Below are 72,089 nucleotides of genomic sequence, written 5' to 3' on the forward strand. Positions count from 1 at the left end.
ACTACCCCTTTAAAGCTGACCATACATTTCACGTCTGCTGAATTCTCATTTGACTTACAGCGCTTTCTCCAGACTCCCTGTACACTTGCGCACTCAGTTCAAATGGGCGTGCATGCATTCTCAATAGGAAGGTGCTCAAAGGCATCTAGCAGTGGCATATGTATTTGAGAATGATACTGATGCACCCTGGTCGAAATATAGCTCCAATTTCTTATCACAAAAATGAGAAAAACAAATGTGTTCTATTTCTAGTTTCTAAAGAAGTCAGCTACAGCTATTTCACAAGTGCACATGTTCTGTCAAATGCTTTTTTAACATTTCCTTAAGGAACAAAAAAAAAATAATATTAGTACTGCAACTACAAGTGATGGTATACTTAGCTTGATGAGTCATTTATATAAAACTAATAGCTGCGCTATAGCCAGAAGAGAGATCATAAACTGAGCCAGCGTGGCTGTGATTGTTTGGTATGTATTGCTATTGTAAACATCAAATTGGTAACTATTATAACAAGACAACTTGGGAATCTCTTTATTGCAGGTTCATAAAATGATTTTTATATAATATAATAAACTACAATATATAATAAAATACATGAAAAGTTTTTTTTCCTGTGCTATATGCAGTTTAAAAGCAACAAGTAAATTCCAAAATACAACAGTCTAATAATGGAATCTAAATGATACTTAAGTATGACTGAAAATGCAGTCTAGTCCATGGTGTCATATTATAGAGTGAGAGGAGCTGTGCAGATTGATGTATTGTTTTGTGAGAAAAGTTCCCCGATAAGTTGAATTAATTAAAATCTCTTCTCATGCTGGGATAGTCAAGTGGGTGGTCCTACTCACTGATTGTGTTATCTGTGTATGAGTGTGCATATAGGGAACTGGAATAGGACCGCCTACTTGACTGACTTGAGAAGAGGTATACATGAATACATGACAAATTACCCTTGAACTTTTCCCACAAAACAATACATCAATCTTCTCAGTAAATCCTGTTCTATACCCTACAAAAAAGACTGTATTTTTTTATTGACAGGTTTCCTTTAAAATGTTGCTTGAAGTTATTCATACACCTCCATTAGGTCTATAAAGTTATGTTCACAAACCATTTTGTAGGCTTATCTTAAAGTGACACTGTCACCCCCTTTTTGCATTATGACTTCTCTACACAGGTGTAAAGGGTAAAATTTGCAGTTTTCCTACCTTATTTTATATCATACGTCATGGTGCTTGTTCAAGTAAAAAGTGGTCTTTTTCATTTGCGGATTGTGCCCTTTGGGTGTGGCTTCTCGACCAAAGCACCACTTAGTCCCGCCCCCTCTGTGACGTCATAGCCCTATAGACCCCACCCCCTCGATGGTCATTGGAGCGGGCTGACCTAAAGGTAAGGGCCACACCCCCTCTAGGTCAGCCAATACCAATGGCCCTGAGGGGGCGGGGCCTATGCGCAGACGACGTCAGGGAGGGCTGGAGCCGGTGGCGATGTGGGTGGGGCTGCAGCCATGAAGCCCCACCCAGGTAAGACAATCTGCAGATGATAAAAGATCAATTTTTACTGAAACAAGCACCATGATGTATGATATAAAATAAGTTATGAAAACTACTAATTTTACCCTTTACACCTGTGTAAAGAAATCAGAATGCAAAAAGGGGGTGTCAGTGTCACTTTAAGCCTCAAAAATTATAATTTTTACATTTTTTACTACAATTAAGATTTTTGGGGGAACTTTTCCAAATTATGTGCCAAAATACAGCCATATTGACTCAATGATTTTCTAAAGCTCAATCTACCGTCCACCCAATGAATTGATATGTCAATTCTTTGGGCACACGACGGATTGAGCTTCAGAATATCATATGATCAGGTTCTTTATCACATTACCAGGAGGGCTCCATGTTATTTCCTGACTCCATTATGATAGAGGTATGATGATCTCATAGACTTGTGCTCCACAGCTTAGGATTGGTCCAGTTCTACATATAATGGCACTGAATCTATCAGCCTATTGCCCTTGACAAAGTTAAATACATCCGATATGTGCGTTGGGTAAGGAGTAGAGATGATCGAACATCGGAAAATCTTAGGTTCTATCGAACTTGAACCTTGTAGAACCTTCCGCATTTGATTCCCGATTCGTGAGGAAGGAGGAGACAGCCCGGGTTTCCTCCTTCCTCACGGACCGGGAAGGCTTCGGGAATCAAATGTGGAAGGTTCAAGTTTGACAGAACCTAAGATTTTCCGGCATTCGATCATCTCTGGGAGACAGGAGATATTATACCTGGTATAGGCCTGGTCACATAAACTTGGTTTTGATCATATGATTATGTGCTGCAGGACCATTGTGCACTCTGCACTTTACTCTTACTTTACTTTACACTTACTTTATATCATTCTGTGTGTTAGTCCTGCTTGTTTGTACACGAGTGCCCAGTGCCACTGTTTTAGATGCCATATGTAGCTAAGTAAAGAAGGAGTCCGGCAAAATTTTTTATTCAATTATTGTATTGCCCCCCCCCCCAAAAGTTATACAAATCCCCAATATACACTTATTATGCGAAATGTATATAAAGTGCTTTTTTTCCCTGCACTTACTACTGCATTAAGGCTTCACTTCCTGGATAAAATGGTGATGTCATCACCCAACTACCAGAGCTGTGCGGGCTGTGGCTGCTGGAGAGGATGATGGCAGGGGGATGCTCAGTGTCCCTCCAGTGCCCTGTGTCCCTCAGTGTCCCCCTGCCATCATCCTCTCCAGCAGCCACAGCCCGCACAGCTCTGGGAGTCGGGTCGTGACATCACCATGTTATCCAGGAAGTGAAGCCTTTTTGGGGGGCATTACAATCATTTAATAAAACTTTTCGCCGGACTTGTCCTTTAAGCACCTATGTTATAGTTATCTGCCTCCCTTGGGATTTGTTGTTGCTGTTCATCCCCTTGTCATACATGTGTTTTTTTCTTTATCATTACTATATAATTGTAATTATAATTGTAATTACTTAAATAAAATGTTATGGTTTGTATTACCAGCATTTTATCAGTATTATTATATATGCTAATGCATATGGACAGAAAACATTGAGGTATATGCTTCGGTAACAATGCTTGTATTAAAACAGTACCCCCTTGCAGCTCTCACTGTTATGTCTTCTGGTCCTGATTGTGCACCATTCTGGCAGCTTCCAATGACATTGCTTTTTGTTGCTGTTTTGTTTCTGTAGCATCCGTGATCCGTGCAGTTGAATTTGCCCGTACAACTGGAGGCAATGCTATGTCCAAGCATATTGTGATTTTGAGAATTTTCTTCTGATAAAGTGACCAGAAGTAGCTATTCAGAAGATCAGTTTTCCTCCATCAATAGACAAATCAGGGCTGATTTACTAACATGTTCCCAGCAGCTAATTGTCAGCTTTTGCCCATTTTCCTTGTGGGTTACTAAGTGTACAACACAATTTTACTAAAGGTGTGCGACACAATTTTTCTAAAAAGACGACAAACCCATTATTTTTTGTCCAAAAACCTGCCAAGTGGGTGTGTCCTTTAAAACCTGCCACAACCGACAGATTTTCTAAGCAAATCATCATTTTTTTTACGTGTTTTCTATTCTAAAAACCAGCCACTTCTAGTGTGGTAATGAATTTGACATGAACAAAAGAAAACAGACACAACCAGCAGCATAAACTTAGGGCCCTATTCCACTGGCCGAGCAACGATGTAAACAAGCGCTGATCTGCTAGATCGGCGCTTGTTTACTGGACCTATTCCACGGCCCCGATGATCGTTAAGCGAGGGCTGCAGGAACATCATTACCGATGTCCTTGCAGCAATACATTACCTTTTCGGTCTTCTTCTGCGCTCCGTCTTCCTCCCCGGGTCCCGCGGTGTAGCATCAGCTTTGGTGCGGCCTGACTGAGCTGTCAGACCGCTCAGCCAATCACTGGCCGCGGCGGTCCTGGCTCCAGAGCTGCTGATGCCCGAGCGGGACCCGGGGAGGAAGACAGAGCGGAGAAGTCCGGACAGGTAATGTATGGTGCTTCTCAAATCGTTGGTCGCCCGCCGCGCACCGCTATTCAAATGTAGCGATGCGCGGTGGGGGAGCCATGATTTTAGGTCTGGCCCTAAATAAACTATCAGCCGATGACACGATAATTGGCTGATCATTTTCTCTATTCCACCGAGCGATAATCAGCAGAATCGGGCCGATTATCGCTCCCGTGGAATAGGCTCCTTACTTACGGTTCCCAGGAGGAAGTGAATAGAGCTGAGTCCCAGCTACATTCATCTCCTCCTGGGAGCCACTTTCATGTGATATACCTTATACGTTGCTAAAGGGCATACATACCTTTGTATTCTAATTATATACTGTATTTTGTGAATATTCTTTTTTCTATATTTGTTACACTGGTCACTTTATTGTTGTTTTATAGACCTTTGATGTACATGAACTGCTAATTTGATATTATCTGTTGCATTGATCTGTGCTCCCTGGTTATATTATTTTACTAGGATGTTATATGGTACACATTGAACTATACAAGGCTCTGTGTAGTTTTTATTCTATGTTTTTAAATGGTTTTATATTGTGTCTGTTTTTTCAGTTGTATAAAGTATTGATATAACTTTTCTACATAATCCTTGAGGTACAGTCCACTCTCTAGTTCCCTTTTCCTATGGCATATTTACTAACATTGTGTGCCTCAAAAATCCACCTGTACAAACAACTCTTCCGTGAACGTCCATTGTTACACTGCCTACGGACAGAATTAATTATCATGATCATTCATTATGGCCATAGGTAGTGTTAAGGCCCTAAATGTGCTACGTTCAATAAGCAGGTGCAACATATATGGGTTCTTCCTTTCTTGCTGAGGATACTGCCACTGGCCATTGCTACCTGGACATGTTAAAAGAATGGCCTATGCCACAGATCTGCTAAATATAGTTGAATAGTAGGACGGCGTACCTCCACATTTCCATTTGGATGTTTGCCGATACCCTAGCATACTTCTGCCTTTTGATCGACATGGCATAACAGGATAAACAAGAATCCTAAAGGTAAGGGTCACACCTTATAGTGCGTTTACAGAGAGAATTATCTGACAGATTTTGGAAGCCAAAGCCAGGAATGGATTTGAAAATAGGAGAAATCTCAGTCTTTCCTTTATGACCTGTTCTTTGTTTATAGCCTGTTCCTGGCTTTGGCTTCAAAAATCTGTCAAATAAATCTGTGTAAACGCACCATAATACAACCAGTTAACTCCCTCCCAAATAATGAAGAAAAAAAAACACTTTTATAAAATCACATTTTTATTAATTCATATAATAAACTAGAAAATGTACCCGGCGCTGCCCGGGTATAAAGTGTCAGTGTGTTAATTAGATTTGTTCTAAGGTGCCCAGGAGGCCAAGCTAAAGGTATTGTTTCATCTGAGTTAATCAGTGGAATTAGTGTATACCTGTAGTGCATAGTTGGAGGGGTTCTGTATACCCACAATGTATAGTTTTTAGGGGTCTCGCATATATGTAGTGCATAGTAGTAGTGTATAGTTGAGGGAGGTCCTGTATACCTGCAGTGTACAGTTGGTGAAGGTCCTGTATACTTATACTGTATAGTTCGGGGGTCCTGTATACCTGTAGTATATAGTTGGTGCTGTATACCTGTAATGTATAGTTGGTGGAGGTCTTGTATACCTGTAGTTTATAGTTTGAGGGTCCTGGATACCTGTAGTGTATAATTGGTGGAGGTCTTGTATACCTGTAGTATATAGTTCGGGGGTCCTGTATACCTGTAGTAAATAGTTTGAGGGTCCTGTATAACTATAGTATAGAGTTGGTGGAGGTCCTGTATACCTGTAGTGTATAGTTTGGGGTCCGATATACCTGTAGTATATAGCTGGTGGAGTTCCTGTATACCTATAGTATATTTGGGGTCATGTATACTTGTAGTATAGAGTTGGTGAAGGTGCTGTATACCTGTATTATAGAGTTGGTGTAGGTCCTGTATACCTGTAGTGTATAGTTTTGGGGTCCTGTATACCTGTTGTGTATAGTTGGTGGAGGTCCTGTATACCTGAAGTATATAGTTGGTGGAGGTCCTGTATACCTGTAGTATATAGTTTTGGGGTCCTGTATACCTGTAGTGTAAAGTTTGGGGTCCTGTATACCTGTAGTGTAAAGTTTGGGGTCCTGTATACCTGTAGTATATAGTTTTGTGGAGGTCCCGTGCACTTGTAGTATATAGTTTTGGGGTCCAGTATACCTGTAGTGTCCTGTATACCTGCAGGGTTGTATTTACCCGTATGGCAGTGTTATTCAGTCACAGAGTGTCGGTATTCGTCATGTCTGGTATGAGGGTGTTATCCAGTCACAGTATGGCGGTATTGGTCAGGTCTGGTGTGGCGGTGTTATCCAGTCACGCTATGGTGGTATTGGTCAGGTCTGGTATAGCAGTGTTATCCAGTCACAGTATGGCAGTATCGGTCAGGTCTGATATGATGGTGTTATCCAGTCACAGTATGGTGGTATTGGTCAGGACTGGTGTGGCGGTGTTACCCAGTCACAGTTTGCCGGTATTGGTCAGGTCTGGTATGGCAGTGTTATCCAGTCACAGTATGGCGGTATTGGTCAGGTCTGGTATGACAGTGTTATCCAGCACAGTATGGCGGTATTGGTCAGGTCTGGTATGGCAGTGTTATCCAGTCACAGTATGGCGGTATTGGTCAGGTCTTATATGACAGTGTTATCCAGTCACAGTATGGCGGTATTGGTCAGGTCTGCTATGACAGTGTTATCCAGTCACAGTATGGCGGTATTGGTCAGGTCTGGTGTGGCGGTGTTATCCAGTCACAGTATGGCGGTATTGGTCAGGTCTGGCAGTGTTATCCAGTCACAGTATGGCGGTATTGGTCAGGTCTGGTGTAGCAGTGTTACCCAGTCACAGTTTGGTATATCTGTTGTGCCCTGTATATACATGTACTGTATGGATGGAGTAGGGGGTCCTGTATATACATGTACTGTATAGATGGAGTAGGGGGTCCTGTATATACATGTACTGTATAGATGGAGTAGGGGTCCTGTATATACATGTACTGTATAGATGGAGTAGGGGGTCCTGTATATACATGTACTGTATAGATGGAGTAGGGGGTCCTGTATATACATGTACTGTATAGATGGAGTAGGGGGTCCTGTATATACATGTACTGTATAGATGGAGTAGGGGTCCTGTATATACATGTACTGTATAGATGGAGTAGGGGGTCCTGTATATACATGTACTGTATAGATGGAGTAGGGGGTCCTGTATATACATGTACTGTATAGATGGAGTAGGGTGTCTACCAGTTATTACTGTGGATGTTGTGAGGCAGCTTCCCTAGCAACCATTGCTCCCTGTGAAAATGAAAGCAGTAATCCTATTGGTTGCTAAGGCTCCAACTGCCGTGTCTGCTGCAGCTAATTATATCACCTGTGTTTGCAGTGAGGAGATTTTCCCATTCATCTCTATGGGGCGCCTCTCTTTCCCCTCCCCCTCCCCTCCTGTACATCTGGCGGGGACGGGACCTTCGCAATAACCTTCCCGGGCACCCAATGTATCTGTGGGCCAAATTTGGGGTCAAACGGTTCAGGCGTTTGGAAGTCTATAGAGGACAGACAGACAGAAGGACAGACAGACAGACAGACAGACAGACAGACAGATTTTGATTTTTATGATATAGATAAACATAACCTAAGTCCCCAATTCAATATAATGAAAATATTATATAGAGAACAAAGACACAAACATATACAAATCCTATTAACAAAGAGGCCAGGGCCCCCCCAATGTTTAGTAACCATAAACTAGTCCATAATGACTGAAAAGTGTTCTCTATACATGAGGAGCATAAGTCACAATAACCAGCCCAAAGAAGGAAAACAAACTCAAATGACAGAAATAAATACAAATAATTGCCCCTTCCCTACATCACCCTTTTTGTCTATTTTTTCAGCTTTATTTATTTCATAGATTTTTTTTATGGCCAATGGAATACTATCCCGTTGGCACCATTACTAAATGGGATAAAATGATTAGTGTTAAGTTAAAGGGGAACGTCGGCAGCTTACTTTTTATGCTTAACCCCTTCACGTCAGCAATACGTAGATATATGAACATTGCTGACACTGAAGAGGTTTGATGTGTGCGGGATCACTGCAGTGAGAGCGGCCCCACACACATCAGTGTCCCGGGAGCTGAAGGTAATGAGAGGCAGCAGCAATCCCGCAGCTATGTCTCATTAACCCCTTTAACGCCGCAATGTATAGGGATCACAGCGTTTAAGGTACTCAGTGACAGAACACTGACAGATGATTGAGTGATCGGGACCCCGGCTTCCCGATCAGATGTACCGACAGGCGGGGGTAAGCCTCTTACCTTCGTCCTGTCGGTTCGAAGATCTGTGCATAGTCTGCTCTCGGGCAGGCTCTATGCATAGATCACCGATAACACTGATCTATGCTATGCTATGGCATAGCATAGATCAGTACTTGTTTTACTGTGAAAAAAAGTAGTAAAAAAGTTTAAAAGTATTAAACCTCCCCCGACCCCAATAAAAGTTTCATATACCCTCTTGCCCATTATAAAAATAAAAATATTTAAAAAAATAAAATAAACATTATATATTGTAGCGTGCGGAGTTGTCCAATCTATTAGGCTATTACATTATTGTTCCCGCATGGTGGATGGCGTAAACAAAAAAAAGAAAAAACACACCAGGATTGCTGATTTTTAAAAATTCTGTATCAGAAAAAAATTAATAAAAAGCAATCAATATTTTTCTGTTACACCAATATAACATTAATAAAAACTAGAGATTATGGCGCAAAAAAAAAGGACACCTCAACCAGCCCTGTAGGTGGAAAAATAAAAGCACTATGGCTCTTAGAAGGTGAGGAGGAACATTGCATTAATTTGACCTGGACTTTTGTGCATCAAAGGACTCTGTTTTGAAGGGGTTAATAAACACGCATTACAAAGTTATATAACTTTGTAACGTATGTTAATAAGCGAACTGCTCCCCCCCCCAGCCAGTCAAAGGCCGATTAGTTAAAGCATTACAAAGTTATTAGCACATAACATTAGATAGAACATTAACCCCTAGACGACCTAGGACATAAAGGTATGCCACAGCCGTCTGTCACCACACAACGATGGTACATCCAGTATGCATATATCACTAAGACGCAGGGCTGTGGAGTCGGTAAGCTGCAGCTCCGACTCCAACTCCTGAATTTTATCAGGACCGACTCCAAGTCCGACTCCTGAATTTTATCAGGACCGACTCCGACTCCTGCTCCTTCATAAATGGCCAGTCATATACCAGGCGAGTTATTTATCACACTGGCTCAGCAGCTTCTCCCTAATGTCCTACATGATCCTGGGGCGACTTCTGAAACATACAAAGGAAGCTTCTCCTGTGTGTGTAGTGGATGCAGCCAGTCTCCAGCCTTCATATCCTGAACAACTCAGAACTAGACTAGATGGAGCAGGTGGTCTTTTCCTGCTGACAGTCTTCTATGTTTCTAACTAAATATTCACCATACTTAAAAAAACACTGCTAGATACCTGTGAAATAGAGGTCAGCCATAGTGATATACAGGGGGTCACACATAGTGATATAGAGAGGGGTCACACAGTTATATAGAGGTCACACATAGTGATATAGAAGGTCACTGTGGGGGCACGCAATAGAGCGCACACACACACAGCCTGCTGCAGCCATAGCATACACACACCCACACAGCCTGCTGCAGCTATAGCACACACACAGCCTGCTTCAGCCATAGAACACACACACAGCCTGCTGCAGCCATAGCACACACACAGCCTGCTGCAGCCATAGCGCACACCACACACAGCCTGCTGCAGCCATAGCACGCACACACAGCTGCAGCCATAACACACTGAAGAAAAACACACAATCTTCTCCCAGAGAGAAAACACCACACTGAAGACAGAAGTTACACCTACACTACTTATGTCTTCTCCTCCTCTATATTACACAGGATATCTTCATATTACACTGCTGCTCATATACAGTCATCCAGCATTCAGGAAGAGAACAGCACAGATCTCCCCCCACACAATGGACTCTTCCAGCTCAGAAACAAACAGCCAAATAGTGACCGACAACTTTTCCTCAACCACCATTGTGTAATAGGGCCAGTGTCCTATCAGAATGTTGCTCATAATATATATTCATGAGCAAAACAAAAAAGCTGGATTCAGAGTCGGTACATTTTTTTCCGACTCCAACTCCAGCCAAAGCTAGCTCCGACTCCAGCCAAAACTAGCTCCAACTCCGACTCCACAGCCCTGCTAATGACTGGCTGCAGGGATCACTCTGCAGCCTGTCATTAACCCATTTAACATTTAAGTGTAAGTGACAAGAGCAGCTCCTGTCACTTACTGATCAGGACCCCCGCAGTGTGATTGCAGGGGTCCTGATCACTTTGCTGGAACGCCAAAGGAGTTCTCCCTACCTCAGTCCAGCCAGCATTCTGCTCATAGAGACTGCAGCAAGCAGGCTCTATGTGAGGAAAGCCGGTAACACTGATCAAGGCTACGATATGGCATAGCAATGATCAGTGTATGCAAACTAAAGATTGCATGTAAAAGATGCTCTATAGATAATAAAAAATGAGGATCTTAGTAAACCAGTAGTGGCCCTTGCTATTGTAAGAATGCTAGAGTAGGACCATGTTTCTGAGAACACCTTAATGTGGTGTCTTGGTACACTTTGATTAAATGGTTTGCTAAGATCCTCATTTTTTAATACCTATAGAGCAGTTTTTTATTGTGTGTACACCGGGGGGCTGAGTATGTACGATAAGCACTTGCAACTGTAGGTTGCTGTTGCATAGAGACATGTCAAAAGTTTTGATCGGTCAGGGTCTGAGTGTTCAGACCTGTACCGATCGAGAGATAGAGCAGGGAGAAGACCACGCTAAGCGTGGTCCTCCCCCATCTCTATCTCCCGACAGGTACAGACCAGTTGGGCTCCATTATACACTCACGGCCACTTTATTAGGTACACTTGTCCAACTGCACGTTACCACTTAATTTCTAATCAGTCAATCACATGGCGGCAACTCAGTGTATTTAGGCATGTAGACATGGTCAAGACAATCTCCTGCAGTTCAAACCGAGCATCAGTATGGGGAAGAAAGGTGATTTGAGTGCCTTTGAACGTGGCATGGTTGTTGGTGCCAGAAGGGCTGGTCTGAGTATTTCAGAAACTGCTGATCTACTGGGATTTTCACGCACAACCATCTCTAGGGTTTACAGAGAATGGTCCGAAAAAGAAAAAACATCCAGTGAGCGGCAGTTCTGTGGGCGGAAATGCCTTGTTGATGCCAGAGGTCAGAGGAGAATGGGCAGACTGGTTCGAGCTGATAGAAAGGCAACAGTGACTCAAATAGCCAACCGTTACAACCAAGGTAGGCAGAAGAGCATCTCTGAACGCACAGTACGTCGAACTTTGAGGCAGATGGGCTACAGCAGCAGAAGACCACCCGTTACTAGCATGGTGTACCTAATAAAGTGGCCGGTGAGTGTAGGTCTGACTGATCACATGGCAGAGCAGGGAGAGGACCGCTTTTAGCATGGCCTTCTCCCCGCTCTATCTCCTGATCGGTACAGGTCTAAACACTCTGAACCGGACCGATAATAACTTTTAACATGTCTCTACAACATGTCAAAAGTTTTGTGAAATGACAGTGACATTTTAAAGTGTGTCAAAAATAAAAAGTAAAAATGTTTTTAAAAATGCCCCAAAGCCCCTTCCCCAATAAAAAATAAAATCACTCCCATCCCATCCCAGAAAAAAAACTAAAAATGATGAAACATTATGTACTGTAGCATGCGTAATTGTCCGCTTAAAATATGATAGTGATCCTGTATGGTGAACGGTGTAAATGAGGGAAGAATTGCTGTGGGGAAAAAAATGTCTTGGCTGCAGTTATTATACAGGGTGAATCAAAAGTTTAAGTGTAAGGGAAATGACATATAATACCCCAGCAAGTAATGGGTGAGGGGGTCTATCTTTTAGGGTAGCTTCACACGTACCGGCTAGGTCCCCGCTTAACCCATTCTGTTGCCGCCCGGCTCCCGCTCTGTATACATTACCTGGCCTCGCTGTACGGGGTCCCGACGTACTGGTCTCCCGCCCGGCCAATTAGTGTGTTGCCCTGCCGCAGCCACTGATTGGCCGGGCGGGAGAGCAGTATGCCAGGACCCCGTGCAGCGAGGGCAGGTAATGTATACAGAGCGGGAGCCGGGCGCCTTTCATTTTCCAAAGAGCCTGTGAGGAATGGCAGGTGGCATCTGACTGATTGCTAGGGGCAACTGAGCCCGTTTCACTTTACACCAGTTTGATAAATCTCCCCCATAGTCCATTTTAGTTTAGATGACTACCACTACCACTGAGGGGGAGATTTATGAAAGGGTGTAAATATCCACCTGGTATAAACTGACCACAGCAACCAATCACAGCTCCTCTTATATTTTACCAGAGCTGAAAGCTGAGCTGTGATTGGTTGCTGTGGTCTGTTTTCACCAGGTGTATATTAAAGGGTTTATCCAGCGCTACAAAAACATGGCCACTTTCCCCCCTACTGTTGTCTCCAGTTCAGGTGCTGTTTGCAATTAAGCTCCATTTACTTCAATGGAACTAATGGTCCTTTTAGACGGAACGATTATCGTTTGAATTTGCACGATAACTATCGTATTTGAGCGATAATCGTTCCGTGTAAATGCAGCGAACGATCAAGCAATGAGCGAGAAATCGTTCATTTTGATCTTTCAACGTGTTCTCAAATCGTCGATCATTCGCAAAAAATTTGCAGATTGTTCAGTGTAAACAGTCTTTCAACGATTTCACCTATGTGTGAGATAGGCTTATGTGATGGCAAAACGATTTTTCCGTACGATGTATGGTTCTGTCTAAACGCTGATTGTTATAAAAAACACATCGTTCATTCAAAATCGTTAATCGTGCGAATTATCGCTCTGTCTAAAAGGACCATAAGTTTCAAAACCCCACCCAAACTGGAGACAACAATAGGGGGAAAGTGGCCATGTTTTTGTAGCACTGGATAACCCCTTTAACTCCCTTTCATAAATCTCCCTGAATGTACATGTCTGCATTGGGCAGTGCTTCCTCAGAAAACCTCAACAACACTACAACTAGGTCAGCGGCCCCATATAAGCCCCTTACTATAAAGTGGCCAACCCTTTTAAGAGGTTAAAAACTTTAAGTGCCATCCAAAAACTTATAACTTCGAAAACTGTGGTCACCTTCCAAAAAGAATTAAAACTTAAAGTGTCATCCAAAAACCATCACCAACAAAATGGCATGGAAATAAAATGTGTGGCGTTTGCAGTGTGTATGTGTGGAGAGGGGAGGACAGGGTGGCATGGCTCGGCCTCTGTCTGTGGTTTGCTGGCAGGCTCGGGGCTCTCCATGGAGCCGGTGCACTCCCCTTTCCTTCGCACTTCGCCTGCAGCCTACAAATGGCGCTGTGCCGGGGCAGGACAGCACATGCTCCCCGGCCTGCGCGCCTCTAGCACACTAGCAGCCTTGTCCGACCTACCATTACCCAGCATTCACCGCAGCGAGTTCACGCGAACTCCCCGTTAGCAGCCCCGGCGCGGCTTGCGAGCGCGTTATCTGCCAACCTGCCCGAGCCATTGTGCCCTGCTGGCCGCCATAGCCGCCACCACGGTAAGCCTTCTCTCTTTCATCCCCGCTGCAGCCGCCCGTCTCCGGGACCGTGGGTCTAGGCCTCGGCTGGCGTCCCCAGACTGAGGCGCATCGCAGGGGGAGGTGGGGTAGAGACCAGAGATGGTTTGCCGACGAGCGACTATGTCGGACGCCATCTTTGGTGAGCCGTGCGTGTTGTTGCAGCTGCCTGAACAAACAGGCGGCGGGGTGAGGGCTGTGTGCGGAGAGATCATTAGGCGTCACACGGACGAATTTCCTGTCATTAATCTGACGTGCGGCCGCCGCTGCTGCCCTCCGAGCCGCCCGCCGTACCTCCGCCGCCGCCGCCGCCACACAATGGGAGGACGATGGTTGTGAGCAGAAGGCGGCGAGCTCCCCCTCCCAGACACGGCTCTGGGCGCTACCTGCGCCTCTTGTTGACGGCTTCCTAATAAGTCGCAGCTCATCTGCTGCCACCACTGTACATAATAATAATAGTAATGCGTGACTTACACCGGCTCAGCTGCTGAGGGAGCATACTGTCACAGCCCCACCCTCTCCAGTCACAGCGAGCACACAGGAGCAGGGAGAGGAGGTGGCACTGTGCCATGTTACCCTGAAGAGAAGAGCAGGGAGAGGAGGTGGCACTGTGCCATGTTACCCTAAAGAGAAGAGCAGGGAGAGGAGGTGGCACTGTGCCATGTTACCCTGAAGAGAAGAGCAGGGAGAGGAGGTGGCACTGTGCCATGTTACCCTAAAGAGAAGAGCAGGGAGAGGAGGTGGCACTGTGCCATGTTACCCTAAAGAGAAGAGCAGGAAGAGGAGGTGGCACTGTGCTATGTTACCCTGAAGAGAAGTGCAGGGAGAAGAGGTGGCACTGTGCCATGTTACCCTAAAGAGAAGAGCAGGGAGAGGAGGTGGCACTGTGCCGTGTTACCCTAAAGAGAAGAGCAGGGAGAGGAGGTGGCACTGTGCCATGTTACCCTGAAGAGAAGTGCAGGGAGAAGAGGTGGCACTGTGCCATGTTACCCTAAAGAGAAGAGCAGGGAGAGGAGGTGGCACTGTGCCATGTTACCCTAAAGAGAAGAGCAGGAAGAGGAGGTGGCACTGTGCCATGTTACCCTAAAGAGAAGAGCAGGAAGAGGAGGTGGCAGTGTGCCATGTTACCCTAAAGAGAAGAGCAGGGAGAGGAGGTGGCACTGTGCCATGTTACCTTGAAGAGAAGAGCAGGAAGAGGAGGTGACACTCTGCTATGTTACCCTGAAGAGAAGAGCAGGGAGAGGAGGTGGCACTGTGCCATGTTACCCTAAAGAGAAGAGCAGGGAGAGGAGGTGGCACTGTGCTATGTTACCCTGAAAAGAAGAGCAGGGAGAGGAGGTGACACTGTGCTATGTTACCCTGAAGAGAAGTGCAGGGAAAGGAGATGGCACTGTGCCATGTTACCCTGAAGAGAGGAGCAGGGAGAGGAGGTGACACTGTGCTATGTTACCCTGAAGAGAAGTGCAGGGAGAAGAGGTGGCACTGTGCCATGTTACCCTAAAGAGAAGTGCCTGGAGCAGGGGAGAGGAGGTGGCAGTGTGCCATGTTACCCTAAAGAGAAGTGCAGGGAGAGGAGGTGGCACTCTGCCATGTTACCCTAAAGAGAAGAGCAGGGAGAGGAGGTGGCACTGTGCTATGTTACCCTGAAAAGAAGAGCAGGGAGAGGAGGTGACACTGTGCTATGTTACCCTGAAGAGAAGTGCAGGGAAAGGAGATGGCACTGTGCCATGTTACCCTGAAGAGAGGAGCAGGGAGAGGAGGTGACACTGTGCTATGTTACCCTGAAGAGAAGTGCAGGGAGAAGAGGTGGCACTGTGCCATGTTACCCTAAAGAGAAGTGCCTGGAGCAGGGGAGAGGAGGTGGCAGTGTGCCATGTTACCCTAAAGAGAAGTGCAGGGAGAGGAGGTGGCACTCTGCCATGTTACCCTAAAGAGAAGTGTCGGGAGCAGGGAGAGAAGGTGACACTGTTTACCCTGAAGAGAAGTGCAGGGAGAGGAGGTGGCACTGTGCAATGTTACCCTGAAGAGAAGTGCCATGAGCAGGGAGAGGAGGTGGCACTGTGCCCTGAAGAGAAGTGCCAACCTGTCATCTCACCTCACTCATCACACACCCGGCCATGGCGGAAGAAATGGCACCTTGTGTTGCCAATAGTAACAACAACCGTTTGGAATATTAAATTTTGTGTTTAGTTTTTTTTTTTTTTTTATAATAAAGACTTAATCTGGCTGACACGTATCATTTGCACTTTGCTTGTCCCGCACTACATCACCCAGCATACCAGGACCCGACAGCAGGTTCCCATTAATTTATTTCTCTATGTCAGTCATGTCAAACTCTGGCCCGTGGTGCCATTATTTTTGGTCCGCCAGGCAGTTCAGAGTTTGAATTACATCTGGTCCACCATGGCTACTATAAACGAGACTATGGGGGAGGGCTGGCTACTATACAAGACTATGGGGCAGGGCTGGCTACTCTATGAGACTACTTGGGAGGGCTGGGTACTGTAGGAGACTATTGGGGAGGGCTAGCTACTATAAACGAGACTATGGGGGAGGGCTGGCTACTATATAAGAGTCTATGGGGGAGGGCTGGCTATTATATAAGAGTCTATGGGGGAGGGCTGGCTACTATATAAGACAATTGGGGAGGGCTAGCTACTATAAATGAGACTATGGGGGAGGGCTGGCTACTATATGAGACTACAGGGGAGGGCTGGCTACTATATAAGAGACTATGGGGAAGGGCTGGCTACTATATGAGACTATGGGGGTGGGTTGGCTACTATATGAGACTACAGGGTTTAATCATATCATATCATAGCAATTTATCCTGTCATTTATCATAGTGCACAGCGCTGGGAGACTCACACCACTGACAGTGACAGGAATGCCGCATTCGTGCTTCAATAATTATCAATTCAATAATTAATTTTTTAATTTTGGCCCATTGTGTATTTGAGTTTGACACCATTGCTCTTTGTAATTGCGCAGTCTCTGTATAAATCAGTGCTGATGGATCCACCGCACAATGGCTACAGAGGCCCCAAATGGAGACCTAGACACAGTGTGACTTTAGCATTTATTGGTTATATTGTAGGTTCAGAAAATGGCCACCAGATCTCGCCTTGTTGGGTGCAGTAACAGCAGAAATCCAGAACACAGTACCACTGAATGGCAGAAGTACCTCAGCAATGTTTGATGTAGGACGGAGGGCCGGGGGCGGCACACAGAGAACACGGCCAGTGCTCAGCTAGCCGCCAGCTGTGTTCTCTGCACTATACTTTATGTTAAAGGGAACCAATCACGCCGAAAATCCATCTTAAGATAAGGAAACGTCCGGAGTCCGCGCATGCGCAGTACGTCGGCGTCGTCTCCCGCCGTACTGCGCATGCGCGGACTACAGAAGACGTCTGCGCTGCGTGCGGATGATGTCAGCGCGCCGACGACGCGAAACGCAAGCCGCCGGGTCACGTGGATGGAAGGCAGACATTAAGCACGTCCCTCTGGGCGTGATTACAGCCATTACAGACGCCCAGGACCTGTGACTCATTCTGCCCACCTTGACTAAATCCGCCCACCGTGACTACTTGCCGGAAATTTACATTCAGCGCGGGACTTCTTCAAAGTAAGATTACTGACTGATGGAGGGGGGCACTGAGGTTACAGGGGGATGTTTAGGAAACCTGCTGGGTGATGTGCCAGCACGTTTCCTTATCTTAAGATGGATTTTCGGCGTGATTGGTTCCCTTTAAGCTGCTCTATTATGCAGCTTAACATAAAGTATCGATACCAGGAAATCCTGGTACCAAACCGTTTTTCTGATAGTAGTATCGATATTTCGGTGCATCGTGCATCACTAGTCTGTACCTGACATTGGCACACAGCAGGGGCCCCGGGCAGAGACTCCACTGATAATGACGGCTCTGCATCACCAGTGTAGGCTCTGTACTCAAAGGCGGTTAAGCACCAGTGGTCATGTGACCATGATCTCCCATGTCACTTGTAAAAACCTTAGACATGTCAGAAGTGCGTATAGGTGGAGGTCCGGGTACTGAGACCCTGCCTATCGCTAGAATGAAGGGGCAGAAGAGTTTAACAGCGCGCACTCTGCCTCTTCATCTCTGCTATGCGGAGATGAATTTCGTAGACTGCTGGTACAAGCAAAGTACAGAATTATAATTGATCCTATGGAACTGGCTCCATTATAATTCAGGAGACTGCAGTTATAGTGGAGAGGAAGGGGCTGAGCACTTCTGCCACTTCATTCTAGCGATCAGCGGGGGTCTCAGCACCCAGACCAATACCGATACACATCTCTGACATGTCTGAAGTTTTTACAAATGATAGCTACACTTTAACCTAGGGGGCAGTCTAATAGAAGAGGGGAGCTGCTGAAGAACCTCCTGTGGCTACAAGTAGAAGAGGAGGCGAAGAAGGGAGCCAATGCTTTTGTATGTGTTATTGTGTGTGAAAACTGCCAGGTAAGTAGAGGGATGAATTATGGAGACAGGAGTGCCGCTTTACAGGTGGAGCAGTATGTATTTGTGCAGTTGGGTTCTACAGGTGGAGCAGTATTCTTTGGTTTGGGTTATTCAGGTGGTGCAGTGTGGTGTTAAGTTATACAGTTGAAGCAGTATTTGTTTGGGTTGGGTTATACAGGTGGAGCAGTATTTATTGGTGCAGTGTGGTGTTGGGTTATACAGGTGGAGCAGTATTTATTGGTGCAGTGTGGTGTTGGGTTATACAGGTGAAGCAGTATTTTGGTGCAGTGTGGTGTTGGGTTATACAGGTGGAGCAATATTGGTGCAGTGTGGTGTTGGGTTATACAGGTGGAGCAGTATTTATTGGTGCAGTGTGGTGTTGGGTTATGCAGGTGGAGTAGTTTTTTTGCTGCACTTGTTTTGGTTTGTCACTGGTAGAGAAGTATTTATTGCAACAGTGTTGGTTTACTACAGGTGGAGCAGTATTTAGTTTTGCACTATGGAGCTTATTTGGCGCTGCACTAAATGGTGGTATCTGGTGCTTTATTTACAGCAGCTATTAGTGGCCTTTCATCAAAGACCTATCACATATCATCCAAAGACTATTGAAATAGGCTGACCCAATTAATTGGAGACACTGTGTGGTGAAGTGAACTGTGAAACCTACACTGGGGTACATGGACCTTCTCTGCCACCTGTTTACTTCTTGGTTGGTATTATGGATTTATACTTTGATTACTTTGTATGTGTTGATCCTCTTTTGCATGTAGCATAATTTGCGTGATTACTAGAGAGTCATTTTCATTACTGTATGCACCAAATTTATGTACTCAATATTATTACTATTAATATTAGGGTCTGTTCACACTACAGAATTAGCGCAGGACTTCAAGCGGGAGTCCACGGAGCAGACCCTTACATTCCTCGATGTTTGGGGTCAGTGAGAGATCTTTTTTAAGATTGCATTTGTATTAAAAACATTTTTTTTATCATGTGTCTGTAAGATCAAATAAAGATTCATTTTGCTAATATTTAGTGGTGATCTGTGGATTTATTCGTCAAGAAATCTGCATTGTGTTAGCAAGATAAATTGAATTTTCTACAGGTTTAAAATTGTAGATATTCATTTGTATTTGTCTTTTGCATGTAGACAAGATATCAATAAATCACATCTCTATTGTCACTACTACTGAAATATTCTGTGGGTTTTTCACACACAAACTTTTCAGCACATCCACCTCATGTGAACATACCTTTATAATCATGTAGCTTTGACTGCTATGCAATGTATTGACCATCAAGCAATGTGAGCTAAATTCCTGTTACAGGACCTGTACATCCTTCATCCTGCTTTATTCACCTATTAGAGGTAACTTTGCTTTCTTCTTCTACCCTGTGTAGTCCAGGAGATCACATAGCAGTTTGTATGTAGTAAGAAACTGGCAGTCAAGCTGATCCACACTCAGGCTGAAACAGATAAATGCTGAAGAGGTTAAAGAAGCATTACACTTTTTTTTTTGTCCCTCTAACCACTACATGCTGGTGCATACACTTACTAATGATGATCAGTGTCCTGGGCCGCCATTCAAATCCTGCGGGAATTGACGTCACAGCTCTTCTGAACCCTGTTCCTTCTCCAGGGCTTTTGAAGGCCAGAAGTCGGGGTCTCCAATGCATCTCTAATAGAGATGCATTGGAGACTGACTTCCAGCCTCCCTAGCTTCAGGCCAGTCGGCGAAGGGATCATGTGGCCCCCTTAGGAACCAGGCAGCGGTTCAAAAAAAAAAAAAAAAAAAAAGAACCACGCCACAGGCATCCCCACGCCAGCGTCAATACATTCAGGTAAAAAACCCACATTTGCTTTAAGGGTATACAGGGTTTAGGGTACACAACGTGAGCCCCCCGCTTCAGCAGCCCTTAGTAATCGAGCACTAAATACATACAATAGAATAATCAGTACATGTAATGCGTTAATCCCTATGAGCAATCAGTGCATTGTCCATAGGAGTCCCCAAGGGGGACTACAAATTAATGTTAAAAAAAATTGCGCAAAAGCCCACAATGTAATGTAAAAAAAAAAAAAACTAAACTGACAACCACTGCACAAATTTTTCTTCACCCTACCACCATATTTTATGGAAAAATAAAATATGTCATTGCAAAGTACAATTGGTGTTGCAAAAAATAAGACCTCATGGGTCTAGAGTTGAAAAAATTTAAGCGCTACGGCAGTGCTTCCCAACCTTTTCCACTTCGGGGCACCCCTTGGGGAAAAAAAATTAGCTCGGGGCACCCCTACCAAATAATGTTCTTCAAAATACAAAAACAGTCATTCAGTGACTCACAGGTGACGTCTTCTTTGATCTGAGGCGTCACTTTCCCTTTTCCTCTCCATCCGGCCCAGACCACCATGATGATTTCTTCCAGCTACGTTTCATCTCTTCAGAATCTGCCAGACAAACGTTTTAGGCTCCGCACATTTCTAGCAACTTTCTTCCCTTTCTCCCTCATATAGGTTCCCATACAGTAGTAACTGTGATGTTTGGTGTTATGTGCAGTAAAGCGAATAGGAATGTGGGTTGCCTCCATATGTAGGATCCCCTGCTGTGTCCCCTTATACTAATAATGCCCCCTGCTGTGTGCCCCATACAATAATAATGCCCCCTGCTGTGTATCCCATACAATAATAATGCCCCCCTGCTGTGTATCCCATACAATAATAATGCCCCCTGCTGTGTACCCCATACAATAATAATGCCCCCTGCTGTGCCCTCATATACTAATAAAGCCCCCTGCTGTGTGCCCCTATACAATAATAATGCCCCCTGCTGTGTACCCCATACAATAATAATCCCCCTGCTGTGTACCCCATACAATAATAATGCCCCCTGCGGTGCCCTTATATACTTATAATGCCCCAAGCTCTTCCCCTCCATCATACTCACCTTATCCGAGCTGTGTGGCTGCAGGGAGCAGCTCTTCTCTTTATTCTGGCTCCATCTTGCGAGCCGCAGGGACGGAACCTCCAGCAGGCGTGATGACACCTGTCAGAGAGGTCACGTCCCATAGACTGCTGGTATGAAGTGCCGGCAGCCTATGGGATTGAATGTAGGAGTGGGACGCTGACCGAATTCTTAAAGAGGACCTGTCACCCCCGTGCCGGGGTGACAGGCTCCCGATCCCCCGTTACAGCCCCCTATACGCACTTGATCCCGCCGGGTCCCGCTTTTGGATCCGGTCAGGTCACGGAGATATCAGCTCCCGAAGCCCGGCACGGGCGCTGACAGGTAAGTCCGACGCTCATAGAGAATGAATGGGGAGTCCGATGCTCCGTCATTCTCTATGGGCACCGGACTCTCCTGTCAGCGCGCGCGCCGGTCTTCGGGAGCTGATATCTCCGTGACCCAACCTGGTCCAAAAGCGGGATCAGGTGAGTATAGGGGGCTGTAACGGGGGTCGGGAGCCTGTCACCCCGGCACGGGGGGGTGACAGGTCTCCTTTAATGGAATGTGAAGAAGAAGAGCTTGAACCTTGGCAGCAAAAATTGAAACAAATTATCATCAATGTTGATGAAGATGACGACGATGATGATGAACCAATTTTTGTTAGAGAGATTAGTGTTTCAAAAACAACCAATACAAGTAAGACTCTTGTGTCTTATAATGCATATAGTAGGTTACAAATGTGTTGTAACACTGACCGTTCCTGCTCCTACATTTTGTTCAGCTGGGGGGCCTGAGTTTGACCCCCATGAAACTAATCAGGTAACCCTTCCCCATACTGCTTCCTTAATCTACTTTAGCTGCATATACTTCTTCCATGACCTTTATTACTGTAAATTTAAGCAGGGAAAGAGGAACTACAGTTTTTTTTTTCTTGTAAGGGGATGACCACTTTATAGTAGAATTGCTCAGTGTACAGTCTTAGTAACTGTATATACTAACATCAGCTCCCTGTGTACCTCATAGAGCTAAAATCAGACTCCTCTACATTAGGCTGTGTTGTCCTGCTCTGTGGTGAGTCTGTCCCTTAGGGTGCGTTTACACAGAAAGATTTATCTGACAGATTTTGGAAGCCAAAGCCAGGAGTGGATTTGAAAGGAGAATAGACCCCAGTCTTTCCTTTATGACCTGATCCCTGTTTGTAGTCTGTTCCTGGTTTTGGCTTCAAAGATCTGTCAGATAAATCTGTCTGTGTAAACGCACCATTAGATGGAGGAACATGTGACCATGCCCCACCCCCAAGTGTCCTCAATAGGCATATAGAGGCTCAGTGGAGGACAATGGGGGCAGGGAATGGTCACATGCTCCTTTATGTTGGCCATTTTATGCACAGGGTCTCCACAGAGCAGGACAGCACAGCCTGGAGGAGCGGAGTCTGATTAGGTGCTGATAGATTCACTTTAACAAAAGCATTCATTACAATGTTTTATTTCTTCACACTTATAAACTGTTAAAAGTTTGCTTTTTATCCGGTTCAAAATGGCAATGGTCATACTGGTGCTATTTGTTTGAATCCATCTGTTTGCTGACTTCTGTAATGTAAGGCTAAGACTCTATGGGTGTCATGTGAGTTATTGTGAAATTATAGGAGTACTTTGTTGAATATTGCACTATTTAAAAAGACTCGCACCATGTGATTGCTACAAAAAAAAACAGGCCACAGTAGAGCCCATAGACTTAAAACAATGAACTGCCTTTTTTTGTAACAATAGAAATGGTGCAGCATGCCGCAGTGGTCAGTACCTTCAGGACCATTGTGGCATAAAGTACACATTTTGGCCCAGATTTATCACGCTGCCTGAAACTAATGCAGTCTTTTTCCTCCGCAGCAACCAATCTCATTGAGCTCTGGAGATACGAAACATGATTGGTTGTTGTGGTTAAAACCGGAAGGTGTGCAATCCAGGTAGCTTGATAAATCTGGGGCTTTGTATATTTGCCTATAAAATTGTAAAATATTGGATACTGTCATGTTACTCATACTAAACTATTTTATTTTATGTCTTTACTAGTTAACAATGGCCGAATTGTTAATGGAATGTGAAGAAGAAGAGCTTGAACCTTGGCAGCAAAAATCGAAACAAATTATCATCAATGTTGATGACGATGAAGATGACGACGATGATGATGAACCAATTTTTGTTCGAGAGATTAGTGTTTCAAAAACAACCAATACAAGTAAGACTCTTGTGTCTTATAATGCATATAGTAGGTTACAAATGTGTTGTAACACTCGGGTATTGCTCAAAACTGTGCTGACAACTTCTTTTGTCAAAGCTGTTGAGACAATGCAAATATGGTTTCAGAAAACTTGGAGAAAGGGCTGGTTGGTTTTTAAGTTGATATATTAATGAATAACTTATAAATTCATTAAATAAAGAATTTGGGAATTTAACCCTTTTTTCCATGTACAACGCAGTGGGAAGATAGTTAAAGGGGTACTCCGACAGTTAAAAACTTTTTAGATGCTGCTGCCCTTATATAAAACATAATGATAATATCTTATCCGCAGTCAATCACTAGCCATGGGGCTGTCCCCTCTCCGTCAGTGATTGGCTGAGCAGGCACAAGTGGCGGTAGCTGCCGTCAGTGGGGGACCCAAAGAAGTAAGGATAAGATGTTTGTTATGTTTTAAATAAGGACAACAACATAAAAACAAAAATGTTTCAAGTGCTTGAGTACTCCTTTAACATTCAGTGCTGTACTGCCCTGCTGTTCTGTGGGCTCAGAAGCAGATCCCATCAGATTGTTAGCAGGAATTTCCTGAGGCCGTTGCTTTGTGCTGGTCTCTGCGGTTAAACCCCATAGATCAGGGGTGTCAAATTTGCGTCTCTCCACCAGTTGCAGAACTTCAATTCCCATCATGCTGGAAGGCCGCAGTTTGACACTTGTGCCATAGATACTGAGTCAGTAGCGACCAGTTAATCTATAAGGTTGACAGGATGGGTCTGTTTTCTTATGGCTCTGTGTACTAGAACTTGTTATTACTTCTAGAAATGTTTAACTCAGTTAACAAGTGGGTGTTACCAGTTGGGGAAGAGGGGTGTCACCACACAGCTGTGTTAGCTGTGACTAGGTAGTGTCAGTGTAGGGACCCCCCCCTATTGGTAACAGACAGTTAGGTATTGTCATAAAAACAATTGAATTTTCAAGTACAGGGGCCAGGAAAGTGTGACCACTTAAAGTGAATGTATAGCTTTTTTTTGTCCAACAAGAAAGAGAAAAAGTGATGGCACTGCCTGACTCTCCACTAGATGGCACTCTATCTCAGGCTGGTTCCGGTATGTGGTGGTGCTCAATCTGAAATAAACATACTGTATGAACAATAAATAAAGGATGAAAGGAGGCACTCACCAGCAGTGTATTCAGACCATCCAGCTTTTATTGCTGTGCGCAGGGGGAGCGGCACTAAGCCGTGAAACTGCGGTCACCCACCTTGTCTCCCCCGCTCCCCTTGCACACAGCAATAAAAGCCGGAAGGTCTGAATACACTGCTGGTGAGTGCCTCCTTTCATCCTTTATTCATTGTTCATATAGCTTTTTTTGTATTTCTGATCATACCCAGATACTGAAACATTGGTCCTTTTTCCAATCTGTTTCTATTTTCTGCACCATGTCAGTCAAACTTGCTGGCAGGACTGGCTGACATGTAATGTATGTGGCGGCCGCCTGTCTGACGGTAGATGTAAAAATAGATAAGGATAGGGTTGTTGGATTTCACTGCCTGATCCTTTTGTTCTTTGAAAGCAAAGACATTGCTGGTGGAGTTTGGCAGCAGCTCACCTGCCCTCTCTTTATTGAAATACTTGTACACTTGACAAGCTGTTTGTAAATCTGTTTAGTGGACCGTCTGAACACTGTTTAATGAATTCAGCACTAATCAGTGTCATATGTGCATTGACATTCGGGGAAACAGATCAATGACCTCAGGGAGACCAGTCAAAGAAAACATTGCTGGCTGGTGGTTAAAACGCTCAATGCAGTGAAGTCCTAGGTGCATTGCCCCCTGGGAAACATGAATATGCAAAAAAGGAGCCTGTGGAGGCTCATTAAAGAGTCTCAAAACACAGGACTAGCCAGATCCCAGAACTGTCCAGGAAGGACCCAGCCAAGGGGTGACTCCTGTAGGAAAACCCACCATATTAAGTGGCCCTATAAGTCAATGTAATGGCAAGGGAAACTCCAAGGCCAGGCATCCATCCACAGACAGCTGTGTCGGGCAATTTCCCCTCATCAGTGCCGAGCAGGATTCTTGCTAGGTGGGAGCAGTTCCTAGTAGAGCCATATGTGAAACAAATCACTGACCTCAGGGAGACCAGCCAAAGAGAACACTGCCGGCTGCTGGTTAAAGCGCTCAATACAGTGAAATCCTAGGTGCATTGCCCGCTGTGCATTAAGGGAGGGTCTATCACGCCTCGACTTCAAATGTAAATGACACCATACAAAAAGTCCTATTCCGCCTGGGAAAAAAGTAAAATGAAGACACTCACATTTCAGTAGAGTTATTCCATCTATACGTGTTGAATAACCATGAAGCAGAGTCTTAAAGCACCTTCACACTGTGAGGTGAGCCAACATCATTTGACTTTTTAAAATAGTTATTTAGTATTTTATTGCATGAAAAAAGTGTTTGATACAACATTAAAACGGATATATATCCTACAAATATTGTGCACACCAATAAATATTCTGTAAGTCCAAAAGTAATAAATATTAATTCCTTTATTCAAAAAACACGATAGGACATACAATGTTAAAAAATGGTAAAACATGTAGAAAATTGCACAGGTAAACCACAGATCACACCTGGACAAGACTGTATCAGAAGAACCTGGGTAAACAGCTACACTGGATACAGCATGTAAAGTGCATGTGCAAAAAATATACTGAATGCAGTCACTAAAGTGTAGCCTAATTATGTAAACATGTAAAATGCCCAGCTTCCAAAAGTAGCAAAGTGCTCGGTATACCTATTGTCCGGTGGTCTATAGTGGCTCCCTCTCCTCAACGCACGTTTCGCGTGGCAGCTTGATCACGGGGAATTAATATTTATTACTTTTGGACTTACAGAATATTTATTGGTGTGCACAATATTTGTAGGATATATGTGGTAGGTTTGGAGCCGCACCATATACATAGAAGTTTGTCAATATAAAATTTAAAACATTAAAACGGAATTTAAAGGGAACCAACCACCTAAAAATTGCCTATTAACCTATGGAAATGTGTTGCTGCACATGTGCAGATCCTCCCATGTAGTTTTGGGCTAATTCCTTACCTTTTTCAGAATCATCCTTACCCCACAGATCATCCCAGAGGAGGAAGAATTAGTTATAAGACAAAGCTGATGCCAAACAGTAGCCCCAGAACTCTCCGCCTTAAACAGAGCATGATTGCACTCTTGCAATATTCGGATCAGTCCTGGAATTCAAAATAGTAGTGCCAGAAATTTCTCAAGAGTCTTTTAATGTTGCCGTAAGGTCCTTCATGATCTCCCTGGCAAACCACATAGAAATAGAAGTGGTCTGCTTCCAAAGTACTGTACTACAGGCCCTATCCGCATGGATAAGGAGTCTTACCACTGACTTTTTTTTTTTTTAATAGAAGAGGAGAATCTTACAGAGTTACAGCAGAAACAAGGAGAGGAATTTAAAGATGGGATAGTCTGTAAATTTGCTGGTTAGATGCCACACTGTGGTCTAGAGATCCAATAAAATTGGACAATCCCAAAAGACAATTATTTCAGTTCTTGAACCACAGCACCAGAAGATTGGCAAAACGGAGGGATTCAAAGCCCCTATTACACGGCCCAATCTTCACAGCAAGCGAGCGCCTATTACACGTGCCAACATCGAATGGGTGGGGGTGGGGGGGCTGCCCATTGATGATAGTGGCGGCCTGCCTCATGCATGTCGACTGATCATTGCCTTTTATTACTCACAGCCCAAATACGGCCGATAGTCCCTTTGTATAATAGGGCCTTAAGTAATTAAGCTTAGAGGGGATTCTGTACCACTAGAGCTTGGATCGAACTTGAAATTGATGCCTTGTGGGCTCATGTAAAGAATCTCTCCCTAGGCAGACTAGGCACACTAATGCATCCATGTCTGAGAAAAATAGCAATACTTCACAATAAGAAAAAAGCCACAAATGAAAGTGCACATCCAGAATTTCTAACCTTTCTAAAACCTTCTGTTCTGCACAAGCCAGTTACTATATTTTATTTGAAAATATATATTTAAAATTTTTATATTTACTGTATTGTGATTTATTTTAACAGATAATGCAACTGGAGACCAGCGTGGTTCACCTGCACAGGCTAAGAATGGTGTGCCTAACAGAGGTAATTTAGGAACTTAAGTACTTGTGATGTTTCCAATATTTTAAATAGACTTTGTTTTACCAGTTTATTTGTTGTTTGGTAGGAAACAATGCATTTCAGATATCGAATAACCACTACAAACCTCCTGCTGCTCGCACTGTAACTCAGCCAGTCATACCTATGTACCAGCCGGTTACGAGACCTGTAACTAGTTCTGCCACTGTTCAACCACTGCCAAGACCTGTTGGCATGCAAGAACCAGTAAGGAGACCTGCAACTGGATGTGTGCCACAGCAGCCACCCAGAGCAAATCCAGTCATGCAAACTGTTAGTAGACCTCAGGTGTTTGTTCCAAACCCTCTTCCAGTATGTAGAAACCCTACAGTTCCTACTGTGTCACAGCCAGTTCTTCGACCTGTTACCACCATCACTGCACAACCAATAATTCTAAATCAGGTAATAAATACCTTTTTATATTACAAGTTCTAAGTGTTATCATGCATGTAGACACAAACAGTTCTTTCACTTTACAAGTGTTTACAGTGTTAACTCTGTAAGGCAGTGAACAGGCTATTCTGTTTGATTACAAACGCAAGCATAGGCCTCGTGCATGCATTAAACTGATCCATAGACCCCTATATAGAGGCCCAAGGTGTGTTTTGGCCTCTGTTTGTCATGTATTTGGAGGAGTTTGCATAAATGTTTAAGTGCACTTAAACACGAATCTTCAGTGTGAAGACACAGCTGCCAGTGGAAGCTTGGGTTGCGGTTGAATTGCCCTAGGCACCATTGAGTTTAGAGTTTAGAGTATTAAAATATATTAGGGGTGTACACCATTAAAACTTTAAAGTTTTAATGGTGTACACCCCTTACATATTTTGATTTGATTCACCGTCAGGGTGTTATTTTGATCCGCGGTTGGGAGACGGATTTGTGATTGCATGAGTATTAAATGAATAGGGCTTGTGTACAGAAGTTACTGATGCTTAAAATGTTTCCACGTGTTTCTACATAAATTAACAGCCGTTGTTTTCACCCGGCCAGACGTGTGCACCTGAAACTACGGCCATAGAAATATGGCCATACGGGCTAGTCGTAAAACTACGGCCGCTGTTTAATTTTGCTTCCTAGCCTGTTTCTAAGCGGGCTGAAACAGGTCATTCATTTGGAATTCTGCGCCCAGCCCAATAAAGCACACAGAAAATTTTTAATTTCAAAATCAAGTTTAATTCGGCTGAAATAAGTATTTCGTGCGCGGCCGCATTGAAATCCAAGGCCGTTGTTGGAGCATTACCGGCTGGAAATAATTGACATGTTCATTTTTCACTGGGCCGTATAAACTACGTCCGTTGTCTGATACGTAGTGTGCATTGTACGACCGTAGTTTGTATATATTGCAGCCATGGCATAAACCTCAAAACAACGGCCGTAGTTTTGTGGCGAGGACTATGGCCGTAGTTTTACGTAGTGTGAACATAAATTATACTTATAATCCCGCCTGGACATATAGTAATAACTCAATACATCATAACCTCCTTATGTATTAGTCCAAAAACCTCAAAACATCAACACCTCTACACAAACATATATACTGAAAAAACACTGAGGCTAGTTCCCATAAAAACAATATACTTTATTGTAAAACATACACAAATAACAAGAAGACAGACCAGGATGAAAGTGTCAGTGTGCAAAAATAACACATATTACCAAAGTAAATTGTGCAAGTAATAATTCATGGGGAGATAATCTCATCGATCTCACAGTGCTGTGTATGGGTTGCTAACTATCTCGCTGTCACCCCTACCAGGAGTATTCCTACCGGCCTCCCAGTAAACATACACAGTCTATAATAAACATCATGAAAGCTCACCCATTGAGATGTAAACAGATGCCACTGCCACCAGGTCCCCCTCAACGCACGTTTCGCGTCTATCGCTTCCTCAGAAGGAAGTAGTGTAAACATAGCCTAAGGGTGCGTTCACATGTACAAGATCTGCAGCAGATTTGATGCTGTGTTCAACTATTTAGTTACATTGATATTGAATCTGCTGCGGATCCTGTGCATGTAAACGCACCCTTAGAGTATTTTAATATTGTGCTTAGCGACTTACATTTTTTTAATCACTTCCTAAGTTTTCCTTGGGTTGGTTCCTCCTGATCAGGTCGGCGCTTTTTGTATTTGTGTCTTACTTGTGATGTTGATATCAACTGCATCTATCTTGTGATCCGTTCACAGTGAAAGCATTGCCCCAGTATTTATGGCACATGACCAGATACAATACCGTACAAGAGGCTAGGCTGCTACACAGAATTAAAGCGCTTGCATCACTGTGGCTCACACAAGCCTAATAAGCAGAGCAGTTGTCTCATTTACTTGCTCCACTACATATGTACTACAGATTTTAAGGCTAGACTGAGAAGAAACTGGTGGTATTAGGGGATATATTTGGGAATCTAAAGGGGTATTCTGGCAAATAAAAAGTATTATTTTTTTCACATTTTTTCATAAAGCTATATTATTTTGTAAGATAACGTTATTAAAGGAAATGTAATTATTATTGTTTCCTTTTAGATTTATACATTGACTGGCTGCAGTAAGTGGCAACATGGTGTCAGAACAAACCCTGGTCCCAGCACAGTTACAAATCACTAACACTTTATTAACATTATTTTATTAACTGGGTCACCCCTTGTAAGGGCATATCACTTATATGAAATAATATATATATAATTGGGAATTAAAGGGGTACTCCAGGCAAGAGGACTTTTTTCACTCTGGCCGGGGAGGGGATGGATGAAAGCAACAACGTCCACCTACCTCTGTTGCAGCGCTGGGTCTCACATTGTGCTGCTCCATTCCTCGGCCGCTTCCTGGTCTATGACATGGCTTGAGATGTGATGTTTCAAGCCCTCTCAGCCATTCAGTGGCAGAGATGTGACTCCAATACAGCTTCTGTATGGCTTTGCGGGTTTGAAACGTCACATCTCAAGCCGTGCCATAGACCAGGATGCGGCCGAGGACCGGAGCAGCGCGATGTGGGACCCAGCGCTGGAACAGGGGAGGTAAGTGGACTTTGTTGCTTTCATCCATACCCTCCCCAGCCATAGTGAAAAAAGCCATCCTGCTCGGAGTACCCCTTTAAAGAGTCTTCAGCTATTTTTGAGGAAATATGTAATGGTTAACATTTTTACATAATAAATTAGTAGGAACATTGCTGACTGAAAGAACGTAATGTTCAGCAGTTATTCAGAGTATAAAAAAATTTGCAGAATGAAGATTGCTATTGTAGAAAGTTTATAAGGTTAAAGAACTATTTACGGAAACTCTGAAAATAACTACATGTAAGATGGCTTTAGTTATATTTGCTGTTTTTAATTATTATTATTATTATTATTATTATTATTATATATTTATTTGTACATTTTCTCCCTCAGGGTTACATTATGAGCTCTCCCCAGGTTACCTCTAATAATTCTAATGTAATGTTTACATTGCAACCAAGCACAGCATTAACACAATACCAAAGTGTGCAAACATTTACCACATCAGGTATGGATTCATTGACTTTATTTTACAATTTCCTTTTTGATTTTGTGCAATGTTTCATTTCTCATAACTTTTGATTCCCGTTTTTTGCAATATCCTTGTAATAAAAAAAATTTTTTAGTGCAGATTGCATTACAGTTGCATTTCCACATGCCTGTTCCTTTTGTTGTTAAGAGAGATAAGACACTGTCAAAAAAATATTCCCCATTCCTTTTTGAGTATGCACAATTTGACCCAAGATTGCATTTTTTGGGAAGGTTGAGAGAAATAGCTGTTAGCTAAACAAGCGTCCAATATCTATACAAACGATGTGTCGTTTCAAAATATATTTATACTTAGTGCAAAGCTATTTCTTATTCTCTTAATTTCATGGTGCAGGACCAGAGCTAGCATATTTGGGGGTGGGGGGGGGGGGAATTACACTGCAAAACTGTGTACATACAACAGTAGGTACACTGGTATTTAAACCTGGGACAGCTGCACTGAGCTTTATGGGTGTTGAGAGATGACTGGGAAGCCTTGATTTACCATTTAGACAAAGTGTAGATAATCAGGCAAACTGGCATAGCTTGCAGATACACAGACCATGCTTTGAACATAGCAAAGGCTAAGCCTTGCCCCCATTTCCTGTGTTCTCTCCTAATCTAGCTGTTACTAGAGACTGACTTCCACTAAGAAGCAGTGGATAGCAGATCTCATGGAAGGGATGAGAAATTTTGTTTTTTTTTTGTTTTTTTTGCTCTGTTTAATTTTAATGATGGCTATGGCAGTTAATTTGTTTTGAGTATTTTTGAACTTAAAATTAGGTTTCAAATACACTAATTTGCCATAAGTGGCACTGGTACCCTAATGGAGTGTTACTACAACACCAGCATGAACAGAGCCTATGATGTTATGTTATGTTGGTTTTTTAACTGTGTAGATTACTGAAATATGGTGCTTTTGCAGGCTTACAGTCAGTCATTTCTGTTTGGTCTGTTTGAGGAGTTCTACATATTGGTTAATTTGGTTTTAAATGGTAAAACAGCTACAAGATTGTGAAATAATATTAGTGTGGGACACACTGGGAAAGCAAAAACTGGCTAATTCACCACAAGAATATTCTTTGCCATGTTTAGGCCATACCCTTTTTCAGCAAGGTCCCACCTACTTTCCATTGGGGCACAGAAGTGTCTAAAACACATAGAAAATATAAGCATCACCTTGAATTTTCAAAACACAAAAATGTTAACCATGGCTGTTTATGTTAATAAGAGTGTAGACAAATATTTATTTTATTATAATTATCTTCATTATCATATTTTCTCGTGTTATAAAACATCATTGGAAGCCTTAAAGTGGCCTATAGGTTAGACATCTTTATGTCAAACGTTCTTTATGACTGTCTCCATTAATACTATAAACCTAATATATTATGTTTGTTGCAGGAGGTTCTACTCCATTAGTCAGGCCACTGCAACCATTACCCCAATTTCGCCCGTCTTCAGCTCCCGCAAGGACAGCTCCCACCTTTATCCACAGACCCACTCATCCAGCCCCATCGATGATGCAGAACATCAACAACCTAGTACCGGGACTTCAGCAGCCTATACTCCCGCAGTCACAGAAAACCCAACAAAATATATTTATGCAAAATGCAGCAGGTATCAGAATGGATTTTAAAATGTAAACCAACTTCCCATATTACCAGTTACCAATGTTGCAAAACAGTAACAGTAATAACAATGTAAACCTTAATGTTCGATAATGGACTCTGTTTGTTAAAACATACATATAGATACTATACCCCCCCCATATAGGTCAACAGATGTCCCTTTATGTTCTCACACTAAAAGGGAGACATGCTACAGCTAAAATGTTCCCTCTTTTTCCAGTTTAGTAGTTTCTTTTAGAGTAGACAGATGTGTAGGGTTTTTTGGGGAGGTTTCTTCATATTTAGGGTATGTCCACACTACGGAATCCCGGCAGATCACCCGCCACGGATTCCGCAGCTCGCCCCCACTAGCGGACGCACGCATCTCTGCTGCTCCCATAGGCCTTATTCTATGGTTGCCAGATTCCGCTGTCCGTCCGAAGAATAAGCAGGTTCATTCTTCGGGCGAACTGCGGAATCTGGCAAACCATAGAATTAAGCCTTTGATTCTTTTAAGCAAAACTGCTCGGTTTTGGATGAGAAAGCCATTACAGAGCGATAGTGGGTTGGGGGAGATGAATTACAGACAACTGCAGTTTTATGTATTCTTATTAATGGGAAAAAATATAACAATAGGAACAATTTAAATCTCCATATGGGTTGGGATGATGTGTGGGTAAATTGTGAAAGATCTAAAAAAAAATTTGTACATTCTTATTGTTAAAGCAATGTTTTTATTTTTAAAGCAAACACTGGACGAAATGAAAACGCATTAGTGGAAAAAAGACCACCTCCTATCGATTTGACTAATGTATCTCCAAAAAAGCACAAAACCAATGAGAATATAGCGGATAAAAGACCAGCTGCAACATCCACTACAGCATCCACCCCAATGGCTTCACATGCCAGACAACAACAAATTACTCTACCGCAAAATGCCCATACTAAAGGTATTTTAAAATGTTGTTTATTACTCTGTTCTTTTGGTACTGTAATCGATAAAGGTGTATTAACCTTGAAACATATAAATTAAATAAAAGGACAAGTGCCATGAAAAACTTTTCCCCAGTAATTGAAGCACATTACAAAGTTATATAACTCTGTAATATGCTTCAATCACCTATCTGCCTCCCTTCCCTGCCTTTTCCCCCCTTCACCCCCCACCAGGAAGTGTCCTAACTCACACAGACCTTCTTGTGAGGATGAGTCATCAGCAGGAGGGCTGCTCTAGGTCCTGTTACAGCAGCCCCCCCCCCCTCCCCAGTCCAAGTGATGGCTTGCAGTTGTTCAGCCAATGGGAGCTGAGCAAGCTGAGTCACCTGAGAAGGCAGGGGAGGGGGGGGCTGCTGTAACAGGAGAAGGAGCTGAGAGAAGAGCTTGGTGACGGTGACGGCAGTCATTAGGTCTGTGTGAGTTAGGACACTTCCTGGTGGGGGGTGAAGGAGGGAAAAGGCAGGGAAGGGAGGCAGATAGGCGATTGAAGCACATTACAGAGTTATATAACTTTGTAATGTGCTTCAATTACTGGGAAAATGTTTTTCATGGCACTTGTCATTTAAAGAAGAAATATCATAGCTGTTACTATTTGCAGATAGTATTGCTCTGCTGTGCAGGCTTCAGGGGTTCATTTCCTGATTATGTTCTCCATCTTTGGCTGGTCATTGAGATACCACCTTTGGCTGGTCATTGAGCTACCAGAACACATAGGGAAGAGTTCTTTTTAAATTTCTCAGTTTTCATTGTAATATGATACCAAATAAGATCAATAGAAAGGAGGAGATTGACATGGGATATTTCTTATTTTTTGTTGCAATTTGGGTACGCAGTGTTCCACCTAATGGCTGTCGTATCTTTAATTTATTAAGGTACTAATGCAGTTACAACTCCTGCAAAAAATGGAACACCATTCCCTCGAGCATGTCCTAAGTGCAACATACACTTCAATCTTTTGGAACCTATGAAGAAACACATGACGGTAACTTAATACTTGCTTATTCAGTTTTGTAAGCATTCTAATTTTTGTGAAAAATGTATATCTATTTTTTTGTCAGTTTTGTAAACTTATTATGCAATTTGCAATAGCTAATAATATAATAATTGGAAGTTTTAAAGAAGACTCACTTTCACACATCTTCCCTTGCTTGATTTAAGGTATATCAGAAGTGAATTTTCCTTTTTAAACTGTACCTCACATTTGTAAAAACTTTTGACATGTCATATGCAGGTACTGCCTGACTTTAGGGTCTAATGACTCAAACTCAGAACATCATAGGTACCATTTGAGCCATTAAAGCCATGACATAGGCCAGGACATTGGATGGTAAGACAGGCAGAAATATCCACCTGTAGTAGGTTTGTGTGGAACTAGCCTAAAATTAAATAAATCAGCCTTTCCCTTTTACAACAAGATGGCAGCGCAGGAATAAAAAGTACAAGTAGAAAACAAGTAGATTTTTTTTGGTTTCAGTAGATTTTTTGTCATCATACTTAAGTTCTGATCCCTGAAATCTTCCATTCCCTTTTATATTACAGTATTGCTGTCCAGAGAAGATGCAGAGTTTTTTCCGTGGCGTGACATATCCAGATACTTCTACAACGATAAACTTAGTGGACGATAATGAAAAAGGAAAGTTGATCATGCTAGTTAGTGAATTTTATTATGGAAGTTATACTGGAGATATTCAGCTGATTCATCAAGAAGAGAAAACTCACAATACATTCAAGTGTTTCAGCTGTCAGAAAGTTCTGAAGAGCAATATAAAGTAAGTAACTAATTTCAGAGGCCTGCTACAATATCATAAACATCTTATATACATATAGTGTTCAGCAAACTTGTCGAACCCGAATACTTTATTATTTGACTCCAAGCGGCTGGAAAAGTTGGATGCTGCCTTAGGGAGTCATGGAGAACATGGATACAGCCATAGGCCATGTTCACATGGCGTAAGAGACCGGCAGTTCCGTGACCTGGCTGGATCACGGAGTGGCAGGTCTCTGAAAAGATCATCCTGGTCAGTACTGCCGCAGAGTTCTTTCACGCCGCAGAGTTCTGATGCGGGCGCATCCGTGCGCGCCCGCATCAGAACTCTCCACAGCACACTATGAAGCGTGCGGCCTCAGTCGCTCACTTCATAGTGTGCACTGACATGCTTTTCTACAGCGGCTATTCACTGAATAGCAGCTGCAGAAAACTGACAGTTCTTTGCAGCGTCGTGGGGGATCCTGGCCGGAGCGTATACTATGTGTATAGATGAATAATCTTGTGTTTCTGTTCGTTTAAAGTGCATCTTCAACCACCAATTGAAGTCACCTGTGCTACACCATGCCCTCTAGAGTTAATACACTTCACAGTAATCCATATAGATCCGTTTAGGGACTACACATGAGTAATTGTTGTATTTTTGCCCGTGATAAAGACTGCTATTTGTGCTGTTGTGGTCGAATAACTTCTGTTTTCTAAATCAGCAGAATAGAACATTTTGATCATCTTCATTAGGGAGACAGGTTTGTCTCAAGACCTTTGTTTGCCAGAGAAGGTCATAGTTTCTTTCCCTGCATACAGATCCTTAAAGAGAAGCTGAAATGGCAGAATGTGAAGCTGAAGAATGGCTTAAGTCTACAAAGGGCATAGTCTGCGAGCTAAAATGAACAGACTTGCTTTTGCTAGTATCATTAAGGAAAACAAAAGCTTCTTGTAATTGCAGGCATTAAAATCGCTATTACATACACTTAGAAGCAAAGATGCAGGTTGAGGCACAGGCAATTTGTCTTGCAAACAGCAGGGAACTAATGTATGTAGTCAAGGCATGTCAGTCACGACTTTTTGGCTGCTGTGTTTTTTCCTTGTAAAACAGCACAGGCCTGTAAAGGGTAATTTTGACAAGAGTTTTATTTTATTATAATTTGTCTGGTGTTTGTTGTGTTGAATGGTATGTTTAATATCCCAGGGCAACTTATGTCAGGTAAAATTATTTGTAGATCATTTGAACCATGATTACTATTTGTACTAGTATTATATACTTGTATGAAATATATATTCATCTTTGATCACTGTATCGAGAAGTCAGTAGTTTCTGCATTCATTCTGTTTTCAGAGCTTGTTCTGGTTCTTTGTATTCTGTGAACAGTAGTCTTTAGTATATAAAGACTCTTTACACTTGGCATACTGTTACTGGGAAATACTAACCCTATTCAGGTGCAATACACAATGAAAAACAAAATAGGATATTAAATATTAGCAATAACTCAACATTAATGTATATAAAGGCGTTCTCCATTTCTATCTATAAGTCAGTGAAAAGGTCTACCAACAGCAGACGTCACTGCAAGGAAAATACAGTTGAGCTGGCCCCTCTCAGATCTAGCTCATAGAGGGGGGCCTGAGAATGGGACCCCCCCCCCCATGACATTCTTTTAATAAAGACTAGTCAAGATATCCTTTTTAAAGCAAATGTACCACTAGTACATCGGTGGCACAGTCCTTTTTTAAACTGCTGCCCGGTTTCTGCACACAGCACAGGCCTATTCCTGAGCATCGCTCTGGCATGAAGCACTAGGGGCAGGCCCGCCAGTCCCTATTGTGACAATTTCCTGTCCCCAATCAATGGAGCTGTGTCACAAAGGGAAGAGGAGATTGTCACACTAGGGGTTGGCGGGCTTGCCTCCAGTGCTTCATGCTGGGCCAGTGTTTGGAAAAACACTGTCCGGAAACAGGGCAGCGGTTAAAAAAAAAAGACCTCGCCACCAGAATCCCTGCGCCAGCGCTGGTCTGTTCATGTTAAAAACAAAAAAACCATGTTCTAGTGGTACATTTGTTTTAACCCCTAGACGACCCAGGATGTAAATGTACATCCTGCTGTCACTAGGGAAGTTCAGAGAGGGGCTGCGCGGCAACCCCACTCTGAACTGCTGCAATCCCGGGTGCTATGTGCAGCCTGGGACCACGGCTGTTAGCGGGCATGGTCCAATGTGTTGTGTCGGCTAATTAGGTATTTAGATGCAGCTGTCAAAGTTGACATCTGCATCTAACCCCTTAACGACCGCGGGCGTATATTTACGCCCTGCAGTCAGTAAGGACGTTCGGCCCCGCTCTGAACCGCGGGGGTCCCGGGTGCCGCTTGTAGCCCGGGACCGCAGGTATTAGCGGGCACGGTCCGATCGCCGTGCCCGCTAATACAGTAATCGGATGCAGCTGTCAAAGTTGACAGCTGAATCCGATTACCGGACGCAGCGTCATCCCTGGTGTCTAGTGAGGAGATCGCTCCTCCGGGATGTTATCCCGGAGGAGCGATCTCCGTAACTGAAGCCGGCCGGGGACCGCTCCAAGATGGCGCCGTCCCCGGCTCGGCACTCGTTTACTTCCGGCTGCAGCAGCCGGAAGTAAGTGAGTGCCTATCTCATGGATCTCTGCAGCATATCTGTGCGGCAGAGATCTCTATGAGCCCCAGGGGGGCTTCTAGTATAAGTGTAAAAGTAAAAAAAAAAGTGTTGTTATTAATAAAAAGCCCCCTCCCCTAATAAAAGTCTGAATCACCCCACTTTTCCCAGGTTATTAATAAAAGAAAATAAATAAATAAACAAACATGTTTGGTATCGCCGCGTGCGTAATCGCCCGAACTATTAATTAATCACATTTCTGATCTCGCACGGTAAACTGCGTAAGCGCCAAAAAATCCCAAAGTGCAAAATTGCGCATTTTTGGTCGCATCAAATCCAGAAAAATGTTAATAAAAAGCGATCAAAAAGTCGTATATGTGCAATCAAGGTACCGATAGAAAAAACACATCATGGCGCAAAAAATGACACTTCACACAGCCCCATAGACCAAAGGATAAAAGCGCTATAAGCCTGGGAATGGAGCGATTTTACGGAACGTATATTTGTAAACAATGGTTTTAATTTTTTACAGGCCATCAGATACAAGAAAAGTTATACATGTTATATATCGTTTTAATCGTAACGACTTGTGGAACATATATAACAAGTCAGTTTTACCCCAGGGCGAACGGCGTAAAAACACATATCCACTAAAAACACAAAATGTGTTGTTTTTTTTTCAATTTCACCACACATTGAATTTTTTCCTGCTTTTGCAGTGTACTTTATGCAAAAGTTCAGCCTGTCATTGCAAAGTACAATTAGTGGCGCAAAAAATAAGGGCTCATGTGGGTTTCTAGGTGAAAAAATGCATCTGCTATGGCCTTTTATGCACAAGGAGGAAAAAACGAAAACGCAAAAATCAAAATTTCCCCGGTCCTTAAGGGGCTAAATACCTTTTCCCCCCACATCCATGGTGGTCTAGTGGTGCCGAGAGCAATAGAACACCAATCTCATTGATCTATGCAGTATATCTTTTTTTTAAATCAGATCTATGCAGTATATCTATAATGCATAGATCTCAATGAGAGATTAGTGTGGCTATAATAGAAGTCCCCCAGGGGGACTTTCAGCATGTATGTAAAAAAATTAAAAAAAATGTATTAATAAAAAATATCCCCTCCCCTAATAAAAGTCTTATTGCTTTTCCCATTTTATACATAAAAATAAATAAATAAAAAGAATAACATGCTTAGTATCGCCTCGTGCGTACTCGACGGGAAACGCACGGGAAACTGTAATCCAGAAAAATTGTGATAAACAGATCAAAAAGTTGCATATACGCAAACAAGGTACTGATAGAAAGTATACATCATGGTGCAAAAAATGACACCTCACACAGCCCCATAGACCAAAGAATTAAAGTGCTATAAGCATGGGAATAGAGCTATTTTACGGAGCATATATATTTTTTATGAAGCCATTTTTTTAAAGCCATCAAATAAAATAAACTTTATGCAAGTTACATATCGTCGTAATCGTACTGACTTGAATAACATATATAACACGTCGGTTTACCTGTAGGTTTGTGTGCTAAATGGTTGGTAATCTTTCAAGGATTCTTTTTATTTCCTTGCCAGTCCAAAAATTTCTAGTCAGCTTTATCAGCACCATACCTACAAAGCGATGGTACTTTTACCTATGTACTTCAACAGTGATGTAGTTGATTCTTGCCTTTGCACTGAAAGTGTGTAAAAATGGAAGTATCCTTTACAGAGCAATAATGTGTACATTGTTTTCTTTTTTGCCTACAGGTACCTTTCTGATCTAGGTTAATGTATGTATGTATGTAGTGCAAAATCCTGTAATCATATAGTATGCTTACACTTTCACAGTTATGTTGCCAAAAATCAATGTAGCTTTCGGCCATATTCCACGGAACAATTATCGACCGATAATTGTCCCATGGAATAGAGGGCAACGATCAGCCAACATCGTTCATGTCGGCTGATCGTTGTGTGGCTTGTTTTTCAAACATGTTGAAAAATCCGCTCGCTGCTGCCGCATGGAATAGCTGCGGCGAGCAGGGAACATGGAGCAAACAAGCGCTGACATCGCTTGTTTGCTCCTCTCCGTCGGCCTGTGAAAATAGGGCCTTAATGCTGTTGTCATGCATTGGTAGTTTTTTAGTTTTGAAAACTGCCACTGCAATTTTTTAACTACAGAGTCAGATGTGGATCCAGCAGGAGGAGAAGTATAAATCCTCCTTTTATGTTTCCCATTCCTTTTGAATACGCTGTTAATTTTGTTTACAATTGTAAATGGAAATAACAACAAGATAGAGAATGATGAATGTAAACATAGCACATGAGAAAGGGTCAGTGGACCCAATCATGGAAGTCATGGAAAATAATAGGCCAGATAAGCAATAAAAAAGACTTACGGAAAAGTAAATAAACAGTCACGTAAATATAGTCATGAAGGTTTAATAGACAGTCAGCAAAGGTAACAAGATAGAAACCCAAAAAGGCTCCAGAGTAGAAAGGGAAGTGTAAAAAAAAAAAACACTCCATCTCCCATCAAAGGAATTACAAGCCTGCCTCAAGGTAAGATATCTAAGGTTTCCAGACTTTGGATCAGAAACAGTACAGTGTAGGCGATCATTCACCATTATCCATTAAAGTTACAACTTTACCAAATCAGGAGAGATTTTTGATTTCTTCCAGGAAGATGCTACAGCTATTTTAGGCACTAATAAAATGTATGTGGGCTTTAGAAATGTCAGGGATTTTATCATTAAGCAGAGCATGAGAGGGAAAATGTTTCAGATTGAGGCAAAATAACCTATTAAAAATGCATCCCCAGAAGCCGCTGACTCTGGGACTTCTATCAGATGAGAAAATATGTTCCCAGATAGCCATGGTTTCTAAAGCAATAAGGAGGGGGGGGGGAGGTAAAAATTTTGCTTACCTGGTTGGTACCAGATGCCACATCAAGAAAATCTTTATAATTTTTAAATAATTAGCTCCTATTAATAGATAATTTTGTGGTCCTGAGCGCTGCCATTCCTGATTAAGCTGTTTAGAAATCTCGCTCTCCCAATTGACATATAGTGAGACTTTTTTTGGTCTTTACTAATTCATAGTATATAGTAGAATATGAGAATCCAAAGGGGGGCTTCAAACTGTTTAGAATAAATCAGAGGTAAAGGCCTTTAAGGCACAATAGTGAACACAGTTTGTCTCTGTTCACCTCTTTGTCTCTGTCTTCCACTTCTGGCTTTGACTCAAAAAATTGCAGAAAATAATTCAGTAGTGTGTGTTGTTGTTTTTTTTTTTAAAAAAGCTGTGTGTGAAACCACAGAGACTACTACCATACAGTGAAGGAAATAATTATTTGATCCCTTGCTGATTCTGTAAGTTTGCCCACTGACAAAGACATGAACAGTCTATAATTTTAGGAGTAGGTTAATTTTCACAGTGCGAGATAGAATATCAAAAATAAAATCCAGAAAATCACATTGTATAAATTATATAAATTTATTTGCATTTTGCCCTGAGAAATAAGTATTTGATCCCTCTGACAAATAAGACTTCATTCTTGGTGGCAAGACCCTTGTTGGCAAGCACAGCAGTCAGACGGTTTTTGTAGTCGATGATGAGGTTTGCACACGTCGGGAGAAATTTTAGTCCTCTGCTTTTTGCAGATCATATCTAAATCATTAAGATTTTGAATCTGTCATTTGGCAACTCAGAACTTTACTCCATAAGCTTTCTATGGGATTATGGTCTGAAGACTGGCTAGGCCACTCCATGACCTTAATGTGCTTCTTTTTGAGCCACTCCTTTGTTGTCTTGGCTGTATGTTTTGGGTCATTGTTGTGCTAGAAGACCCAGCCACAACCCATTTTTAATGTTCTGACAGAGGGAAAAGTTGTCACTCAGGATTTTACAGTACATGGCTCGATCCCTTGTCCTATTGATGCGATAAAGTAGTCTTGTGCCCTTAGCAGAGAAACGCCCCCAAAACATAATGTTTCCTGCTCCATGCTTGACAGTGGGGACGATGTTCTTTAGATCATAGGCAGCATTTCTCTTCCTCCAGACATGGCAAATTAATCCTAAAGAGCTCAATTTTTGTCTCATCTGACCACAGCTCCTTCTCCTAATCACTCTCAGAATCATCCAGGTGTTCATTGGCAAACTTCAGACTGGCCTGCACATTTGCCTTCTTGAGAAGTGGGACTCTGCGGGCCCTGCAAGATTTTAATCCATTGCGGCATAAAATGTTACCAATGGTTTTCTTGGTGACAGTGGTGCTAGCTGCCTTGAGATCACTATCAAGTTCCCCCTGTGTAGTTTTAGGCTGATCTCTCACCTTGATCCAGGATACCCCACAAGGTGAGATTTTGCACGGAGCCCCAGATAAGTGTCGATTGACAGTCATTTTGCACTATTGCTCCAACAGTTGTCTCCTTCGCATCCAGCATCTTACTTATGGTTTTGTAGCCCATTCCAGCCTTGAGCAGGTTCATGATCTTGTCCCTGACATCCTTAGGGTACTATTACACGGAACGATAATCGGCCGAATTGGCCCGATTCGGCCGATTATCGCTCTATGTAATAAATACAACGATCAGCCGATGACAACGGGACGGCCGCGGCCTGTGATTGACTGAGCGGCCTGTCAGCTGACAGGCTGCTCTGAAGCTATAGCGTGCGGGACCCGGGGAGAAGCGCACTGCAGCTGCAGCCCTGAAGCGTGGATAGGTAAAGTATACAGTTTAAGCAAGGGCTGCAAGGACATCGGTAACAATGTCCTTGCAGCCCTTGTTAAACGATTATCGGGCCGTGTAATAGGCCCAGTAAACGAGCGCCGATCTAGCAGATCGGCGCTCGTTTACAGTTATCGGCCCCTATGGGCCCGTCTAATAGTACCCTTAGAAAGCTCTTTTGTCTTGCCCATGTTGTATAGTTTAGATTCTGATTGATTTGTTTTGTCTGTGGACAGGAGTCTTTTATCCAGGTGACAATGTAAGACAGCTGTCTTTAATGCAGGTAATGAGTTGATTAAGAGCGTGTAACTGGTCTGTAGGAGCCAGATCTCTTAATGGTTGGTAGGAGATCAAATACTTATTTCTGCAAAATGCAAGTAAATTGTATGATTTTTGCAATGTAATTTTCTGATTTTATTTTTGATATTTTATCCCTGACTATTAAAATTAACCTATCCGTAAAACTATAGACTGACCATGTTTTTGTCAGTGGGCAAACATACAAATTCAGAAAGGGATCAAATAATTATTTCCTTCACTGTATGTACTTTCTATGTAATTGTGTTGTATTATTAGATATATAATTGCTACATACTATAGTCATACCATATAATGTTACTAACAATGCACCTGTTTTTGTTTGTGCGTGATAGATTCATGAACCACATGAAACATCACTTGGAGCTTGAGAAGCAAAGTACAGAAAGTTGGGAAAACCACACCACCTGCCACCACTGTTACCGCCAGTTCTCCACTCCCTTCCAACTGCAATGCCACATTGAGAGTTCTCACACATTATATGAATCCACAAGTAAGACATGACTTCTCAGCAGCTTCTCCGCTAACTTTTTGTTATGGCTTGATAGTTATAAAGATAAAAACAAAATATGTCGTTTTATCTAGTCTTTAATGTATATTTAAACTTTTTATCTTTATTATATTTGAGGATTGTCTCGAATTACCTCAATTCATTTATTTATTTTTACATTTTTATAATAATCCTACCCAACTGTGATTCAGATCTTGTGGGTCATGCACAAGTTCTTTTTTGCAAAATTTTCCAGTTTTATAAGGGCAGAACCTCTGTCCTAGGACATGATACTTCTGTCCTGACAGAGGTGGTCTTACCATGATTACTTTTTACAGCAAAACATTGTCCTGTAAAGATTGGATCAGGAAGTTACAACTGTGCAAATGCACATTTCTAACTTCCTTTTTTTAGCAGGAGTGTGGGAAGGTAAGTGTTTGGTGGACTCTGAAGCACTGTTTCGTGCTCTAGTGGTACTGTGGTTAGCACTGTTGTGAAGACACTACAGAACCCAAGGAATGTACTGCACCACGTCGTGCACACCACATGTGCCTGTCTTTCTCTTTTGGCATAGATATTACTTGCTGGAGAGGCCCCCTGATGGAAAGGTTGGGAAAGCCATGCTTTAAAAGATACCCTGGTAAAATCTATCCCCATGTGTTTTGGACCTTGACTTTGGAGGGGAGGCTTCAGTTTATTCCACAACAGACAAGAGACACTTCCATAAGGTTTTATACAATATTTGGTCCATATAGACAAGCAGTTCCTCCCTCCACACAGCATTAAATCAGGAATCTCTATTTAGGGCAAACTTGTTCTAAATACGGAACACACTTTGTTAGAAACCTTTTACAGCTACACACTGTATTAGGGATGTGACGGTAGATTTTATCCATCATTCACACCTGGATTTGTGCCTCTGAGGCATGGATTTGTTGAAAAAATATGTTGTCAAAATAAGATGGAGACATATCCCTGCTTGGATTGACATGGGTCCAATTCATTTCATACTCAAATAGTGACTACATTTGGGTTGTTTTCTAAACATATCAGAGTTTTGTCTCTGACTGAGAAGTGCTCCCGAAACTCGGGTATGCTTGGAACGTCGTCACTAGCTGGCTACATTCGGACTATTATTAGGAATGGGGCCTATGCTAATGCAAGCAGAGATATGTCAGAATTTGGACAATTTCCCATTTGTGGTGTGAACCTTGCATCTCACCACCCATATACTCTGGAAAGGAAAAGTAATATAGCATAACTAATTTGAGTCATTCTATAGAAAACACACAGGAAAGTTTTGTGCATGCTGATTGCAAGTGTACAATGTATAGCATCCTGCATTCATATGAAAGTATAGAGCAGACAATTCACAAATGTTTAGAATAAAGAGGTCTTATTTGTATAAAATCTTAGGGTTTTGAGGGTTTGATTATCATTGTGGATGGAGAAATATATATGGGATCTTCTGTTGCAGTTTACAGCTCATGTAGAAATGTTGTCAAAGTTCAGTATAACAAAGTTATTTTGTTTTTGTTCCAGCCATTTGCAAAATCTGTGAGTTATCATTTGATTCTGAACAGATTCTTTTACAACACATGAAAGACAATCATAAACCTGGGGAGATGCCGTATGTTTGTCAGGTAATCACTGAAAAAGAACCAGCTTGGGTGCAGACAAGAGGCAACTCTCTAAACACACCCTTTTTAATGGGGTTATAGATCTATTTTTTCTTTTTGTACTGTATATAAATGTCAGTGTGCATAAAAGCATCATATTACATATAAATGTAATATATGAGAATAAGATTACATATGTTCCACATCTCCTAACACTGATTTTAAAGCTTTACTTTGTTTTTAATAAATTTGTCTAGGCCCTAGCTAGGTATCTATTTATTTATTTATTCATTCATTCATTCATTCATTCATTCATTCATTTAATTACTCCTGCTTTATAATATACTTCTACAACACACACAGTACTATGTGCAAATGCTTTAAGAGGGTTACCCAGCTAGTACATATTGATGGCAGATGCTTTATATAGGCCATCAATATTAAAGCATTGGGGTCTCACCCCCAGTCATCCTGCCAATCAGCTGTTTGAAAGGGCTGCAGCACCTATGTGAGTGCCACAGTATCTTCACTGCTTACATGTGGTTTTCCTTGCATTGCTGTACTATTTGTAGTGGCAGGGCAAGGAACTGCAGCTTTGTCCTGTTCATTGGATTAAGCTTTGTGCAAGTATAGTTTCTTTTCTCCTGAAGTATAAAATAAATCATAATCTTACTCCCTACATAAAGGGGTTGCTTTTTGTTACTAATTGTTTTCTTTCTTGTAGGTTTGCAATTTCAGGTCTTCAGTTTTTCTTGATGTCGATACCCATTTTAGAAATACCCATGAGAACACAAAAAATTTGTTATGTCCATTTTGTCTAAAAGTTATCAGATCTGGAACGCCTTACATGCAGCACTATATAAAACACCAGGTGAGTCCTGTACAGGGGGTTAGCCATATTATATTTTTTACCGGAGCAAAAATAACTATAGCTTTCCATAAAAATTAGTGCATAGAAACACAGTTTGTATTTCTGTATTCAAAAAAGTTTTTAAATTTTTGTTTCACCATTTCAGAATAAAGGCGTTTATAGATGCACTAAGTGCAGGCTGCAGTTTCTTACTTGTAAAGAGAAAATGGATCATAAAACTCAGCATCACAGGACTTTTAGGAAGCCAAAACAACTAGAAGGTCTTCCTCCAGGAACAAAGGTGTGTTGAAAAAGTTTTTTTTATTATTTTTTATACTCATTCTTTGGTATAGGAACTTTGGGAGCTGAGAATACCCTTTTAATACCAGAAATGTGATATTTATTTAAAAAAAAAATGGCAGAAGGTAAGGTTTTTGTGACTGTGACTTAATTGTCCTTGCTTAAATTTTTTTTAAATGTTTTGTAAATAATAATTATGTAACTTTCTTTCTTTCTTTTTATAACTTCAGGTCACCATTCGGGCATCTGTTGGAGTTCCATCAACTCCAGTTTCTTCTCCCACTTCCTCTATTTCCAGAAACCCTCCTGCGACTCCACCTCAGCCCTCTCCTCATTTGCCTGTTTACACACTACCACAGTCACCTCCAAAAATAAAACCTTTAAGCCGTAACGATAATCATAAACCAACAGCTAAAATAAAGGTACATTCTTCAAAAACCAAGCCTTCTCCAAAGAAGCCTGTGACTGTAAATACTACAAGAAGAATTAAAATGATCAACACTGCTTTGCAAAATCTAAGGTACCTTCCATTTACCATTGTGTCAAAGACGTGATTATGGTGTTAAGGAGTCTTAGCTGACAAGTGTCTGATCTCTAGAGCTACATTGCTTGGATCCCTACTTATCACGCAAATGGAGGTCCTATGTTTCTTATTTGAATGCCGTAACTGTCAGACCTACACTGCTGCTTCATTTATCTTAGTAGGATAGCCAAGTACAGCAGCTATCTCCATCAATCATGAATGCTTGACCACTGCTCCATTCAATGGGGGACATTGGACCGCAATTCTTGTGATCAGTTGAGGACTGAGAAATAGACTTTTATCTATCTTTTGGACAAGTTATAAGTCTAGACGCCAACTTGACTGACTCTCCAGATTATCTGATACAGTTTTTATTTAGTTTTAATTAGAACTGCCTCAGAAAGTGGTAAGGAAATGATAAAGTTCCTGGAATAGTGAAAGGGGTCAAATAAAATTGTAGTCTAAAATTGCCCATACATATTCAGTAGCTGCCAGACAAATGTTAGATCGACTGACAACTATTACACCCTATACCTACATACACTTGAGTTCCCTTTTGGTCGAGAAGGGTCAGTCAGTCTCTTAGAAAACAATAGGTTAAGGCAGTAGGGGCCCAATACTGAGGAGGAAGCGAGTGCTTCTTCCTTGTTCCCTGCTCGCTGTCTGTGCTATTACACGCACAGACAACGTGCGGAGGGAAGTCGCGGGGAGCATGCTGAAAGACAACGATCAGCCGAAATCGTGCATGTCAGTTTATCATTGCCTTTCAACGTAAACTATTACATGAAACGATTATAGGCGATAATATGCCAAGTGCGGCTGATAAACGTTTTGTGTAATAGGGCCCCTAGGTATGCCTGGCCTTACTCTGCCCTGGTATCATCTGTCATGAGTTGTGAGGCCCGTATACACATTGGTTAATAGGCTAGGCCTGATTTCCCATTGAGTGGAGGAAAATATTATATTAAAAATACAGCCGTATTTTGACCTAAAAATTACAGCTGTTATTTGCCCTTATTTTTAAGTTTAGTGAACATAGTCTCTTTGTTATGGAAGCATGGACAGATATATGAAAGGTACTATGTGTCTCCTTGGCCTCACAGCTAACAATGCCAGCAGTTTGGAATGTTATTGCATATGAATGATTTAGTTTAAGCCCAGACCCCCTTGCTAGAAGTAATGCAGATGTGTTGAAAGCATATTGATAATGTGCTTTAATGTGCAAGTTTCTTTTTGTTTGTTTGTTTTTGGATATTCGAAATAGGATAAGCAAAATAGTTATCACACCGTATAGCTGTGTAAAAATCTATACATATTTCCTTTGTCTGATAAAACAGTGGTTCCTGTTCATCATCCTCTATTAAGTTAAATAATAGAACACTACAAGGGAAGGGCAAGAAAAGGGCAAGTAAATATGTAATGGAATTTTAGTAAAGTCTTAGTAAAAGCCGTTCATTACATTTTTGCCTTGCTCATATATAACATATAGATTGTGGTGTTAGTAAGCAACTGAATTCTTGTTTAACTACACTTTTTGCAGTTACAGAAAAAGATTGCCTTTTATATTTTGTCTTGACAAGGGTTATCCCAGGAATACATAAATGTGTCGAGTGTCACCGTCAAGTGGTAGATTTTGAAGGTCATTTTCACACATATGTACACTGCAGTAAATGCAAGTTCAGTACCAACTGTAATAAAGCCTATACAAACCATGTACTAAGGTAAGTGAGTGGGGTGGGGGGCAGATAAATGTAAAGACATAGTGGTGCAAAAGAAATAAAGCATTTATTGCATTTAGAATAAACAGGTGCTTGGATACTTTATGCAAATTAGAGGGGGGGAGGGTCCTGACTGCTGCCCCCCCCCACCCCATCTCGAGTATGTTGATCCTGAAATCCCTGCTGAATGGACGTGCAAGCTGTGCATACATTCTGCTACTCCATTCATTCTCTATGAGACTACCCCTATAACTGCAGTAAAATGTATGTACTTTTGTATAACAAGGCTATGTTCTGACGCTGTAAAACAGTGGCCATTGTTTGATGCAACCATTGTTTGCAGTGTCAAACAACGGCCACTGTTTAACGAGTTTCTCCGGCTGATACTTAGCAACATTATTTAAAGCCCATTGTAAACTGCCTGCCGTATGGGTGTGTCTGAAAATCAATTAACCATTTATTTTAATGCACACTATGGCCAGCATGACAGCTGCACAGTAGTGTGTGAACTGACAATTATTTGCAGTCTTTGTTTCCAAACCGTGGCCCCATTTCTTTGTACCATGCCGTAAAACGACAGCCGTTGTGTGCTACATAGTGTGCACAGCAACGGCCGTTAATCTATTGAAACCAATGTAACTGAATGCTTGCTGAAAACTACAGCCGTAGTTTTTACATTGTGTGAATATAGCCCAGGGTGACAGCAAATTTCAGGGTTTTTTTCCACAGACTTAAAAGTAAAAATCTTTCTTTTTTCACGTAGTTATCATGGCAGGAACTCCAGCAAACAATCCAAGACTTCTAAGAAAGGCCCCAGTGACAAAAGGTATGATACCAGTTGGAAATTAAAGTGGTTATTCCAAGCTTTTAACATCCTCTGTCACAAGGATCAGGGATAAAAGTCTGATCGGTGGGGCGCCCAGCAGTCGAACCACTGCTGATCAGCTTGTTATAGAACATATGTTTAAATTGTAGAATAACCCTCTTTAATGCTCACAATATTTTATCTTACAGTCCTTTAAGAGTCTGTCTGCTTTTGAAAAATGTTTTTTTTTTTTTAGTCTTAAAAGGATTCTCTGGGCAGAGATTAATTCTGCTTAAAGTCATACTTTCACCCCCTTGTTGCATTCTGACTTCACTACACAAAAGGTAAATTTAGCTGTTTTCATACCCTATTTTATATAATATGATCATTGTGCTAAAATGTGATCTTTTATCAACTGCAGATTGTGCTAAGTGGGCACTGTGACATCATCAGCATATAGGCCCCGCCCTTTGCCGACCATTGGAACAGACTGGCCTAAAGGTATAGGCCCCACTCCCTCTAGGTCGGCCCATACCAATGGGCGTCAAGAGGACGGGGCCGATGTGCTGACGGCGTCACGGAGGGGTCGGCGGTGACGCTGTTGGCGGGGCTAGGTGGCGCTGTTGCTGTGAAGCACCGCCCCACTTAGCACAATCTGCAGTTGATAAAAGATCTCTTTTTACTTGAACAAGCAGCATGACGTATGATATAAAATAATGTATGAAAACTGCTAAATTTACCTATTACACCTGAGTAGAGAAATCTGATTGCAAAAAGGGGGTGACAGTGTCACTTTAAATTAAATTGGCATATTAAAGAGGACCTGTCACCCCCGTGCCGGTGTGACAGGCTCCCGACCCCCAGTTAGATCCCCTTATACGTACCTCAGCCCGCCGAGTCCCGCTGCCGGAGTCGGTCCTGGGACGGAGATATCCCGGTCAGAAGCCGGCTCGCGTCTGGAGAGAGGTCCGGCGTCCATAGAGAATGAATGGAGCGGACTCATCTCCGGCAGTGGGACTCGGCGGAATGAGGGACGTATAAGGGGATCTAACTGGGGGTCGGGAGCCTGTCACCCCGGCACTGGGGTGACAGGTCTCGTTTAAGTGTAATTATTTGCTGCTTTCTTTAAAGCCAATGTCTGCCAGATAGAGGTCTGTATAAGGGAAGGAAAAATAGAGCTCCAAACCTATAAAGACATGTCCCCACTCTGCTGTTGTCATACAATTGTACTGAGCAGCAACCGGTGATAGCTTCATCAATTGCAAATGTATCACATATCCTGTAAATAGGCGGTTCTTGTTTGTTGGGGAACACTCACTACATTTTTTTGGACTTTAAAAATTAATGTTGCAATTAATGTTGCAATAAACTTTCAGGTACATTTAAAGGACTGTTTTTTCATATTGAAATAATAAAAATATGCATGATTTGCTTTTTCAACTAGTGATATTTTTGCATTGTTAGGCGTATAACTGTGGTGTGCCTGAACTGTGATTTCCTGACTGACGTTTCTGGTGTAGATGATATGGCCAAACATTTGAACGATTATCACACTCATTCATGCCAAGTGGTCACAGAAAATGGTAAGAACAGATTGTTCTATGTGTTCCTTGTTTTTTTCTCATCCATCACTATTAATTTTATCGTTGGTATTGTAAACCGTGGCATTTTTTTAAAGTGAATTCATTTTTTTTTCTTTTGATCTCAGTTTCCATATTTTCCTCAACTCATGAAGGAGGCATGTCTATGTAAGTTAGACTTTTACTTACTGCCCTTATACTACTAAAACGTTAGTGTGTGGCTTCTAGGTATAGACCACAGGTGTCAAAATGTGTCTCTCCAGCTGTTGCAAAATTACAATTTCCATCATGCCATAATGGAAATTATAGTTTTGCAAGTTTGACACCCCTTGTATAGACTATAGCTTTGTGGAGAATAGTGCTTCATTTATTTTAAGTAATATGTTAAGAACTGTTTCCGTATTAACCTACACGTGTCTTACAGGATAGGTGTCATATGTATGAATGCTGGAGGCCCCACTAATCACTTGTTTTATTAGCATCATAGACTTTGCATGGATCAGCAGCAGTGTAGTCAGGAGGAATTGGAGATGGCAGTAGAGCCCCAGCGATCATACATTTATTACCTATTTTGTGCATAAGAGGATAAATGTTATTTTTGGGATACCCCTCTCACAAATGTAGAAAATATTAACCTTGTTTAATGCTAAGGTAGTAATGAGGCTAAAATGTTTAATTACTAAACGCCATTATAGATAACTGTACAGGATACCTACTCATCTATTACATAGGTTGTGGAAGGCCTAAAATGGAAAAATAGAGCAGCAAATTGCTATATGAGAGCAAAGAGTGATTTACTAAAGATTTGTATTGGAGAAGACCAAAAATTACTTCTGTAAACAACCAGATAACATGATCGGGGAAAAAAGCATTTAATTGAGTGCATGTAATTGAAACACACCCTTTGCAATGGATGGTGAGTGTGTGTATGTACACATATATTTATGTTACCTGGGTGACTCCTCCACAGCACTAAATACAATTTATTAAGCATATGAGCAATACAAGCTTTCAATTTTCCCAGGGCCTTTTTTCAAGCAAGTATCCTGCGTAATCCAAGACTTGAATTTGCATTTGCATGTACCTATGCATCCAAGACTTGCATTTGCATGTACATATGCATAAATAAATTAAGCTTGCATCAATTATTTTGATTCATCTCTGATATAATTTTTGACCTGAACAGACCCAATCACCCATGTCAATAACATTAACACCATACAGGTGAAGTAAACATAATCTCATTACAATGCATTTTCTTAAGGAGTCAGACATATTAGGCAAATGAAGAGAAAGTTCTTAAAGATGATGGGGCAAATTAAGTATGCCATGGAATTCTACTTAATATTTACTAAACGTGGTCCAAGGAAAGGCAACATATAATATTCTGGACAAGCAGCCTAGCCATCAGTTTTACCAAAGGAAAACAAAAAACAAAATAACCTAAACTTTTAAAATATAACATCATTGGTCCTTAACAGTACGGAGTGTAAGCAAAAACAAAGCAAAATTGTATTGTTTACAAGTCAGGCTAGCTCTGGAAGATCAGATTATATTTTGCCCATACAGGTCTATGGAGAGGGGAGGGGTGATGAGTGAGATGGGAGGGCAAGAAAGTTCAGAGAGCAGAGGCCAAGAGAGTGCGCAGAGCCTTACCTATTGTGGGCACAATGGTATCCGCTCTTCAGCTGAAGGCAGGACTAAAGGTGGCCACACACCTTCAATAGCTGTTGCCCGCAGTCATGTCTCCCTTCCTCCCCATAAACGGGAACAATCGGCACGGCAACACATTCCTGCATTCTCTATGGGGAGAGGTAACCTGCAGCTCTGATGATCGCCTATCTCCGAGAACAAATGGGTTGGACAGTGATTCACCCCCCCCCCCCCCATAACGCCCAACCCCTATTTCCACCGACATAATCTAGATTTTAGTTTTAATTTAATGTAGTTTAGTTTTAATTATTATTTTTCATGATATATCAGCTTGTAGTAACTTGTATTTTTTCCACAAATATGATATTTCTACTGCACCAAAATAATCCTATATCACTTAATCTCCTTCATTAGTTGAGATGATTACTAAGGCAGAAGTGTAACAGAATGTATTGGCCTAGTATGCTAAATGGCGCAGAAGGGAACACTCATGAATCATTTAGGCCATGATAAATAACCTCACAAGACAGGTGTGGTGGTTAGATACAAACACAGTTCAGCACATAAGAACTGACTTCATTGTTGCTGCAGCTAAAGAACAATTTGCCAGGTATTTCTAAAAGCAAGAAAGATCCTTGTTCAAGGTTAGCAGACTTTTAACACTGATGGCTTCACAAAACACTCATGTCAAGCAGCGTTATCACTTTAACAGTGTCATTTGAGTAAATAAATCATTCATAGTATTATAAAGTAGTTTGGGTAATTATTGGAAATGCTGAAGTCTCTAAATAATTTACACACTGTACAGTCTATAAAGATTTTCTTTATCAGTGTTATCTTGATGGGCTGTATTTTAGTAGTGACAAAATTAGTTAACTAAATAGTCTATTTTATATGCATCTTATCAATGCTTGTTTTCTTTCTTTTTCACTATGCTTTATGTATCTTGCATCATAGATTGCTTTAATAAACTAACATTTATAACTTGACATTTCAAGATACCTCTTTTTTATAATATTGTTTTGTCTTTATGCTATGTTAATGTACTTTGTTTTGTCTTTTTAATACATGGCATTAAAGGTCTTATCCAGCACTACAAAAACATGGCCACTTTCTTCCAGCACCATAGCGGCACTCTTGTCTCCAGTTCAGGTGTGGTTTGAAATTAAGCTCCACTAATTTCAATGGAACAGAGTTACAAAGCCCCACCCAAACTGGACACAAGGGTGGTGCAGTCTCTAAAAGAAAGTTGCCAGTTGCCATGTTTTTGTAGCGCTGGATAAGACCTTTAAATAAAGGTTGGATACTGTATAGGGAATTAAGATAGAATTGGTATACTGTTGCTGCCCTTAAGTGACAAAGTAGTATTGCTATCACAAGTATGCTGCTTGTATACATTTATAAGCTAAAATTGAATATGTTCTCTGTATAGCAGCAGAATTTGTGTGTGTTGCGTCTTAAGTACAAGGTTGTTTTATTCAATTAATCTTTCTTTTTAGATCAAGACTTCAGTTTTCATTAAAGCTGAAAGAAATCCTTGAAGAGGTATGGGAATGTGTTTTTCTCCATAAATAACTTTGTGAGGGGTCCAAAGGCTAACATCTCATTCATAAGAAAATGGGTGTCCTTAGTCCCACCGTTTGACTGGAGTGCTTGTTGAGTATGCACATTGCCACTCTGCAAACTCTGTGTGACTGCATGGGCAAGAAAACTGAACATTTACATTGGCCTCTTTATGCCGTATATGATACTTTTTCCAACAGGCATTGCCCATGAAAGGTTTTTCTACATAGATAACATATAAAAAAAAAGGTTGATGCCAATGAATATCAAAACAACTCTGCTGCGGTGTATAAAATTGAACACTCAGGCCCAGATTTCGAATGTGCACGACTTGTACAACATTATTCATTATAAGTTTTAGACACTTTTCCACTGGGTCCAACAAAGGGACATGGACTCAATAAATGAGAGGTTGGCCTAAATACATACAAAAATGCACCAACATTTAGTTTGGTGCACAACTAACTAAGCCAACCAATTGGTTTAACCCCTTAGCGACCCATGACGTATCTGATACGTCATGGTGCCGCGGGGGGTGTTCAGAGCGGCGCTGATCCCGGCTGACATGTGCAGCCGGGCAGTGCCTTTATTAGCCGGCACGGGTCCCGTTGCCGCGTCGGCTAATTAAGCCTCTAAGTGCAGCTGTCAAACCTGACAGCTGCACTTAGAGGCTTCAGACCTCACGTCACTTGTGTCTAGTGGGACGGATCTCCCCCCCGCAATGCGATCGCAGGGGGGAGATCCGTTCTTCTGCCCGTGCCGGGCCTCAGCGTCGGAATGACGCTTTTCCCGGCTCGGCAATAGATTGCTATGGCCTGCAGCAGGCCATAGCAATCTATGACCAATCTCATCGATCTTTGCTGTGTATATACACAGCATTGATCTCTATGAGAGATCATTGCTGTTTATATACAAGTCCCCCAGGGGGGCTTCTAGTTACAGTAAAAATAAAAGTAAAAATGTTTTTTTATTAATAAAAAATCCCCTCCCCCATTAAAAGTCCAAATCACCCCCCTTTTCCCATTTTATAAATATAAATAAATAAACAAACATTTTTGGTATCACCGCGCGCGTAATCGCCCGAACTATTAATTAATCACATTACTGATCTCGCACGGTAAACGGCGTAAGGGCCAAAAAATTCCAAAGTGAAAAATTGCGCATTTTTGGTCGCATCAAATCCAGAAAAAATTTTATAAAAAGTGATCAAAAAGTCGTATATGCGCAATCAAGGTACCGATAGAAAGATCACATCTTGGCGCAAAAAATGTCACCTCAAACAGCACCATAGACCAAAGGATGAAAGCGCTGTAAGCCTGGGAATAGAGCGATTTTAAGGAACATATATTTGTTAACAATGGTTTGAATTTTTTACAAGCCATCAGATAATAAAAAAGTTATACATGTTACATATCGTTGTAATCGTAACGACTTAAGGAACATGCATAACCAGTCAGTTTTACCCCAGGGCGAGCGGCGTAAATGCAAAACTCCCCGAAATCAAAACAAATTCCTTTTTTTTTTTTTTTCAATTTGACAGCGCCAATGATTTTTTTCCGGTTTCGCTGCATATGTTATGGAAAAATAATGCCTGTCATTGCAAAATACAATTGGTTTCCCCAAAAATAAGCGCTCATATACGTCTCTAGGTGAAAAAATGCAAGCGCTATGGACTTTTAAACATAAAGTGGAAAAAGCAAAAGTGCAAAAACGAAAATTGGATTTGACCTTAAGGGGTTAAACCAAGATTTAACAGTCTTCAGATACACCAGACATATCATAAGCATTATAAACTTTAATAATTGTTATGTTTGAACACTGTTCTTCATCGACGCTTGCAGTGGGTAAATCCATGAAACTTGTCCAGCACACACAGAAACTGTATTATATATTGCTGCTCTTGCATAGTACGTAACAAAGATCCTATTCTTACCTAAACATGCTCCCCTGGGGTCCTACTGCAGCACCTCCTGCAGCGCCTCCACTGCCACTTGCGAGGTGGACTTGTCTTGGCAGTGACAGCCTGCTCAGCCAATCACTGGCCACGACACTGTCCTCAGTAAAGGCCCCATTACACACACAGATATATCTGACTGATTATTAAAGCCAAAGCCAGGAACTATAAACAGAGAACAATCCATAAAGGAAAGATTGAGATTTCTGTTCTTTCCATTCCTGGCTTTGGCTTCAATGATTTGTCAGATAAATGTGTGTGTATAATAGGGCCCTAAGTGATTAGCCTCAGTAAGTGATTGGCTAAGTGATCTGTCACTGCTGAGACTAGTACACAGGAGTGTTCAGCTAGAGATGCCACAAGAGGAGCGTGGTTAGATAAGAATAGCATTTTTATAATGTTCTCCTCATAGGGCAGCAATATCTAAAAAAAATTAAATGGCTGAAGTACCCCTTCAGGGGATCTGCAATAAAGTAATTTCAGTACTTTTCAGTCACATCTATCGCCAATGTTATTTCTACTGGATAGTTTAGGACTGGAAGATAGCATTAACCTCCCATGACATGTGTACATTACATTGTATCAGGCTCTTAAAGGAGAAGTCCCACCAAATTGAAAAAAGTCAGACAGGTGGGGGACATTGCGGGAAAGAAATGAACAAGTCAACTCACTCATGTGCCCCGTAGTGCAGCTTCAGGGTCCCATTGATAGCCGCTGGGGTTCTGCAGCTCTTCTAGCGGCAATCAGCCAATCAGCTGAAAAAGCCGGGTACGTGACGTACCCTGTTTCTAGCCAAAGATGACATCCGCTGGGAGAGAAGCAACAAAGGCTTGGGCAAGTTTACTTGTTTATTATCTTCTCCCTCCCCCCTTGCCTGCATGCCTGACATTTTTCAATTTGCGGGACTTCCTCTTTGAACTGTACCTTATTAGTAAAACATTGTATCATAGTCATGTCTAGTAAACTTTACATAGTATATCATTTAATTAGTTAAACTGTTTTACATAAAAACATATTCTAACTGAGATTTTAATATCTGCAGAAGGAAAAATCTGGCTCACAAGCTGCAGCAGATGAAAGGTAATTCTAAAGGTGTTTCTTTTCATTGAACTTTTGCTGTCCTATTACAGCTCTAGTGTCTGTGACCGAACCATGGGCGGCAAGGTTTTAAAAAAAATAGTGTGTAAAACTAACCAATGGCACTGTGGAAGTGTTTGGAAGTTGCTCCTCCCTCCTAACTCGGCATGAATGACAGATCTTTCCGTATGGATAAAACAGGAAGCAACAATGACGCCAAGCCAGTTACAAAAAAGCCTGGAGACCACCTCCTGGACACTTCCCCTGTGCTGTGGCTCATCTTAAAACTGAAATGCTGCAGCTGTTACCTGTAGGATATAGTGCTGCCAAGCGTTTTGCGTTTTCAGACTAGCTGTATACCTGAGATACATTTGCTTGACAATCTTTCTTTATATGTTGTTTATAAACATTGGGGGAGATTTATCAAAAGTTGTAAATCTAGACTGGCGCAAACTGCCCACAGCAACCAATTACAGCTCAGCTGTCAGCTCTGGTGAAAGGAAAGAGGAGCTGTGATTGGCTGCTGTGGGCAATTTACACCAGTCTAGATTTTACACCCTTTGATAAATCTGGGCCATTGCTCCTACAAGGTACTTACATATCTTAGATTATAAACAAATACTGCATTGAGGCAGAATGCCAGGTGTGAATTTACCTTATTTTGTATAAAAAGTGTTTTCATGGGAATACAAAGCGTCATTGACTACTTAAAAAAAAAAGCCAGTCATGCACATTAAATAGCTGGCTTTTCCATAAATCTGTACACTCAGTTTAGGAATTCTCTGTTTCTCATGGATTACAAATGTTCAGCACTACAAAATACTACTTCATTCACCTACATTATACTGTGTAACAAAATGCAATTATTGTAAGATAATTAGAATGAAAACACATTTTGGACAGGTTTATTTTTTTGCAGAGATAAAATATTTCATATCCACACAACAAAATAGCATAGTGTAGCGACTCAGCATCATTGCCGTCATGGCATCTTCACCCTGTTTCAATAGCATCATATCTTCTGCAATCCCCTCTACTTTACTCGTGCCACTTCACATTCTTTGAACAATACATATTCCTCCTCCTGCAATACTATATCAACCCCCTACCACACAATGTCCCCTTTCAGCACCACTCCATTCTTACAGTACAATCTCCTCTCTTCCCCCTATGCCAACATTTTTCCCTTGCAGCATCATCCCGTGCCTATCATAACCAAACCCCCCCCCCCACACACACACACATACAACATCCTACCTCTGTGCCACCACTCTTCTCCTACTGTACCATTATCTCCTCTAGATCCACCTCCACACCATCATCTAACCTTCCTTACAGCATCATTCTCTCTCTTCCCATACATCCTTATGCAGTTCTTACCCAGAGGGGCTCTGATAGCTCTCAGTGCTTACATGTACATGTGACAGAAAGTAAATGCCCTTTTAGGTCTTTCAGACACACCCAAGGTAGGCCCTGGATGTGGCCTTTGGCCTATAGATCTCTAGTGCCGTTCCTCTGTAGTTATGCCCCTTTTTCAGTATAAGGCTCTGTTCACACTGAGCAAAACTGGTGGAATTCCGCAGCGGAATTCTCCGACGCAGAATCCTCCGCCACGGAATGCCGCCAGCCTCCCGGTCATTATGATAGTCTATGGAAGGCTTTTGCGCGCCTCCTCTTTCCACACTAAAGAATGGACATGTCCATTCTTCAGCGCGAAGAGACGCCTAGAGAGGAGGTGCGCAAGCCTCCCATAGACTGTCATTATGACAGGGAGGCTGGCCGGATTCTGCCAAAAATGGCGCCAAGGATCAAGGTAAGAAACTTACCTTCATCCTCAGCTCCGGATGCGCCATAGGGAAATATCAGCAGGTTAGATGCTTGTATAGTGTGTTTCAGGGGTAAGTGTTTATTTTTATTTATGACAGTGTATACACTATATATACCTTTCAATTAATGACTGTATGTTACTATTTTAGCTTGGAAGAAAACACACCAGAGACTACCAAGAAAGAAGATAATTCATATGAAGGCAATAGTAGCATTTTGTTAAGTAGCATGCCCGCTAACTCTGTGAGGGAAGTATCTGCAGCCTTTGGAGCTTTGGACAGATGCTCCCCAAAATCAGAAGAAGGAACTCAACTAATAGACTCTTTTATTAAAGATAATTGTGACATCATAGAGAAGGTGTCTTTAGAACTGAAAAGTACTGAAACAACTGAACCTACAGATGGCAAAAATATTACAACAGAGAAAGATCATTTGTGTTTAGTGCTAAAGGAAGATGACCCTCCAGATTCAGATCTTGCTAGTGACAGTGTTGCATTTGAACAATATTTAAGGAAACAAGCTCCAGATTTTGAAAGTTCTGATATCAGTGAGCCAAGTAGCATTCAGCTGGATCCATTAACTCCTTCTGAGGTGTTAGAGCATGAAGCTACAGAAATACTACAGAAAGGGACTGCTGTGGCTAAAAGAGAAGAGAAAGCTGAAGACACTAAAATCAGTAGCACAAAGACATCTGCAACAATTAAAAGCAAAGAAGAACCTAAAGTAGGCTTTTAAATGGCAAGAAGAGAAAGAGCTAGAGACATTCCCACAGATGCTCTACTTACTTTATGACAATATGAAAAGTGGTCATGTTGTAAGTGCAGTCATAGATGAATGGGCTATTTTCCCAGGTATAACTGCCAAAAAGCAGTATTGCATTGTGAAAGCAAGAAATAAGGACTGTTTTTATAACTTCTTTTTAACAGCGTTACGTTTTATAGGGCAGCTAGACAGTATTGAAAACATGTTGGTATAATATGTTTAAGTTGACTAGATCAGAATTTAAATGTTCTTTAAGCTTGAGTCATATTTCAAATGTACCAGAATTAAATCTTTGGTAAACCAGTCTTGTTTTCCAAGAAAAGTATTAAGCTTTACAAGGTGTATTTCTTGCAAACAATTTTTTTTTTGTTTCGACAAGGACATGATACCTATTTTTAAAAGGTTTTATTTGTTGGAAAAAAAGAAAACTATGCACCTAAACAGGTGTAATCCTGACAGCCTAACCCTATCCATGTTTTTAAACTTTCAATGAAAGTGCAAAAAATACATTATTGACATGTTTTTGTATATAGTTATAAATATATATATATCTATATATGTAAGAAGCATTCATACTGAGTTGTAAATTCTTTGGAATGTGGAACATAATGACCAGGTATTATACTCTAATTCAGAGCACATAAGCTCAAGATAGTATCTATAGTTGTCAAAATGACAGGATGAACCTCACTTTTAATATCCTTAATGTTATTGCATTTTGCAATAAAAATGTCAACTGTGTTCAATTATAGGAATTTCCGTGTATGTGACCTTGCTGTGAAAATCTGAACAAAGGTTATGACACTGCAGAGGCAGCCTAGAAACGGACTGTAATGGTTACTATTGTGCTAAGGATTGACATTGATACAAACAATGCAAGTTTTCGGACCCTTTTTACTTTTTTCACATATTGTTTGTTGCGGCTTTGTGCTTATATCATTCTTTACTCAGTACCCCATAATGACAGTGAAAACAGAATTCTAGAAATTGTTGCTAATGTATTGACAAAGTAAAGCTAAACAAATGCATTGATAACAGAAGAACAGTATATAACAGAAGATAAAGTATTCAGAACTTTTACTCAATACTTAGTTGAAGCACCTCTAGCAGTGATTACAGCCTCCAGTCTTCTTAGGTATAATACCATAATGTTTACACATGTGAATTTAGGGATCTTCTACATTCTAATCTACACGTCCTCTCAAACTCTTCCAGGTTGGATGGGGACTGTTGGTTGGGCAGCCATTATCAGATCTGTCTAAAGATGTTTGATTGGGTTCTAGTTAAAGGCCCTATTACACGAAACAATTATCAGACGTATTCAGCCGTTACGGACAATAATCGACCTGTGTAATAGAAGGCAACGCTCAGCCGACATGAATAATGTTGGCTGATCGTTGCTGTCGTTTGTCTTTCAACATGTTTAAAGACAAACGACTGTGATGGCAGCGATCTGCTGCTATCGCCCCATGGAACAGGAGCGGCGGCAGCAGACCGCCACTATCCTCTATGGGCTGCCTGGGCGACCTAGTGATCACCCGGGCAACCCCCGCACCCAGGTGACCTCCCCTGCACTTACCCGCTCGATGCCACCGCGTGTAAAAGCTGACAGCACTCGTTTGCTCCTTTATGTCGCCCTGTGTAATAGGGGCTTTAGATTGGGTCACTCAATGACATTACAAAGTTATGTGCCTCCACACAATTCTGCCTCTACAGGCAGGTCTTTCCTTCTCATGGCTTGGCTTTTGTTCTGACATGCATCGTCAGTAGAGATGAGCGAACCGGATTCGAGTCGATCTGAACCCGAACGTTCGGTATTTGATTACCTGGGGCTGCTGAACTTGGATAAAGCTCTATGGTTGTCTGGAAAACATGGATACAGCCAATGACTATATCCATGTTTTCCACATAGCCTTACGGCTTTATCCAAGTTCAGCAGCCACCGCTAATCAAATGCCGAAAGTACGGGTTCGGATCGACTCGAGCACGTTTGAGGTTCGCTCATCTCTAATTGTCAGCTATAAGGCCTTATACAGAAAAGACCGATTTTTATTTTAAGTGTCATAACAATGGCCTGAATAAGTATTTCCTTTCAAAAGTTTAGCTTTCCTTTTTTTAATAAATTTGCAGAAATTTGTAAAATTCTATTTTCTCATTCTCATTATTGGACACTGAGTGCAGTATGGTAAGAGAAACCTGATTTAGCAAGGCTGCAACCTACCTAACAAAATGTGTAAAGTGGGTCTGAAGACTTTACAAATGCATTGGCAGTAACAGTTTCTGGATGCCCCTCATTTCTGTAAATAAAAAAAAGAGAAGAAGCTCTACCTTCATTGTACTTCCAAGACTTTATTAAAGGGAAACTCCTGACCAATGTATAGTTTCCCATGTGCTCCATTAAGGAATTCCATGTGTCAGTCTCATACCTGGTTTTTTTTTCTTCTATATTTTAGATGCAAACCTGATTTACTGAGTTGTTCCCAGCAGCAGATTGTTTGGGTTTTGTCCATTTTCCCTGTCGGTTTAGTGTTCTGACATGTTTATTAAAGGGGTGCGGCACAATTTCTCCCAAATTTTTTTCCCAAAAAGCTGTTAACTGGGTGTGTCCTTTAAAACCCCACCACAACCGACAGATTCATTAAGCAAACCGTCATTTCTTGACTGGTTTTCAGTTCTAAAAACCAGCCACTTCTGGTGTGATGGGAGGGCATTTGAATTTGTTGCGAAAAAGAAAGAAACAAATGACAGCATAACGGCTTGAAATTGACGCATTGTTAATAAATGAGGCCTGCCTCATTCGTGACGCGGCCACGTCATCAGCTGCTCAGCCGCGATTGGCTGAGCACAGTTATGCTCAGCCAATCGCGGCTGAGCTTCGGATGACGCTGCAGAGGGCGGCCGGCACTCAGGAAGATCCGCCGGCCTCCCGAAGAAGACGTCACTGCTGAGGATCGGAGACCGTGGTCGGCACGTGACAGGTAATGTATAGCGCACCACACTTCCGGGTACACGGGTGGGGGTGGTGGGACACGGGGAAGGGGGCCATTCACAGACATAACATACATTACAAAGTTGTATAACTTTGTAATGTGTGTTATTCTGTGAATAATTTTTTATCGCCGGACAACCCCTTTAAGGGTGTGTTCACACGGACAGGATCCGCAGCAGATGTGATGATGCAGATTTGATGCTGTGTTAAGTTATTTAGACCAAATCTGCTGCAGATCCACAGCATAAAATCTGCTGCGATACGGTGTGTGTGAAGCAACCCTAAAGGACACACCCACAGCAGGCCCACTTGTGTTTTTGGACAAAAAGGACAGGTTTTTGGGGTTTTTGGAAAAAATTGTGTTGCACACCTTTTAGTAAATATGTTGGAACACTAAACTGACAGGGAAAATGGACAAAAAACGGACAATTTGCTGCTGGGAACACATTAGTAAATCAGCCCCAATAACATGAAATTGTATTAACTGGACCACACTGGCTCATCAGAGGAGGGGTGCAAGTTTCTGTCACAGTTACTGCTGATTATTACACAGCTTGCTATCACTCAGATATTATGGATAAGATGGAAGTTCAGCCTGACCGAAGAAGGATAAGTACAATGTCTTCCCAGCAGGTAGAGATTGTTCTGGACTCTAGCGGCCCATGTGATGCTGTGCTGAGGCATCAAAGAACTGGTTGCTTAGTATATTAAAGAGAGAATAGAGTGAAATCTGAAATTCAGTATAGTGTCTAGTCAGAAGAAAACAGGGCTGATCTGTAACAAAGAACAATATACATGTACTGGACATGTGGAGAGCAGTCATAGAGAGTGGTGTTTTTACTTTAGCTCTTACTTGAGAAATGATCATTTGTTATTATTGGAATAGTTTATTAATAGCAGCCTCTAATATTGGTTGGAGAACAACTGTTCTTACCAGAATGCAGTAGCATCTAAAGAGGGTTATTTCCATGTTAGCCGGAATCACTTAATAGTAACAATAGTGGCAACATATGTAATATCACTTTATAGTCATAATGAAGAAAATATACAATGACAAACACTGAATCACCTATAATTCAACTTCAATTCTTACATCTTCCTACAATGTATTAGTTACAGTGCCTCCAATGTGTAACATCACTCTAAGGTTATGTTCACATATGGTATATCCATCAGTCTTTTGGTCAGTCTTTTTTTCAACCAAAACTAGGAGTGAGTCTCCACTCCTGGTTTTGGTTGAAAAAAGACTGATGGATATACCATGTGTGAATATAGCCTGAGACACAAGATAAACAAAGTGCTGCTCAAAGAAGATAGGAAGCAGTGACACTCTTGTGTTTAGTTTGTATGCATAGTCTCGCTATAGTGAGGGTCTATTTACACAGAAAGAATATCTGACAGATTATCTGCCAAAGATTTAAAGCCAGAAACAGACTATAAAGAGAGATCAGGTCATAAAGGAAAGACTGAAATTTCTCCTCTTTTCAAATCCATTCCTGGCTTTGGCTTCAAATCTTTGGCAGATAATCTTTCTGTGTAAATAGACCCTTAGCCAATTCCATTAACATTAAATTACCATTCAATAGTATTGGGAATATTTTATCAATTTGTTATTTTTTAAATTGATATTTTAAATTAGAGTTGAATGCTGTAAAAAATCTTTTAGTAAATGTTGCCAACAGTTTCTTGTCTTTATGGGTCTTTATTTTTCTACTTAAATAACAATAGAATTATAGAATTAGTATTCAACCTCTTACAATATAAATTTACATCGAAACAACATGGTATGGCATGAAATGAATACCTGCTAGCACCGAACAAACCTCAGGCTCTGGCAGTTCAACCTGTTAAATGTTTTGACCACAGCATTTGTGGGTCTCTAACACCCCACCAGTGACACAGTCACATGGATATCGCTGTGATCATATTTTTACCACATGGAGAATAGCCTACATTTAACCCCTTAAGGACAGAGACAATTTCGATTTTAGCGTTTTCGTTTTTTCCTCCTTGTGCTTAAAAGGCCATAGCACTTGCATTTTTTCACCTAGAGACCCACATGAGCCCTTATTTTTTGCGCCACTGATTGTACTTTGCAATGACAGGCTGAATTTTTTCATAAAGTACACTGCGAAACCAGAAAAAAATGTAATGTGTGGTGAAATTGAAAAAGAACAACGCATTTTGTTTATTTTGGGGGTATTTGTTTTACGCCATTCACCCTGGGGTAAAACTGACTTGTTATTTATGTTTCTCTAGTCATTACGATTACAACGATTTGTAACATGTATAACTTTTATATTATGTGATGGCTTGTAAAAAAGTCAAACCATTGTTAAGAAATATATGTTCCTTAAAATCGCTCTAGTCCCATACTTATAGCGCTTTTATCCTTTGGTCTATGGGTCTCTGTGAGGTGTCATTTTTGTGCCATGATGTGTCCCCCTGGGGGACTTGTAGTATAAGCTATACAGCATAGATCAATGAGATAGGCACTGGATTGCTTCCGGCTGCTGCATCCGGAAGCAATCGAGTGCCGGGCCGTGATCAGCGCCATTATGGCGCAGACACCGGACGGTAAAGATGTGTGGATCGCTCCTCCAGGACAACGTCCCGGGGGGCGATCCACCCCTCTAGACACCAGGGATCGGCTGCAACTAGTAATCAGATGCAGCTGTCAACTTTGACAGTTGCATCTGATTACTTGATTAGCGGGCACGGCGATGGGACCTACGGCTACATGCCGCACCTGGGACAGCGGCGGTTCAGAGCGGGGTCACCGCGCGGCCCCGTTCTGAACTCCCTTAACGACCACAGGGCGTAAATATACGCCCTGTGTCGTTAAGGTGTTAAAATGCAAAAAATAGAGAGACAATATTTTTTAATTAAAAAGTAATAAAATGTAATGTAAAATGTAAAGTTTGTTGTATAAATCCCAAAATGATGTAATTTAAAAGGTACAACTTGTCTCACTAAAAACAAGCCCTCAAATGGCCATGTCACACCCCACCCCCCAAAAAAATTATGTCATTGTTACAGCTTATAGAATGCATTGATGAATAAAATAGACTTTGAAGGAGTGTCCAATTAATTTAAAAAAAAATGGTAAAGGGAATATATAAGAAAACCTATTTGGAGCCATAAAGCATGTGTCAGTCTCACAAAATAAATAATAACTTCATTGGAATTTACTAAGAGTAGATAGATAGATAGATAGATAGATAGATAGATAGGAGATAGATAGATAATAGATCGATAGGAGATCGATAGGAGATAGATAGATAGATAGATAGATAGATCGATAGGAGATAGATAGATAGATAGATAGATAGATAGATAGATCGATAGGAGATAGATAGATAGATAGATAGATAGATAGGAGATCGATAGGAGATAGATAGATAGATAGGAGATAGATAGATAGATAGATAGATAGATAGATAGATAGATAGGACAGACAGACAGGCCATTATACTGGCACTGGCCAAATCTAGTAAACCTAATTTTACCTATATATTACCTACTAATATTACCAATAATAATAATAATAATACAGCACAAGTAGGTAGGGGGTTACCTTTGGGGGTTTTCTAGAAAACCCCTGTAAATTTACACTACTTACCATGAAGCATGCCCATGCAAAAAACCTTTGTATGAAGTCGAAAGCATGCAGAGGTGTAATAGTGACCTATAAACTCTTATGGGTGCCATATTGCTGCTTTATACAGCTTGGAAGCAGTATGTACCTGTAATGCATTGGTTAACATGAGTCTGTTCATTGTTCATTATGCCCCTTATATACAGAAAGGGAGGTAAAAGAAAAGTGCTGACTATATAATAATGTTTGTGTTCTTCTATGGTGTACGGCAATGCTGATTATAATAATGTCACTAGCTCAAGTAAAAAATGGAGATGTCAGTGAATAGACTCTGCTGTCTTCTACAGTGGGTATCTAAAATGTAGACTTTCTATTTAATGCTACCTTGCAACAAAAATGTATATTTCCCCTATTTTCATTGGACAAAAGTAACCAGTCACATAAAGCTGCAAATGTTTTGTATATAAAGCAGATGAAAGCAGGGGAGAAAAACAGTTAAATGTAAATGCTTCATCCTCCAGGAGTTTCATTTAATTGCTGTTGCCTGCAAGCTACAATAAAACTAATGCATCTAGTCTCATAAAATACTACCGACTTTTTTTTTCTTTTTGGAGGGGTTATTTACTATTCTAATGCTTATTTCTAAGAGGCCAAGAATGTAAATGACATCCACATGGATAATGGCAGCATAATGTGTTTGCTTTTCAATTTAGCCTGCTTCATTCTGTATCTACAAACAAAACGAAGGCTTGTGTTCTGCGCGCTCACATGGGGCTGCGAGCAAATACTATGTAAGCTATCATATTTGCTCATTGTCTTCATCCCTAGTATTAAATCAAAGATAAAATAGAGAAATGTTTTTTTAATTCTTTACCAAAAGTCATCAGATTTTGGGATGATGTTTTTATAGTGGTTACATTACTATAGTCCTGGGTTTAATTTCAACCAATTGCAAAACCTTTACGGTGCCCTCACACACAGGTTTTTTGGGGCTTTTTTTATGCCCACAAAAAACGCCAATGCCACGCATGGCGTTTTTGCTGCATTTTTTACTAAGAAAATAAAAATAAAACACCCCAGAAAAGTCTTTTTTTTCTAAAAATAACAAACCCACACCCCTCTTTAACCAATGTATCTATTTAAAAAAAAAAAAAAAAACGCTGGTCATCCGCGTAGTCCAACAAATCTGACTTGATCTACTGGATATTGATAACTGAAAAACAAAAGGGAAAAACACAAATTGTGACAGGTGTTCTGCACCTTACAGTATGCAGCATCATGGCATCCACACTTAACCCTTTGTGTGACAGACTGAACAATGTGGCCCCCAGGGGTTTAACCCCTTGCCTCCGCAGCCTGTTTTGGCCTTAATGCCCAGGGCCTATTTTTCAAATCTGACCTGTCTCTCTTTATGTAGTTATAACTCTGCGGTGCTTTTAACTATCGCAGTTATTCTGAGATTGTTTTTTCGTGACATATTCCTCTTTATGTTTGTGGTATACTTTGGTTGATACACTCAGTAGTTTTTTTGTAAAAAACACAACATTTGCGGAAAAATTTACAATTCTTTATATTCAAAATTCTCTTTTCCTAAGAAAGATAGTCATGCCACATGAACTAATTATTAATGCAACATCTACAACATGTCTGCTTTATGGTGACATCATTTGGTGAACTTCCTGTTACTTTTTCGAATGTTAGAGGGCTTCGAAATTTTGCAGTGATTTTTCAAATTTTCAGGAAAATGTCAAATTCTGATTTTATTAGGGAGCAGTTCAGTTCTGAAGTGAATTTGTGGGGCCTGTATGGTAGTTTCCCCCATAAATCCCTCCACTGTAAAAACTGCACACCTCAAAGTATTCAAAGTAACGTTTCATAAGTTTATTAACCCTTTAGGTGTTTCGCAGAGATTTAAGCAAGTTGGAGGAGAAATTTAAAATGTTTATTTTTTTTTGGAAGATATTCCATTTTAATCAATTTTTTTCTCTAACACAGCAAATATTAACTAAGAAATGGAACTCATTATTTATTCCCCTTATTTTAATGTTTCTATAAATTCCCCATATGCGGCCGCAGTGCGTCACCTGACTCAACCACAGGCCGCAGACATTACAGAGACCTGGTGAATTTTGGGGTCTTTTTTTATTTGTTTTTTTTTAGACATTATACCATGTCACAGAGGCCTTGCGGTGACAAAATATTTGTGTAAGACAAGTTGAAGTTTCTATCGGTACTATTCAGGGGGACATGTGACACCCTGATCAATATTTATTTAATTTTTAATGAGGTGGTAGGAATAAAAAAACACAATTTAGCAGGTGTTATTCATAATTTTTTTCGTACGCCGTTTATTATACGTCACATATGACGTTATCGTTATTCGTCAGGTTAGTACGATTACAGTGATATCCATTTTATATAGCTTTTGTTATACACTCACCGGCCACTTTATTAGGTACACCATGCTAGTAATGGGTTGGACCCCCTTTTGCCTTCAGAACTGCTTCAATTCTTCGTGGCATAGATGCAACAAGGTGCTGGAAGCATTCCTCAGAGATTTTGGTCCATATTGACATGATGGCATCACACAGTTGCCGCAGATTTGTCGGCTGCACATCCATGATGCAAATCTCCCGTTCCACCACATCCCAAAGATGCTCTATTGGATTGAGATCTGGTGACTGTGGAGGCCATTTGAGTACAGTGAACTCATTGTCATGTTCAAGAAACCAGTCTGAGATGATTCTAGCTTTATGACATGGCGCATTATCCTGCTGAAAGTAGCCATCAGATGTTGGGTACATTGTGGTCATAAAGGGATGGACATGGTCAGCAACAATACGCAGGTAGGCTGTGGCGTTGCAACGATGCTCAATTGGTACCAAGGGGCCCAAAGAGTGCCAAGAAAATATTCCCCACACCATGACACCACCACCACCAGCCTGAACCGTTGATACAAGGCAGGATGGATCCGAAATCGAGACTCGTCAGACCAGGCAACGTTTTTCCAATCTTCTACTGTCCAATTTCGATGAGCTTGTGCAAATTGTAGCCTCAGTTTCCTGTTCTTAGCTGAAAGGAGTGGCACCCGGTGTGGTCTTCTACTGCTGTAGCCCATCTGCCTCAAAGTTCGACGTACTGTGCGTTCAGAGATTCTCTTCTGCCTACCTTGGTTGTAACGGTTGGCTATTTGAGTCACTGTTGCCTTTCTATCAGCTCGAACCAGTCTGCCCATTCTCCTCTGACCTCTGGCATCAACGAGGCATTTCCGCCCACAGAACTGCCGCTCACTGGATGTTTTTTCTTTTTCGGACCATTCTCTGTAAACCCTAGAGATGGTTGTGCGTAAAAATCCTAGTAGATCAGCAGTTTCTGAAATACTCAGACCAGCCCTTCTGGCACCAACAACCATGCCACGTTCAAAGGCACTCAAATCAACTTTCTTCCCCATACTGATGCTCGGTTTGAACTGCAGGAGATTGTCTTGACCATGTCTACATGCCTAAATGCACTGAGTTGCCGCCATGTGATTGGCTGATTAGAAATTAAGTGGTAACGTGCAGTTGGACAGGTGTACCTAATAAAGTGGCCAGTGAGTGTATTTTATGACATTTAGGCTATGTTCACACTACGTATATGTCCGGCTGCATATTTTACGCGGCCGGACATATACATGTGAAACTGCAGCCTGGGATTTACGTAAGTTGCGGCCGGCTACGTACTTACACCCGTAGTGTACTTACGCTTCCCGAGCGCCGTACGTAGCGATCTGACAGCGGTCTTTTACTTGGATATCTTCGGCTAGCCCCGGACACCCCACAGAACCTTTTGGATTGGCAAATCAAAGTGCAAAAATGAAGAAATCACCACTCCGTACGGGACCGCATGTTACGCTACGGGCGTAAGTTACAGCATTTCCGTCCTGAAACAATGGTCTGGTTAATTTTTTACGGCGCCGCATACGATCCGGGCGTAAGTTCTTACGTAGTGTGAACTGTGCAGCCGTAGATCGTATACTTTCCATTGTACGCAAACTACGTAAATCTCCGGCCGCTTATTCACGGAACGCGCTACGGCCAGAAACTTACGTAGTGTGAACATAGCCATATACTATAAATACTGTTTGTGTCTTGCATATTGTAACAGCGGTAAAAGTTTGCTTTTTTCGCAAATGGAGTTACGTGAGGGATTTTTTTTTTTGTGGCATAAGCTGACATATTTAGTGGTACACCTTTTGGGTACATATGTCGGTTTGATAGTTTTTTTCTATATTTTACAGAAGGCGGGATTAACAAAAAAATGGCATTTTGGTTAGTTTTTTGTTTATTTTCATCGGGTGGGATAATTGATGTAATGGGTTAATAGATGGGATCATTACGGACGCGGCGATACCAAATGTGTGTATTTATAGGAGATCATTTATAAAGGAGGGATGGGGTGTATATTCAGGGGCGATCTTGGCATTTCTGGGGCCCCAAGCGAAGTTATGTGTGGGCCCCCCCCTCAACACGCACTCCACAACAATAGACCGCTGTGTGCTTCCCCTCAGTAGTATATACCCCTTGTGTGCTTCCCCCATTTATATAGACCCCCGCTGTGCGCTCCCCCAGTTACACAGGCCCCTGTGTGCTCCCCCTCCCATATAGTATATAACACAATAAAACAAACACTTATACTCACCTGGGTCCGGGCGTCTCCTGTTCTCTTCACTCTTGTGGCCGCGCTTCCCTTGTCCTGGCGCCGATGCTCCAGTCAAGTCACTGGAGCACTGACACCACAAGGACAGAGCGGCCACTTGTGACCACAGGTAAAACACTTCCTGCAGCCACAAGAGTGACTGACAGGAATGGATCGCCGAGGGAGAGCACGGGAAGCGAGCGAGAGCCAAAACCGGATCGGCAGGGGGCCGGGGGAGCATGAGCACGGAGAGGGAGAGTGAGCCGGATCGTGGTTGGGGGGACAGCAGAGAGCACGGGGAGGACGGACCGGGGGAGACAACAGAAGGTGGGCCTGAAGGAGGATGATGGCAGTGGCGGCAGGAGGAGTCAGTGTGCTGCAGCCTCCTCCCGCTGCCGGATCCGTGGGAGACACCCAATCTCCCCATAGACGCTGCGGTCCCAACGACTGCGGCGTTTATGGGGTTAAATGTCCAGGGGGGAGAACGGCTCCCCTCCGGACACAGGCAGCAGGAGGAGGCTGTGTGACACAGCCTTCTCCTGCTGCCCGATCTCAGCTAGGGACAGCGGGGGAGGCAGGGAAACCATTCTGGCACTGCTTTTCATGACGTCCCTGGACGTCATATTGGGGGAAGGGGTTAAGATAGGATGCATGCCATCCACACTTAACCCCGTGGGGGCCACATTCATGTTGCAATGTACCTATCCTAGCAAGGAAAGGGGTTAATTTCCCCCCTTCCTTGCTGGGATAGATGCAATGCTGGGGGAGAAGGGGGGCCCTATTGATACTCACCACACTCTGGTGCAGAGAGGGTCCCCCTGGGGACCAGACAATGGTGTTTTTCCTACAGAAAAGCGCCACTAAAAAGCACCATATGTATAGGCTATGGCGTTTTTTTAGTGGAGCTGAGGACTTCCATTGAAG

The 72,089-nt window shown here is 41.8% G+C and overlaps 1 protein-coding gene across 1 annotated transcript; it reads left to right on the forward strand.

The window, feature by feature from the left end:
• The first annotated feature begins 13,555 nt into the window (after nucleotides 1–13,555).
• On the forward strand, nucleotides 13,556–60,204 carry ZNF280D (zinc finger protein 280D). The gene is made up of 21 exons (XM_069982425.1): nucleotides 13,556–13,766; nucleotides 23,280–23,445; nucleotides 27,548–27,610; nucleotides 27,693–28,045; nucleotides 31,028–31,142; nucleotides 32,567–32,782; nucleotides 33,519–33,722; nucleotides 34,638–34,747; nucleotides 35,305–35,534; nucleotides 43,516–43,673; nucleotides 45,213–45,313; nucleotides 46,014–46,160; nucleotides 46,306–46,440; nucleotides 46,670–46,959; nucleotides 48,543–48,683; nucleotides 49,444–49,506; nucleotides 50,950–51,068; nucleotides 51,194–51,233; nucleotides 54,218–54,263; nucleotides 57,278–57,315; nucleotides 59,289–60,204. Exons 2-21 carry the CDS (start codon nucleotides 23,286–23,288, stop codon nucleotides 59,872–59,874), a joined length of 3,315 nt encoding a protein of 1,104 aa, XP_069838526.1. The 5' UTR covers nucleotides 13,556–13,766; nucleotides 23,280–23,285; the 3' UTR covers nucleotides 59,875–60,204.
• The last annotated feature ends 11,885 nt before the right edge of the window (nucleotides 60,205–72,089 follow it).

This window comes from Dendropsophus ebraccatus, chromosome 1, assembly GCF_027789765.1.
Source record: "Dendropsophus ebraccatus isolate aDenEbr1 chromosome 1, aDenEbr1.pat, whole genome shotgun sequence".
Taxonomy (NCBI): domain Eukaryota; kingdom Metazoa; phylum Chordata; class Amphibia; order Anura; family Hylidae; genus Dendropsophus; species Dendropsophus ebraccatus.

What these genes read in the sequence shown, in the direction of transcription:
- ZNF280D (XM_069982425.1), top strand. Translation starts at nt 23,286, where the DNA reads ATGGCCGAATTGTTAATGGAATGTGAAGAAGAAGAGCTTGAACCTTGG. An exon ending in ACTGCTTTGCAAAATCTAAG is followed by an intron (nt 46,960 to 48,542) that starts GTACCTTCCATT and finishes TGTCTTGACAAG; the next exon opens with GGTTATCCCAGGAATACATA. An exon ending in TATACAAACCATGTACTAAG is followed by an intron (nt 48,684 to 49,443) that starts GTAAGTGAGTGG and finishes TTTTTCACGTAG; the next exon opens with TTATCATGGCAGGAACTCCA.